Below are 72,089 nucleotides of genomic sequence, written 5' to 3' on the forward strand. Positions count from 1 at the left end.
CCTTGCCGTCCAGCCCAAATAAATTTTGGGTCTAATTGCCTTTTAAATCCTTTCTCATTAGACTCTTAAGCTATTTGATCATTCTAGCAACTTTTACACCTATTACAATTTAGTCCTTTTCATTTAATTGACTACCCAAACATTAAAATTTCCGAACGAAATTTTAATACCACATTACTATCATTTCATAAATATTTATAAAATTATTTTCGACTCGGTTTTACGAGATAGAGGTCCCGATACCTTGTTTTTACCCAATTTATTCAATAATTTCTTCTTCTAACTAACCACTAAATCGGTAAAATTTTTCTATCAATCTTTTCATACGATTTTCCTATCATATCAATTTTCATGCAAAAATATTGAAATAAATTTCTCTTTAAATCGGATTTGTGGTTACGAAATCACTGTTTCGATAACTTTGAATTTAGGCCATTACATACCCGTGTCCGACACATTGAGATATGACCTCCAAGAAGACTCCAAATACATGGAAAAATTATAAGTCTAATCATTGCCAAGCATGCCTATTTCCGACACACCCATGTCCAAGGAACATAGGTTGTAAGCATAGGTCTTTAATAGGAAATGAAGTTTGTCTTCATGTCAAAACATCAGCAACAACATTTTTATAAAAAATTTCATTAAACTGAAGTTTACCTAATCACATGAAGGAAGACAGGTTGACTGGACTATCAATTTATTTACAGGAAAGTACTATAAATAATTCTAATGTATTGCCATCCTGAGTGATTGGCCATAAAAAGGAAGAGGGAAAAAAATCAAGACGCATCTGCCAGTGCATTAGTATGCAACAAAAACTAGAACAAATGTCGTGGATAATTAACTGAGCAAATCAGATAGCAACAACAAATTACAGTCCACCTCAGCCATATTATGAGTAATGCATTTTACTTATGTACAAATACTCTACTGATAGCCAATACATTGCAAGCACCTTTTATGCACTAGTCAACAAAAATATATAAATCACCAACAATCGGACTTACCCATAGTAACAATCTTAAATATTTTGCTGAGACAACTCCCCAGTTTCAGGTATCTCATGCCTGTAAATGCTTGTAAGGGCACTCAACACCTCTTGTGCACTCACCCCCCACATAGAAACTACAAATATGCACTCGATTTCTTTTGTAGTAAGGTGATGTTCTTTGCAGTTTCAGGATCGTGTCACTTGGTCATACTTTTTCATAAAAAGACTCATAACCTAAACTAGCTTTTGCCTGCACTCCATGAATTATTTAAGTTAGCATAAAACGAAATTATGAAAAGGAAAATAAAATAGAAGTGATTATGGTGATCAATTAAATAGACAAGTTTAACATATTATGCTACATCGATAAGATATTTATATCTACATACATATAGAATAAGGCTACAAGGTTCATACACATATGAATTGAGGCGGGGAAGGGTGCACGGATAAGTAAAAGGAGAAATGATGAAGCACTAGCTTCTTACTTTTGTCAAGTACAATAAAGCTGAAATCATAAATATTACTCCAATACTTGAATTCGTTTCAATTTGACACTAGATAATATACAAGGAAGCTTATTCTAAAAGTTGAATATGTCAAGAAATTAACCTCAAAAGAGGAAAAGAGCTAAAATTTCAATCACAAAGCAATCAAATGGAACAAAATCATACTCTCATTCAAACTTCAACAGTTATTGTTAATTTGACAATAATACACGAGTGAAACTATATATAAAAAGGAAAGGTAATCTCCTAATTTCCTAAATTTTAGCTTGTTATAATCTTAAATCAATGTATAATCAATGTTTAAGATTTATACATATCTTAACACTCCCCCTTAAGCTAGAGCGTATAGATCATACGCTCTTAGCTTGTTACATATATATCCAATCCAAGGTTTCCTAAGAGCTTTAGTGAGGATATTTGCTAGTTGATCAATAGAATTACGAATCTAGTTACAATAGATTTCGCCTCAATCTTCTGCCTAACGAAGTGATAATCAATCTCTATGTGTTTTGTACTCTCAAGAAACATTGGATTTGTTGCAATATGTAAGGCAGCTTGATTATCACATATCAACTGCATTGGACTGTCAATCTCACACTTTAATTCTTGAAGAAATTGTTTTAATCACAAGTGACTAAAGCCATGGCCCGATACTCTGGTTTTGCACTTGACCTTGCTACAACTTCCTAGTTTTTACTTTTTCAGGATATTAGATTCCCTCTAAAGAAAACACAAGATATTGAGGTTGATCTTCTATCAGAAGGATATCCTGCCCAATTAGCATCAAAATATTCGACTATTTGTGTATTGTCTTTATCTTAGTATAACAAACCTTGTCTAGCTACACCTTTGATGTATTGAATGATACACATCACTGCATCCTATTGACTGTTACAGGGAGTTTGAAAAATTGACTTACTACACTTATTAAAAAAGAGATGTCCAATCGTATGGTAGTCAGATAGTTCAATTTTCCAACCAACCTTTGATATTGACTAGGTTCTCTAATCGAATCCACCTGTCCCGAAATAAGTTTAACATTAAGGTCTATAGGTATATCAACAAGTTTACAATCCAACATCCCTGTTTCTTCCAAGATATCCAACTATGAGTACTGTTGGATCTGATGCCTAAGTGTAGTATTTTTATCTAGGTACACTTGTAATTTTTCGAACAGATTGGTTAATAAAATTATTCATGAATTACATTAATAATTTGTATATTGTCCTCGTACGGTTTTTGCACCCAAAGCAAAATGGAAGCAAGTGTTACTCACTGGTTGTTTAATGTTTAACTAATATTAAGTAGTATTACGTGACCGAATCATAATACAAAAAGATAACTTATATTAGTAGTTGAACCTAAAAGTATCCTTAGTCTAATCGAAGAGATGCCTTGTTTTGGGCATCGAAGCGGACGACTCCTAAAAGATAAAGACATAGATGTGGCTGACTAGACTGAAAATACATCGAACTGGACCCATGTAGAATAGATCCTAAATTCGTTTATGGATTTATTCACTTGTGACATTCATAGTGTGGCATACCTAAATCTCGAGTGGATGGTAGGCTATGTATGTGTGACTCGTACAATTTGATATAAGTAAAAGCCTGAGTTTGAATAGATAAGGAACCGAAAGCTGGTGTGTTGGGTGCACTACTTCTGTCGTATGTAACGGCATTCACAACAGTAGAGTTCATAGCTCGAAACATGGTTAAATGATATCCTTTTATTAGTATTACATGGTTGAATAAAAAGAAAATGTGGCCACAGGTTGTTAGTCTTTGTGATGAATGACTTGATTACTATTTAATAGTAATTAACTTTTCATGAAGAAAGATGTAATGGTTACAATGAGATAAAATATGATCATATTGGGAGAGCAGATATTATCTCAAAGAGATTAAGGATATCCTATGAGGGTAACACACTTATGACAAGGTCATTGGACTAGCACTAATAGATGCTTTCATAATGACATGTCATTAAGGAGAGCTCGGTCATGATACTATAGTGGAATGACGTCGTGACTAAATGAGTTTATAATTAATAGGTGAAAAACCAAAACTTAATTATAAATAATTTGAACCCTAATTAAATATGTCCAATCAGTCCCTCCACTAGCTCGTTAAAACCAAAAATGAATTGCATTTTTGAATCGAAATGAACAAAATAAATAGATATAGAGAAATGGGAAATGTAATGGCCTAAATTCAAAGTTATCGGAACAGTGGTTTCGTAACCACAAATCCGATTTAAAGAGAAATTTATTTCAATATTTTTGCATGAAAATTGATATGATAGGAAAATCGTATGAAAATATTGATAGAAAAATTTTACCGATTTAGTGGTAGTTAGAAAAAGAAATTATTGAAGAAATTGGGTAAAAACAAGGTATCGGGACCTCTATCTCGTAAAACCGAGTCGAAAATAATTTTATAAATATTTATGGAATGTTAGTAATGTGGTATTAAAATTTCGTTCGGAAATTTTAATGTTTGGGTAGTCAATTAAATGAAAAGGACTAAATTGTAATAGGTGTAAAAGTTGCTAGAATGATTAAATAGCTTAAGAGTCTACTGAGAAAGGATTTAAAAGGCAATTAGACCCAAAATTTATTTGGGCTGGACGGCAAGGGCATGAAATCAACAGGAAAATTGATAAATTAAGGGCAAAATTGGAATATTGCAAAATTAACTAAATAAAGCTAGGACTAAATAGGAAATATCTAGATTTCTCTTCATTTCTCTTCAATTCCAGTAGCTAAAAACGCCATAGGAGGGTTCTCTAAGCTGGTATTCCATAATTTTTACACCAAATCCAGAAGATTCAAATACGAAGCTAGATTGAGGAAAGGAAAAAGTTCGAGATTAGTAGATTTTTTTGTTTACAAACAAGTATCAAGGTAAGTTCGTGTAACTTGAATTATATTCTTAAATTGCTTGAGATTGTATGTTATTGATGTGAATATGATTTAAATGTTCATTGTATGAAAATTAATGAAACATTGATATATTTGATAAAATGGGAAGAAATCTCGGTTGAATGAAAGGAAAATTCGATGGATCTCTGAAAAGGAATTGACGATAAAAAGGATCAAGCCCGAACGGGTGATCCTATCCTGATATAGCCCTCCCGAAGAATATGTGTAAAATGGATTTAGCCCGGACGGGTAATCTGAATTAGGGTCTGAATTTAGCCTGGACTGATAATTCAGATCCAAGCTCATTAGAGTAATTGTCGTTGCAGGGGATTTAGCCTGGACTGGTAATCCCGCTGCAAGGTTGAGGTTCGCGGGAGTGTGCTCTCTGAAATGGAAATGTGCGCACATGAATATGATTTGACGGACCCGGAATTGTAGACTAAAAGCGTATCTCTGAAAAATCCATCGAAATTCTGATAAATTCAACGGGATAAATATGGAAAAATAACAAGGAAATGGAAATTATGATATTGATGAGCTCATCAATCATAGTATATATTATTGGTACATGGAAATTATTGTACTAGCTTGAATGTTGAGTTTGTGCATGTTAGGGTAATAATGCATTGAATGGATATAGGAATGTTTATTGTATTGTATTGAAAATATTAGGTAAGTATAATTCTTGTTACATGAGCTTACTAAGCACAAAGTGCTTACTCTGTTTCATTTTCCCCTGTTTTGTAGTGTTAAGAGCTCGGAGGTCGGATTTGGTTAGAGACACATCACACTATTAACCTCAGGATTTCGGTATATAAAGAAACTTTATTTTGGAAATCAATGGCATATATAAGCTAATAAAGTAAATGTTAACGTGAAATGAATGTAAAGTTAGCCATTAGTATGGTTAACAAACCTGGTTTTGGGTATGTGATGACGTTATTTTATAAATATGCATGAATTTATCTTGAAAATATGTTGAATTGGATTGGTTGATGTGGATTGTTTTTGGTTTAAAATTTCAGGGAAGGTTAGATATCTATAAAGGGGTTATATTGAGTTAAAAAAATTTAATTCGTAAACTTCGGTAATACTTCGTACCCTATTCTGGCAATGAATACGGGTAGGGGTATTACAGGGTACCTCAAGAAAGCATAACTTACACAACTGAGCAACCTATATTCTAGTGCTTGACATGCTTGATTGTTTAAAAGCCAATTATTTACACATTCATTTCTTTCATTTCTGTTCTAAACATCTCAGGGTTAATGAATCGATAGCACTGGAGTTACTCAACCTGACTGGTGAGATGCCTTCTATAATGGGCCATTTTTACCACGCCTAACAAAAACAAACAAAAATAAAATAATAGAATCTGTTAAAGTCCAATTGGAAAATTACAAGCCCAAAACAAAAAAAACCCTAATGGCCCAGGCCCAATAACCTAAACAAAGTTTTTAGTAAAAAAAACCCTAAAATCCTTAGCAGCGCCACTGCCCCCCACATGAACGGGCACGCTGCCCAAGGCATGACGCGCCTATGTCGCCGTTTCACCAAAATGGCTAGGGCAGACTTTTTGCCTCGTCGTTGACTCTCCAAGGATAGCTGCAAAAGGATGAAAAAAGATAGAAACAATGACAACAGAAACAAAAGCAGAAACAGTATAAACAATAGTAAAAAATAATAAACAGGGTAATCTATGGTTATAAAAGCCATAACCAAATTGTAATTTTGGACACACAGAGAGAAATACAAAAAAAGTATCATGTTTCAAAAGGTAGCAATGTTATTTTTTCTCTGATTTTATTCTCAAAGTAAATAAATAATAATAAGTAAAAAAAAAAACGTTACCTGCCTTTTCATTTTCGCGCCGCTATCGACGTCTCTTTCGGTCTGAGAGGTCGTCGAATCCCTGGGGATTCAGCCAATGCCGCGGTGGAGGGTGTCGGGAGTCGAAGAGTGTTTTTTTCTTTTTGGGGGGTTTTAGCTTTAATTTTCGGTAGTTTCAACTCCAAATCAGAGTTCTAAACAAAAAAAAAAGGGTTTAAAAGGTATTTTTGGGCAATTTTTCGGCCACCATCGCCGGCGGTCATGCTGGCCTGATGGCCAGATTCTAGGCAGTGCCCAGAGAGAAAAAATGAGAGAAGAAAGCTTTTTTTTTTTCCTAAAAAATGAAGCAAATGATTTTTTCTTCTAAATCTTTTTGCTTTTATAGCATTTCAAAATTATGTCATTTTGGGTTTCATTTCCAAATGCTAAAACGACGTCGTTTCAGGGCGACCTGACTTGGATCCTCCTAGTATTCGCGTTTTTTAAAGGGAATGGGATATTTGTGCTCCTGATCCTTCTGCCTTTTGGGTTGTTTTAAATTAGTCCTAATTTCACTATTTTTTCTTTTTAGAAATTTAACCATTCAATTTTACCCCGCTTTCAATTAAGTCCTCGGTTCACTGATCTCTTGGAGAAGGGACACTTGTCCTGAGGATTAAGATAATTCCTTATTTGGTCCTCGTTCGTTTTCGCACTTTTTATTTTAGTCTTTTATTTATTTATTTTATCTCAATTTATCCTTTTAATTTAATTTAAGTTACGACTAAGTGCTTTACTAATTTTAATTCTTTTATTTATTTATTTACTTATTTGGTTATTTATCCTTCCTTTACTTTTTGTTATATTTGAATTTTTTTATTTTCTTTTCATCGAGCATTTATTTATTTATTTTCTTTTTATTTTCTTTTTACACTTAAATATTAGATTGTTTATGCTCTTTTATTTGTGTATTATTATTATTATTGTCGTTATTATTTTATTTTTATTTATTCTCTCATTATTTTATTATTTCTTTTATTATTTTCGACATTTTTATGTCATGTTTATTTATCTTTTTAATCCTGCATTTTCCATTTTTATTTTAATTTACCTTATTTATTATAATAATAATAATATTATTATTATGTTATTATTATTATAGTATTCCTTTATTTACTTAATATTTATCATTCTAATTTTCTACCCACCTAGCCATTTTATATTATTTCATTATCACTAAACCATACATTATATTTAGGCACATTTGCTCGTTTTGTATTGTACCGGAATAAACTAAATATACATTACTTTAAATGTCATATTAAATTTTTTACTCAATGCGAAAAAAGGAGTATTTCAAAACCAAGGCAACGTTTTTATTTAGAGATTCGAGAAATCAGCCCTAACGTACGGAGTTTGATTTTCTCTTTGAACCTAAATAACCGAAGATCCTTTTAAAACTAAAAACACATGAGATTTAAACAATAATTGAATAGGGGACAATTTTATTTTAGAGAATTTGAGATGTCGTGACCTAACTTACGGGACATGACCTTTTTCGTTATCTCGAAATAAGAAGGCTTCTTATATAAGTTTTGATTTAATTAAGTGATTTAAATTTAAAAACATGCAAAGAGGGATCATATTTGAATCTTCAATTTTTTATTTTTCGACACAAAAGACAACAAGTAATCAATTAGGTACCAATTTTAGGCGTAACGAGAATGTTAATTCTTCCTTGTGTGTAACCGATTCCCAAACCCATTTTCTAGATTTTTGTATACTGAAAAATATTGTTTTAATAAATTAAATCTCTTATTAAAACAATCAAATTATAAGGTGACCCGATTACACCTCTTAAAAGTGATTGGTGGTGACTTCTATTTTTATTTTAAAATAAAAAGTCGATTTAAAAAAAAAGTTTCGACACCTTCTTTGGAACCTCCCTAGGATGAAAGCATAAGAACCCTGTACGTGGGTGGGCTTGATAAAAGGATCAATGAGAAGGATTTAAGAGACAACTTTGCCCATGGTGAAATCGAGTCCATAAAGATGGTTATTAACAAAGCATGTGCATTTAATTTGTGACCTATACAACCCGAGAAGGTGCAGAGAAGGTTGCAGAAGAGCTCTCCAATAAGCTGGTTATTAAGGGTTTGAGGCTGAAGCTTATGTGGGGTAAACCAGAAGCTCCAAAACTTGAGTCAGAACTTCGGAAGGAGCAAAGCAGCCAGCAGCTGTAGCTCATAACGGAATGTTACCACGAGCACTTATATCCCAGCAGCAGAACCAGTTTCAACCATCTGGCAGTCAACCACAACCAATGCACTACTTCAATATCCCACCCCCACTTCAGCAAGAGAGAGCCTTTTACCCCTCCATGGATTCTCAAAGAATGGGCGCACTTGTTCCATCCAAGATAGTGTCTTTGCATTACGACTTTTCAACCTTTACGACTTTTCAACCTTAATCAGATAAAATTATTTTTGTTTTATGTTTCTTAAACATTATTTTTATTTTTAATAAACTAATTTTATTAATAATATATAGCTACTCTCATAACTTATTTTCAGTAAAGAGAAGAAAATTTATTCACTTATTTTGAAGAAATCCTATTTTGTATAAAAGTTATTACTATACTTAGAATTTCAAGATTAACTTGTACTAACTATTTTTTATTTTATATGTAACTATTGTAACACATACTTAATAAATAAAATTTTTTTTCTCATATGACACTAGTAACCAAACAAGGCATAATAATAGCAAAAAAGCACCTAACTTGAAAATGTTAATAATAATAACCAAAATTATAAAAGTTTTAACTACGATGATAATACTAAAAAGAACATAATACATAATAAGTAAAAAATATATGAAGACTTGAATTTTTGAAAGTTTTAACAACAACAATAATAAATAGGCAATGAAATTGTGAGAGGATGAGATTAAAATTAGATTTAGGGTTTATTTTTTATTTAATTATAGAATATGTAAAAGTGTAATAAAAGTTATATTTAGAATTAAAAAAATCTTTTTGTTTTGGGTTTTAAATGAGTTTATATGTTAAAAAATATTATTTTTTTAAATTAATTTTTTTTTAACTTTTCAATGTCTAATATAATAAATTGAAATCAAATCAAATTATATAATTTAATGATATTATCTAACTAAAACCGAGTTAAACTATAAAAAACTCAAACCAAATTATCGATTCGGTTCAATTTCTTGATGGATTTTTTCAGAGTCCTATCATCTAGTCTCTAGAGCCTAAGTGCCTAACGGGCAACGGCCCTAACCCGAAACGTTAAAACAGACGCTATGCAGTGACCAAAAGGCCCACGGACCTTAAACGGGAAGGATTCAACCGAATTTTAATGCACTCCTCACGTCCGCTTCTCTAGAAACTTCAGAACCTCGTTCCTATATATAAAATGCTTTACCAGCCTTTCTTCAATGTCTTCTACATCTTTCGCTGCGTAACGTAAGAAACCCTCGCTATTAAGAAAAGAATACGATAGATCTAAAACACTCCATCCTCTACCTTTAACTGTTCATTTGTTTAAGGTAACTTATCCTTCCAATTAATTTTTTCATTTTTTATACGCTGTTTTCATAATTTATATGTAAGTCTTGGTAGGGGATTTTTTTTTTAAATTATTTGTTTGTTGATTTTGAATTTGAGTTCGCCCTCGTTTTCTGATAAGAGAGATAGGTCTGTGATCAAATTAAAATATTTTCGATTACTTTGCTGTATTGAAAGTTAATTTGAATCTTTGTTTTCTAAAGAACTAAATTTAAAAAAAAAAGTTGAACGTTTATATAATATGTAGCAACAATTATGTTGATTTATGATCCGTTGCTGCATTAGAAGGCCTAATTTTATATAGCATATTCATTATATTTCAATTCTGATTGTTTTATATGTTGGTACTTTTCTAATTTAACCTGGTAGGTGAAATTAAAGGAAATTGAGCGTTTAAAATTCTAACCAATCGGTTATAGAAAGATTGATTTGAAGATCTGATTATGAAGAACTATTTCAGAACGTGGGGAATTTTGTTATTTTGAGTTAAGAAAATGGGTTTCTTCTTAGTGTAAATGCTTCTAAGTATGAATAAATTATGTATTTATATTATAAAAGAGAGGCTGTAACTGAAAAGTTACTGTTTGTGAATTAAGTAAGTACTGAGATGTGTATTGTGTTCATATTGTCAGATGTCCTACTCTAGGAGGTCAAGCTATTCTCCTTCTCCTTCCCCATACAAGAGGTACAGGAGGTCTGTCTCGAGATCTTTGTCAAGGTCAAGGAGTCGCTCAAGGTATTGTTTAGTCATCTTGTTCTGCTTTGCTGCTGCTTATTGGTTTTATTTTTTGTCTCAATTATTTTATACCTAATTTTCCCATTTGTTTTTTTATTGGTAGGAGTGTTGAAAATCCTGGGAACAATTTGTATGTGACAGGCTTGTCACATCGGATCACCAAGAGAGAGCTGGAGAAGCATTTTTCCAGTGAGGGAAAGGTATGGTTGAGTATAACTTTGCATGTCTATTGTTATGTTTGAATTTGAGTATAAAATTTCTGTATGGTTAAGCAATATCTGTATGTGCTTTCAAAGTTCTTACAATGGGGAACTTAATGTATAGGTGGTTGATGTTCATCTTGTGGTTGATCCGTGGACAAGGGAATCTCGTGGCTTTGGATTCGTTACAATGTCGACTATAGAAGAAGCTGAACGTTGCATTAAGTATTTGAACCGCTCTGTTCTTGAAGGACGTGTCATTACAGTGGAGAAGGTAAAAGATCCATAATTCGGTTTATCTTGATCAGTAGCTGCTATGATTGTAGTAATTGATCCTTGCTTAATTCGTATAAGAATTATGGACGGGCAGTTATTATAGTTTGAAAGTTGTTTGCTTCTTTCCACTTGAAGCTTTTGTGGCAGCAGGTTAGCTGTGTGTTGCAGCTCTTCACCAAACTCCAAAAGTCTTACATCTAAACAAACAATTCAAACACAACAACAACAGTCAGACTGTTAGGGTTGTATGCCCTGAATTTCTCTCTTTATTTAACTGTTATGTCCTGTTTCAGTTATTCTGCATGTTGATTCAAATTTATAGAATCTTTTCCGAGAAAAAGTGAAAAACAGCTATACTCTCATCTATCATATATTATTTGTGAACTTCTTTTAATTTCACTTTCTCATGCTTTGAGTTTGTGTTTACTGCAGGCCAAGAGGCGGAGGGGGAGAACTCCTACTCCAGGAAGATATTTGGGGTTGAGAACTTCTCGTGGTATGTTTTGTAGTTGATGAGCATTCTTGTTGTCAGGATTATTTAAAATTTTCGAGTATGCTTGATTATGTTTTTAATTTTCCCATCTGCATCCAGCTCGTCATCGATCTCGAAGCAACTCACCTCGTCGATCTCCAAGTTATTCTTCTTATTCAAGAAGTCAGAGTCGGTCTCCTCGTTATTCATCTGGCAAGGGTAGGAGTAGATCTTACTCCCCTCGGCACAGGTCGTACTCCCGTTCTCCCTCCCCTTACAGTGGATCGTCAGAAGACTGCTACTATAGAAGATGGGACCGTTCCTACTCTCCTGATGATCGATATTACAGAAGGCGTGATAGATCTTACACTCCCAAGGACTGTTACTACCGCAGGTGGAACCGTTCCTACTCACCTGATGATGGATACTATAGAAGGCGGGACCGTTCTTATACACCTGATGAACGATACTATAGAAGGCGGGATCGTTCCTACTCACCTGACGATCGATACTACAGAAGGCGGGACTGTTCCTACTCACCTGATGATCGATACTATAGAAGACATGACCGGTCCTATGATTCAACTGACTGTAGAAGTTATCGTTACCGCTCTGCTTCTGGAAGTGCTACACCATCTCGGTCAAGGAAAAGTTCTAGGAGGAGCTTCTCACGTAGTTTGAGCCCCAAGCAAAGGAGCAGCTCAAGACGGAGTTACTCGCGCAGTGCATCACCTGTAGAGAGGAGGTCAAGGGGGAGCATTACACCACGTAAGAAAACTACCCCTCACAGCCACTCTAGAAGTAGAAGTGCAAGCCCGTCATCCAGATCGTTTTCAAGATCAGCGACGCCCAGGTCTGATTCTTCATCGTGAAGGGTAGTGCTTTAGTTGATGTATATTTTGATGAATGATGTTGTCCTTGTAGTTTCAATAGAACCTTATAAATAATTGGTTTGTGAACTTAAGTAGTGGTTTAATTAAATATGACTACAAATTTGCTCGACTTTGTTAACTGTCGCTCATTTTTGAGTTGCCTGTTTGGACTTTGGATGTGGGAATTTAACTTTTTTTGATTTGATGAAATGTATGATTACTTAATTCAAATAATTTTAAACATTATTAGCATACAAATTTATTTTTTTCTATGAATTTTTGAAGTTTACGAATAAATTAGTAAAATAATATTTCCTGCAAAATATATTTATTTATTGAAAAAAGGAAATGTAGCTATGAGGTAGTATTGAGTAGAAGTCAATTATATAAAAATTATTATGTGTATAAATTTTTAAATAATAAGCACATGCTAAGTTGACTAGAAATTTTGGTTTTATTCGAATTTAGGGGAAAGAACAAAGAAATCAAAGTTCCTTCTTGATTTAACGGGAGAAATTGTAAAAGTAAAAGATGAATTGTTTTAAACTAAACATTTTACTTGAAAGTTAAGATTTTTAACTATGATTAAATTTAATTACTTTAATATTAAATTAATATAATATTTATCAAGATAAATATTAAATTAAATTAAATATTAAATTATTAAAATAATATTATTTTTAAAATAGTTAATTTGAAATCAAATTCTTTGGTCCAAGTAAGAGTAACTCTTTCATTACTCAACCACTAATAATCAATCGTTGTCGGCCACTGAGATGTTGTCGTTGCTGCCACCAGCACCGTTGTGTCTAGTGGTGCATGTGTGACACCCTTACGGTATCTCGAGCGGATTCGATCTAGGTCAATGACGACCCAACCGTTTCGGTCTAGCCACCGGTTGGACCATCAGCTCGGTTTCACATATCGAGTTCAATTTAACCAATTTTTTGGGTCTTGGTTCGATTTTGGGCTCCTGAGCCCTATTTACGATCTCAAGTCTAATTTTTAAGTTCAATTACCAATTAGGCCAATGTTTGACTTGAAAATTAACTTCTAAAAATATCATACTAATTTTAATTGATTTGATTAATTCAATTTTACTTAATCAAAATTAATTTTTCTAAAATAAATTTTCAAGAAAATTCTTTAATTAAATTCTCTAGTTGAACAATTCTTACAACCACCTAATTTAATTCCACATCGAATAAATCGACTCAAATTAAATTATTTCCAAAAACGTAGAATTTTCTTCTGATTCAAATGTAGTCTGATCGAGCTTTTGTTGAGCTAGTGGAGGGACCAATCAGACATACAATTAGGCACTAGTGATTGCAATTATGTCCAAAAGTATCATTTCAATAATTCGCAATTATTTAATCATTGATTCAGTCCACAAGAAATACCATGATTGAAAACTCCTTATTTTATACTCTTCACGGAAGTAATTCATCCAATTGCTTTGAACAACGACCTCATCATATGTGTTACCCTCATATGATATCTTTGATTCTTTTGAGTTAAATCCGTTCACTCAATACAATCCTATTTTATCTCATTGTCACCATTGTGTATTCTTAATGATTAATATGATCACTGTCAACAAATGACTATGATAAATTGCTTGTTCGAGAATTAGCAACCAGTGACCATGTTCCATATTTATCAATACGCAAAATGCCAATGAGAGATATCATTAACTCTTTAATTGAGCTATGAATTCCACAATTGCTAGTAAAGCCATGCCATACACAAGTTATGTACCTAACATACCGGCTATGAGCTCGATCATCTTTAGAGCATAAGCCTCCACTTATATCAAAGCACATGAGTTGCATACGCATAGTCAATGACTAACTCAGGATTTAGGTAAATCACACCATGAATGTCACAAGTGAATTAATTCACAAATGGATTTAGAATTAATTCATCTTGAGTCCAATCCAATGTATCATTCTACCAATGAATACATCTATGTCTCTACTCGTGAAGTCAACTGTTCCATTAGCCAAGACTAGCCATCTCCCCAATTGAAATTGTAGATGACATAATAATCCTTCTCAGTATTTGAATTAAATGCTTACTTTGATTCTTTTACGGCATTACAGACTCATTTAGATTATCTACTGAACTAAGTTGTCGTTATCACAATGTAAATGTTCTTTACAATGCTACTTATCTTTAGTTTTTGAACTTTAGATAATTAATGAGCTGATACTTGCTTGTCACAATTTTGTTATGTATGCAAAATATAAAAGACAGAAAATACAAAAGACATAATAGTGAAATGTGAAATTAACTTTATTTATTTATTCATCGTTCAAATAAATAGAAAATAGTTACATGTTTACTACAATATGGCCACATTTCCCAACACACGAGAAATGGAAACATTGCACAAGCTAGATATTTGGAGGAAGAACGACAAGAATTGACAAGATTAACACAAGTAGTACATTGACATTTAGGGCCGTAGGATGAAAGTCTTACCCATTCGCAAACCTTTTTTCTCATCAGACACAATGACCAGTTTGGAGTACATACCCTGGTTTAGAGTCATTAGCAAGCCATATTTGTTATCAGTAGAGGTGAGGAGTAGGCAACTTTATCAGAAGAGGCAATAACGAGCGACCTAACATCGTAGGTCTGGAAAAGGTTTTGCGAGGGGTTTGTCGCTGAATTTGACACAACAAGCGCCAATAATATCTATGCCACATCCCGATCAGTTCACTCCATTCCACTTATTCATATTAATTTTACTAACCCCATTTTTTTCACAAGCACCACATTATGCACCATCACAACACCTTGCTTTTACCCTTATCATAGGTACATATTTCGGGGAACTTTCGTCCCTAGTATTTTACGCCCCCATGTTGATGTAAATGTTGAGCCAAATCTCAATGCTAGTATCATCACCGATGTCGCCATTGATGCTCAGGTCAATACCAACGTATTCGAGTTTTGCAACATCGTACGACTATTCGTTGATAGTGTCACAAACACCCATTGTGTCATTTTTTTATCTAGGTGGATCATAAACACAACCACCTTCTCGTGGAGTGGAGGACACATGATAGGAGGCTAAGACGACATCACACTCAAGCACGGAGGAGGGCGATGGATACGAAGCCGAAGGTAGAGATGAAGATGATGAAAACGACAATGAAAATAAAGACGAAGAAGATGGGGATAATTATCATGATCAAATAGAGGAGCTGACACCATTAGTTGTATGTAGAAATCCTACGCGCACCTGTCAGTCACTGCCCTACAACACACATTCGGCTCGACGACACCGATGATGTATTTTTTATTTACCTATTGTGATGTAAGTATAAATGACATAAATAAAGACACAACATTTTGTATATTTCTATTGCAACTCATTCTAATGTAAGTTATACGTAAATTTCTATATATTTAATATATAATATGAAATAAGTAACTTTGGATAGACACACTTATCAAACTAGTGATTAATAAAGGTACAGAGACTAATTTGTAAAAATTGAAAAAGCTCAATTCCTCGAGAAATTATAATTGGTACTTGAAGATACACTTAAAATAGCAAATTTTACATTACATAAATACAGTTGAAATGTAAGTTAAAAAGAAAGAACAAATTCTTTACCAAAAAAAATGAAGCATTGTAATCAATTTTCTATCGTCGAAAAAAAAAAGAATGTTAGCGATGTTGAGGCCCCAATATACCCCCTCAATACAGAACATGTTGCCTTTGTATGCCTTAAGTTTCCATAGTACCCGTATAACCTCTATTGATTGTCCCTCTCCTGAACATCCATATTGGTATGTGTCCAAGTAAAAGTCAGACGACCTCTCGGAATGCGATGCAAGTTCATGTTTGGGGCCAACTCGAACGACGTGTTGGACATTAGCATCCACACACTATTATCTGGGACGAATGGGAATTTAGGTTTCCATACATTGTGTATGCGTTCTAGTATGTACGCATTGTTGATATAAGGTGTATACTCAATTCGTACATTCGCACATGCAACAATTACATATGCGCATGAGAATCAAAGTGCCTGAAACCTCCCATAATCGCAAGTCCCTTCTGGTAGTCGATACGATATGATGCCCCTGATATGCCCTAATTGGGTCTAGCATACTCCGTGACCTAAAATTAGAGTTTTCGATACGAGTGACACACTACATACATAGTGTTCACTCTCGTTGTATTTTGTCTAATTACTTTCATGACATTTTCGCACCAAACGTGACCGCTCGTTATCTTTCCAGCATATGCCACCTGCCGCTTTGGAAATAATACAGCCAAACAAAAGTATGTTTCTTTGACAACCAAGATTATTAGAAAATGGCATGTCCTTTTCAGTACGAAATTGATGCATTCAACTATGTTTGTCATGTGCTCGTATTGTAGACCCTTGTCATACGATTATGTCTATTGCTTGAAGGGTAATTGGCAAGGTATGCTACACCATAATTGTTGATGGCAAGCAAGTAATCCAACATTTCATAGAAACGATGTTGGACAAACTCGAACCCTGTTAAGAAAAGTATACCCATGAATGCAAACAATGAATAGAATATGGTATAGCATGATTGTGGAAATAATGGCAACTACATACCCATGTCAAAACTTGATCTTGCTCACTTTTCGAAGGCCATTTTGAGTGGTAGTTGTAGCCGACATGTTATATACAATACTTATGGTGTGTGCGATCCTAAAGGCTACCATGTTCAATAACGACCAAAATTCCTGGTCCCCTATCGAATATGACATATATGTCGGGCTGGGGGTAAACATGACAACACAATCGACTTAAGAAGAAATCCCAATCATTAACTTTTCTCTCGGAGTTATTGCAAACGCTATCGACATAATTTTTTCATTATTATCCTAGACAACAAATATGAACAACCGATGTTTATACCTCCTATACAGCCAGATACAATCAATAGCACCAAAGGCTTGTAATGTCAGAAAGCTTCCTTACATTGATCGAAAGTCTAAAAGATTCAGTGGATTACTCTTTTCCAGATTGGTTATGAAACATGCTACGTATCGATCCAGTACTTGACACCATTGCCATAAATCGTTGTAAGACCTTTCCCATTCGTAATGCAACTTATCTATAGTCTTTTTTTTTGCGACCCATGCTTTATAGTAAGATGACGTGTAATCATGCTGGCTACAGATGTTGGCAATCAACATCGAGACGAGAATCTTGAGACTCGCCTTCAGTATAAGTAGAATAATGTCAGATATCATGTTGGAGTTTAGCCTTAGAAGATCTTGACTTACAACTGCAAATTGCGAGTTAAAGTTACATTATTGGGAAAAATAAAGACCCAGTCAGGTCACACTATGTCAGAAAATCGAGTGATTGCATCGTGCACCTGATGTAACACAAGTATGTAAACTGAAATACTTTTTAATCATCCACAAGCTCGTCTTCTTTTGAAAATATGCCATGATTTTTCATTTGCACCTCTTATCGTGCATTGCGCACTTTTTTATCGAATTTCTTCGAACGAAATTTTGTGGCATGATAGTTTACGCTGTTTTTAAAGTTGTATCGCTTTAATGCAGCAAGAAAAACATTTTTGTTGGGGTATTCAATGCCAACTTCCAACACTTGGATATCTGACAATGAACTTGCATTATCAAGTGTTCTGTGCAGTAGCTTCTAAAACTCTAAACCACTATCAACAGAGAGGTCGATATTGGTCATGTGGGGTAGAAGTTTATATGCCCTGAATGTGGATCTTAGATCTCGATCATTATCTAAACCGTTATTGTCAGAACCACAAGGTTCTGACTTAATTTGAACCTGCTTGTGGTTCTGACTTAATTTGAACCTGCTCTTGTTTAAAAAAAAGTACTACTTTTAAACCATCCAGACTGGACTGCCGAATTGGATTGGGGTCTGACTTTGATCCATCAACTGCATTCGCTGCCTCTTCTTCTTCATCTACGCTTTCATTGTTATCTTCAACTAAAGGGTTTGATATACCCTCACCGGACCTAATCGTAAGGAGTAAGTCATTGATTCTTCTATACCCCATGTGCCCGAAAAAATCTGCACCAGATTGCGAACTGGTATTAGGTTGATGGCCCTCATATATAAGTGCTTCTTCCCCAAGACATTGATTATTTGAAGTTGAAATTGAACGTACTAACTGATGTCATGCCCAAGTGTTGAAGTTCAGGTTACATATACCTCGATTAGTAGTGGCTGCCGAAGTTTAAATCGGTGCCGAAAATAGAAGAATGTCTACCCATTGATGTTTCAAGGATATCATAATAGCAGCTTTGTAACAAAGCAGTGAACTCACTGCACAACCATTTAAGACTTTTTACTTTAGCTTCGGTTCCAACATTAGTCACAATGGTGACTGAAGATTGACCAGCTCCATCAGCCTTGGAAAACTTGACATATAACTCCATTACAACATTTCCGTTTGAGCAGTGCGATAATATGACCATCTCCAACTCAAACTCGCCTTCCACATCAAATAACTAATACTTAAAAGGGTCAACCGATTTCAGATATCCACATTGCAAGCTCAAAATTTTTCATTAGCTTGAACCCTCGACTTTTTCCTGATTTTAGTTCGAAGCTCACGTAATTGAATGGTACGTTTGAAAGCCAATTCCACTGATATAGCTCTTACAAATATGACCTCGGCTTTTGTATTACAGATTTGATCGTCGTAGTAAACGACAAATTTCACTCATCAACTCATTTCAATTTAAAATGAATTGGATATTTAGAAAATCTTTAGACGAGTTATCTAAAGAAATGCATACAACTCTCGTAACTCAACTCTTCGATGTTTAATATGAATTTGCTGCATGCCTAAGTTCTGAATATTTTAGTATTTTAATAGCAAAATAGAACAAGGAGAGAGGGAATGCATGCTTCAAAATCCGTTTCTCAGGACGTAAATGCATGCTTCAAAATCCGTTTCTGAGGACGTACTTTTGTTAAATAATGATAATGAAATGCTTTTCGGTGCTTGAAAAGCTGTTTCACAGATCAAATAATTTCATCAGACACGTGCTTCAGAAGATATTCAATACTTCAAAATGTGCTTAAGATTTACTCAGGATTCCCGAGGTCAAGTACTTTTTTTGCACTTTATAAAAATGTTAGTGAAAACTTATCCAGCTAGGTGAGCTTCTTTGGTGACATGACAGGAAAGCACACCTAGCTAGACGTGCTTTCTTGCCATGTCTGCAAGGAAACTCGCCCAATTGGACGAGTTTTCACAAACATATTCATAAAGTTTACAAAAAAAAAACCTGATTCTGAGTACTTTTTTACAAATTTGACACATGTTTTAAATATATTCAATGAAAATGTTGGTCCTGCAACGCATTTTTGACCATGAAGATTTTTTCCTTTGCAATCTCACATTTCTCCGTGTTTATAAAAGAGGGCTCTCCTTCCATACTCCATCATCCCTAAAACATTATCTTTCCCAACCTTCATCCCTACACTTTACAATATTTCTCTTTTTGTTTTCTTCTCCGCTTCAATGTTAAAAATTTTCGTCGCTAATAAAATTTCTAGTTCGAGGTATTCTTAAGTGGTTGGTGATACGATATAGCTTCGAGATGAACACATTTCATATATCCTGTCGAGATGAGATCATTACTTCTAAAACCTATCCCTTGGATGTTGGGTTCTAGGGTTATTTTGTTTTTTTATGGTTACGGGTGAAGTCTACGTAGAGGTTTCAATCGACGATCGTTATGTAATCATGGATCAGAGTGTAACAAAAGAGCTAGTTGACAGTCGTTACGCAAGCATAATCATAGGGAAAAACTGTGAGGCTTCCCGCAATAATCGGCGTAATTTTTTTTTAAATTTCCACGCAACCAATATCTTTAACTTTCCTTCTTATCCGAAGGTTGACACCACCATGAACTTAAGAGGACTCTTAGGCGGGGAGCGACTATTTTGGTGGAGTAAAAGTGATGCTTTTTTTGGCCAACAACAATTGCTGTTATTAAACAACCCACTAATAATTACAACCGTTGCCGCACTGACCTGAGTTTAACCTCTACTTCCGCCGAAATATCCACTATTCTCTTAAGAGCCGTCTTGTGTCCACCTCGATATTAGCGTTCGGATAAGAATGAAAGGTTAAAAACACTGAATGCCTAAAAATAGAGAGAACAATTACGTTGATTAAACCAAAAAACATAAAGACTATAGGTATCTAAAAAGCTTAAACTTGTGACTGCATAACAACTGTCAACTGGCTCCCAATTATACTCGAACCCGTGACCGTATCACGATCGCCGACTGAGACCTCCACTTAGGCTTCGACCTGTGAATGTATTAAACATTGTCACCCTGAAACTTGACTTCCATAGGATGAATTTTTGAGGTAATGGTCCTATCTTGGCCAAACATATGAAATGTATATGTTTTGAGACGAGTTATCGCATCCCCGACCCCTCAAATCTACCTATAAGCTTTCGCGGTTTCATCCTAAAACCCTAAACTTAAACCTTAAAAAAAATCCAAGGAGAGAAAGTGTGAAAACGTATCTCCAAAAACGACCTATTTCTCTAATTAAAAAAAACCCTAAAAAGTCAATTAAATAAAAAAAAACGACATATATGCCATCTTTAGGCTAATAATAACATGTCAAAATAATAATACTTTACATTCGAGCAATTATAAATTTTGTTTATAATTTAAACTTATATATTCCATATATCATACTACTAACAAATTTGAGTGTATATATTACATCTATTCCATTGATGGCGCTCATCTGCAGCAACTCATTGTGCAGAGCCTACAAATCAATCACCGAAAGCAAGGTGGAGAGATTGATGACAGCTTTCAGCATTTATAACTTTCTAGATTTTATCTTTCAGATAATCAGATTTTGATGCACACTCGGTTAGTAAAAAATATGTACTACACATTTCTCTGGCTTTATACAAGAAACTAACAGCACCATTATTATTATTATTTTTTTACAAGATTTACTGCTCACCCTTCTCTTCTTGCCCTAGATGACTTCACACTTCACGCTCCACACGCATCCTCAACAACTAAGGTTTAGTACCACGAGTCTAAAAACTTGTTCATGAATCTGCTGATCACGAATAATGCATGCAACCGATTAGAAAATTAAAACAATGGTGCAGGGTTAAGTCAGCAAAGAAACTCATCAGCTAATAATTACACATCTTATAGTGGTCATAAAACTGATTCACACTGATAATCTTTCTCTTTATAGCCTTCTAATAGTCAGATAAGTATTTATACCTTGAGTTTGAGCACCCTGTTATTACAAATTACCATTCATTCATATCTGAAGCCTGGTAGAGACTTAAGTATTTATATGGTGGCTATGATACTGACCAGATTCATCAAAGTTGACTCTCTCTCCAGTGGAAAATTTAATGTAGAATAGAGCAGCAAGGAAGTATAAGAGCGATGTAAGCAACAAAAATCCTTGGAATGATCCCACCAGCTCCACAAAGAAACCAGCTCCAACCGTTCCAAAAATAGCAGCGAATGTTCCGGCAGTATTTGACAATCCTAAGGGCAGAAATAAAGGGATGGTTAGTTAAGCATAGTCGAATTGTATCTTTTTCCTTCCACCAAACCTTTCCCGAAAACGAGAAAAAAGAAAAAAAAGGGAAACCTCTCTATTTTTTAACTAGAATCAGGAAAAGCAATATGCTCCTAATATATTTGCTTTTACTCAATAGAATTAATTGTCATGCTCTGGTCCATTTGTTCAGAAATAGTACTGGAAGTCTCATGTACCAAGATAATTGTTTGAAGTGCTCTACAATTTACTTTCTTGTCTATCAAGACAAGCAATGCACACACACACACACACAAATACCAGGCAATGAAAAAAAAACACATAGAGGAATCAACATCTATATTAAGAGCGCAATTGTTGAAAGCAGTAATAACAAAAGACTACTCTTTTGGTGGAAAATTTAATGCAGACCATTTTTCATTGTACCATGAAGTCTATTGCTTAACGAAGTTTGCTATCCATCTTTTCGATTGAAGAAAGAAATTAAAAAAAAAAATTTACATTTGATGTAAGCAAAATTTCATACCGTGTAAAACACCAGAATAATGTGGAGCAATCTCCTGGTAACGGAAACAAAAGAGAAAGTGAGAAAAGGGGAGAAAAAGACATTCAATCATATTATTTAACATTTCAAGATTACTCAGCAATCTGACCTGAAGGTTGACAAGGAAACCACAATGACTGAATGCTTTAAGTCCAACAGCTAGACTGAGCCAAGCAGATGCAGTTGAAGGAGTTTTTGCTGCAGTTAAGCCAACAAGAGCAACCGCAGGACCAACAAAACCAATGGACTGCAGATAAGAAACAGATTGGATGCTTAAGGAGCAGAAAAGAAGTCAGAACCAAATGAAGACAAGCAAATGACAACCAAACGAAAATGATCAAAAAACACAATGAAACATATTATGAGACACACAATTTTTAAAGCCAACAGCGTCATTTTCTTTGAACCTTACCTGCATGATCTTGCGAGTCAAAGTGATACTGGTACCATTCCTTATCAATGTGTCTGACCATAAACCAGCTAAGTATCCTGTTAGCGCCATCATGCACCATGGAACAGCACTAAACCATGCTGCTTGTCTGAGATCAACATGATGGACCTATTGCCAAAATGTTCCTTATTTGCAACTTAAAACAAGATTATATTCTTGCACACATCACAGAATGAACAGCTCGTAGTTAAGTTCTTTCCCCTTACCGAGTTAAAGTAGATAGGCATCCATGAGAGAATAACAAAGAAGCCCTGGATGATATTTAAAGAGGTTAGTGTTTTAGGAGAGATGCAAAACTGACTGGAAATAGATACTGCAATGAGAATTTCCCATTGTTGAATTACTTTTCCTTGTCAATTAACGTATGATGCGTTGAAATTCTTAAAAGGTGTGCATTGGCTGAAAAAAAGAAGACCAAAAACTATTAAATTCTAAAAAGGCAAGACAACAGCGTCTTGCTTCTACTTGGAAAGAAGCATACAGAAGATATTCGGAGAGTACTCACAAGCTGCATAAGCACATTTTGAATTTACCAAATTATCATGTAATAAGCTACAGGGAAAGGAATATGCATTACCCAGCTATGCATGGCATTTGCAACAATTAGGGACCATGTTGGCATTTTAGAAAGCAATCTTCTGAATGGAGGGATCATTTTGGTCTTAGGCTTGCTTTCCACTGCATGGGATTTCTGTCTCTTGTTCATTATGTAATCCAACTCATATTTTGAGATCTGGGGACTTCGATCGGGGGTACTTGAGGTTGCAGATAGCCATACTAAAACCCAAAGAAATCCACACAGTCCGAATATCACAAATGGTCCGAATATACCACCTTGGGACATGAGAATTGGGGACAAAGTGAGTCCTATTGCATTTCCAAGCTGAAACCCAGCCATTGCCATTGCAACAGCCCTTGCACGTTCTGTTGATGGAAACCATCTAAAAGAAAAAGTTTGCACAATGCTTCAACAATTGGGCTCGCATACTGTTACTACAAAGATGAACTTGCTTGAAGGCATATGATTTAAATCATCAATTTAAGGTGATCAGCATCAAACAGTAAATAAAACCAGATACACCAATACCTTGCTATCATATTGTTCATGCAAGGAAGAGCTACACCTTCTGCAACACCAAGCATAGCTCTTGCAAAAAGTAATGCCAATAAAGAGTTTTCAGCAGCCCAGGGTGTAAGAAATGTAGCTAATGACCACAATGTCACACCACATGCCATTACAGCCTTACCACCATAATAGTCCACTAATGTCCCTCCTGCTATTGGTGAAATTAAGTAACCCCACAGAAAGGATGACTGCAACAAATTTTAAATAAGCGAGTGAAATCAGGCAGTTAATTTTAAACCATTATTCTAAAAAAATCATCCACCCGAGATTGATCACACATAAAACCCAAATGACAAGGAGCTTAGTTGTTCTACCAATTAGAGAAATTAAACTAACAAACACGTCTGCAGTTATGGCTCTCTTTGGTCGTTACCTTTGCTACATTCACTTTGTTTCCTACAAAGTCTTCAAAACTAAAACATAAATGATTGAAGAGAAAAGCATACAAAATTATGCATTTTGTGCTCCAAAAATTACATTTTCCGCAAAATTCAACTAAATTCCAATAAAAAACAACTTCTTTTTCTTCAAAGTCGAATTACTGAAAATCACGAGGAGCAAAACAACCCGACCTGAACAATACCGGAAAACGACCGGCTCCACCCATGAGCAAGTGACAACGGCACAATCGCCACTGACATCACGACTCTATCCGCATTACAAAGCGCCAGAGATAAAGCCAGCATCGCCACCACTTTAACACGCTCGGATGTGATAAACTCGGCAAAACTCGATGACTCAGTCCCGCCTTTGTTAGGAAACGAACCGAACTGAGCATCGTTGGACGAAACCCTAATTCGACGAGACGTAATTCTTCTCGATTCACCCGAGTAATCTCGTAGCTGCTGCTGAACACTCGAACCGGTCCTCGAATTTACATTTCCGAACCATTTAAGCTTTGAAAAGTCGATCAAATGAGAACATAACTGATGTCTAGAAGGCCTAGCTTCGATCAATTTAGGGTTTTTAAAGCTGCCGAGAGTATAATTTCGAACCGGTCGGTTTAAACTGAGTGTTGAGTTCATCGTTGAAGTGAACGGCGACCACCAACTTTACAAGCAATGGCTGCCTCGAGTATATATAGTAATCCTTCAAAATGACTTAATTACCCCTATTGTTTCCGTGAACTATAAATGTTTATTGGTGAACTTTTGGAAATTATAGGGCTAAATTTGGACCTCAGATAAAAACTTCATTCCTTATTAGATTGTTTTATATCCACCCTTATGAAAAATAAAAATAAAAAATTTATATGTGATTTTAAAGCCTAGCCCTAGTTTTTCTCCTCCTCTTTTTTCGCGAGCAAGTCATGCCTTTTGTGCATGTTTGGGATTGCTTTGTTAATTTTGTTCTAATTGATTTTCTTCTTTTCGGGAGCATGCCTTTGTGCATGTTTAGTATTGCTTTGTCAATTTCTTCTCATTGTTTGCTTTTATCTTATTATGTTGTTTCATTGTTTTGTTTGTTATGGAGTCCGACTTTCAGATCCTTCCCTTGAAGGAAAAAGAAGAAGCCAAACTGGTGATTAATGTGGAAAATGTATTGGAGGATGATATCAACTATGATCTTTCTTTTTTTTTTTTGGCAAAGTTTTGGGGAACAGTTCACTAATTTTGCTACGATAGGCGTACTCTATTATCTAACCTATTGGTTTGGGGACCTTTATCTTATTAAGTTCTATCATCTTGTAGATCTTAAAAAAAATGATTTCAAGAGGTCCATGATTGTTTAATAATTGCCTATTACTTATCTATCAGTTAGCTAAGGGTGAGAATCTTGAAAATATTGAGTTTTCATTTGTCAATTTTTGGTTCCAAGTTCATGACTTGCCCCCAAGGTTAGCATCTATTAATCTTGCAAAAAGCTTAGGAGGTCTTATAGGAACTTCTCTAAATTATGACACAAGTAACAAACGGAATGTGTTTAATAGTTTAATGGATATTCACGTCCTGCTTGACATAAGAGAACCATTGATGAGAAAGAAAAAGATTCAAAGACAAGTGGACAATGTTTTGACGATTTCTTTCAGCTATGAATTGGTTTGCCATCTCTGTTGTCGAATAGGCCATAGTGAAACAAGTTGTCGTAAATTTTTGGATATGTGGGATGGGGTGGTTGTTAGGGAGTGGCCCGAAGAAATTACAACTGAGTTTTGTCGGTAGATGAGGGGATCGTCGGTGCAATAGAGACTCACTCTAGAGTTTAGGTTAACTAGTCTTCTTTTCCTCAATCACAGGTTATTATAGCAAGGTGGGCGGGTTTGAAGAAATTGCCTATCTATCTCCCTCTTCTGTCTCTACTCATTCGTTATAAGCCAGTCTCTTAAAAGGGACCTGCCAAGAGCCATGAATTGTTTATCTTGGAACTGTCGAGGTTTGGGCAACCGGAGTACAGTTTTATCTCTAAAGGAGGTGATAAATTCTAATAAGCTCAAGTTTGTTTTTCTTATAGAAACTTTAGTTCATTACAAAAAAAAAAGAAAAGAAAAAAGAATAGAAATTCGTATTGCTCTTCAGTCTGATAATTGCTTTTATGTAGATAAAATTGATCGTAATGGGAGATTGGCTTTTTTATGGGATTCCAATGTCAGCGCTACTATCACAGTCTTTTTAGCAACTATACTAATGTAATTATTGAGTCCTTTGAGTAAGTTTGGAAACAGTTAACGGGTTGTTATAGGTTTCAAGAAGTTAGTAGAAATGATTAGTTGTGTGCGGTTAATTTGTGATGTCATTTTATTAAAAAATTTTAAGTATAGTAAAAATGATTAGGAGAGAACAATTGGTTTTCTCTAGCAGTTCGGTTACTGGTCAACTTCAAATTAACTTAATTTATTAATCTAATCATATAAATTTTAATTGACTTAATTGAAACAATATAATATTGGTGATCAATTAAATTGATTAATGCTTTTCTAATTCAAATTATATTTCATAAGAGATAATTAAATGAGTTGTCCTTAAATTCTGACTCTCATTTTAAATTGCTTTTCAAATTTCAAAATGTTTCAAGGTTATATAAATCAAATTTAATCATTAAATGACACGTTAAATACTATATGACTTGATTTAAAATGAATTTTTTTAAAAATAAAACGTTAAAATGAAATTAAAATAAAAAATCAAAACGAACTTAAATCATTAATCATTGCAACATAACTTTCAAAAGTATAAACTAAACGTAAACATTGCACTCTTGTATATTTTTCTCTTTGTTGCAAAATAGTATCTTTTGCCTAGCTTCAAATTCAATCAAAACATTGTTCACTCCTTGTAAGCTATATGGTTGCATACCGGAGGTTATAACCACCACAACCAAACTCATAGTCACTAGGTAATCCAATAATGACAGTTAAATAATACACGGTGTCTAAAATGGGGATGACCAGAACTTGCAATATTATCATAAATGGTCTGTACTTCAACAAGATATTCAAGCATGGATTGACCTTGGTTTCTCAGACTTTTCTAATCATACAATGAAGATGCATAACTCATGTAATGGATGAGGTAGAAAATATTTATTAAAGTTTTTGCCAAATCTCATATGAAGATGTGCATCTAACAAGTACAAGCAATATACTTGAGCTAATCGATACAAGTAACCACAAAGCTAAAGCACTATCTTTTTGTTTAAAAGTAAGATATTCAGGATTCTCCACCTTATTTCCAATTTTAGCAACAATGAGCTTTGAAAAGTGCAAGCATTCTCAATATACTTTTAAAAAGAATGACTTGCGTAAAGAACACTTGTTGAAGCCAAAAGGTAATTTGTTTAATCTAAGTTAAGAATTATAGATTTTTTGGAGAATGACTTTGATGATTAGAGTTCAGCACGTTGATTTTTAAAATTTGCAATGGAATGATTTAGAATCTTCATGAAAAAATAGCTTGAAAACCTTTGAACGAAAAAATCATGAATCGAGACTAACGTTGTAAAACTTAAAGCTCTGATACCATAATACAATCTAGTACAAAGTTTGACAAAGAAGAAAGTTTGAATATAAAAGGAAAACAGAAGAAAAAAGATAGTAAAAAGGTAATATGAATAAAAAATATTGTATGGTTTTATTTATTCTATTCTAAAAAATTGTTCTTTAGTCATAGGAAGAGAGAGTATTTATAACCTATCACAAATCATCTTGGCTTCTTGATTTGACCAAGTCAACTTCCAGCAACCAATCATAACAACCTATAACCACTTAGTATTTAGTTATAGCAAAGATAACTAAAACTCAACTAAATGCCTACGTGAATGATGCATGCATGTACGAGACTATCAATATTTACATAATGTGGGACTCCCAAAATAAATTTAGAAGAGAAATTTAAATTTAGGACCTCAAAGTTCCCAAGGCCTTAAATTTACCATCAAGCCAAAACTTCATTGCATGATAAAAGTTAATTAGAAATATTATTATATTTGAATTCTCATGATTTTCTTAAGGGTAAACTATCAAAATAGTTATTTTTGTTTGTCTCATGTTACATTTTAGTCACTTATGTTTGAAATGTTATGTTCTAGTCACTTACTTTATCGTGTTGTAACATTTTAGTCACTAAGTGTTAATTGTCGTTAACGGTGTAATGGTAAGCTGACGTGGCACGCTAAATCATCATTCAAACAAAAATTTTAGGTTAAATTATACAATTGATCCCTATATTTTTTTGTGTGTTGAGCAATTTAATTTTTTTATTTTATGTTTTTTGAACTTTCCCCATTTTTTTTCTTTACTTTCCATTCTCATCTCATTCTCCCTCTATTTTCCTCCCTTCATCATTTCTTTTAACATAATTTTTCTATGTTATCCATTTGTTAAAATCAGTTCCTATACTTTTATTATTTTGAACTATTTAAATTTTTTTCTTTTTTTCTTTTCTTTTTCTCTTACCCCTTTGTTTTCTCCATTTTTCTCCCTTCCCATATTCGTCACTACAAAAACGTATTCTTTGCTCACCAAATAAACCAAGTCCTTATTTTTTTTCACATGATTCCTAAATTAAATTTCACTCAAAACCAAATCTCAATCTTTCTTAATCAAATCTCTGTTTGAATATAACCTAATTTTGAAACTAAAATTGGATCTAATTAATCAATATAAAAAACCATATCCTTAATCAAAATTAAACATAAATTAAATTCTTTATATCCAAAACAAAAAAATTTCGTTTCCAAAATTTTACAAAATCATGTAGATTATTCCTTTCCTTTTCTTTTATTTTCTGATGATTAAAATTAAACAAACGATAAATTTGATCTAAACCTTCTAAGATATTCCCAAGCAAACTTGATTGGAAGCTAGGCATGGATGAACCGAAGAGAGAAAGTGTAACAGCCCGTTTTCAGTGAAATCATAACAGTGGTTTCGGGACCACAAATCCAAGTTAGAAAGAAAATTTTACCAATTTCATGATAAATTATAGAAAGGACCAAATTGCATAAAATGCAAAAGTTGGATTCTAGTAGCTAGATAGATTAAATAGCTATGAAATTCAAAATTTAAGGTCCTTATATAGCAATTAGACCATTAGATGAAGTTAGTAGATATTTTTGATGAATCATCCATGGAAAATTAGAAAAAAAAGGACTAAATTGGAAAGTAAAAAAAATTAAAAGATGATAATTAAATTAAATAGACAATATCATAGTATTTTCATCATCTTCCCCAAAATTTCTATGGAAACCCTAGGAAAGAGAAAGCAAGCTTTCTTGGCTTAATTGGGTAAGTATTCTTGTCCTGTTTTTAGTAATTTTTATATTTTCGAGATCAAAATGGTTTAATCTATCTATTTTGGAGATTAATTTGTAAAGATATCAAAGTATCGAAATTTTTTCATGGATGAATATGCTGAAAATTTGAAATTTATGGTAGAAAATGAAAAGTTATCGATAAACAACTTTTGTAAAGTGAATTCTCATGAAATTGTGATTTAGAGACTAAATTGTAAAGATGTAAAATTCATGATTTTTTTTATTTTTATGAAATATATGTGCTGTAAATATTATATGTAAAAATCGATTAGACTTGGAATAATGATTAAATTGCATGAATTTTATTTTCGAGCCTAAGGACGAAATCGTCATTTATGAAAAGTATAGGGGCAAAATGATTATAATAGCCCAATTTTCAGTGATGTTAGAAAAAGTGGTTCGAGACCACTAAAATCTGACAAGTGAGCTTATAAATTATTATTTAATATTTATGAGTCAATTGTGAATTTAGGAAGGCTTATGAATTAGTGATTTGTGCTTTAGACATATTTATCAAATTAACTAGATTTGAAATCGAGGTATCGAGACCACGATTTCATAAACTGAGCTGTAAATATTTTTATAAATATTTACGGAGTGTCATTGAGTTACTATTAAAGTTTCGTTAGGAAATTTTAACGTTTTGATAGTTAATTAATTAAAAATGATCAAATTTAAAAAAAAATTGCATTCCTGAGACTTAGTTCTTGTAAATCGGATTCGTAAATATTTATTAAAAATATTTATGAAGCTAGTTTTGTAGTTAATTAGGTTTCGGTTAAGTGAATTAGCTTAAATTAAGATTAATTAGATATAAGGATTAAATTGAATAAAGTGTGAAAGCTTAATTATATATTAGAGAAAAGTTGAAGGACTAAATTAGTAAATAAACTATAAGTGAAAAATGTATGATAAATTATAATTCCATGTGTATGTTTAATGTACATATATTTATTTATATTAAATACATTCTTAATGTTTAAGTATATATAAAATATTATTATATTATATTATATTATATTAATTAAAGAAAGTAAATAAATAAATAAATAAATCAAATTATGACAATTGTGTGGTAATAAAATATATATGTGTAATAAATACATATGTATATTTGTAATACATATATATTTACTTATTAATTAAGAAATAATAATATTGTATTAATATATTAAAGAAAAGGTAAATAAAAAAGAAACAAAAAGAAACAAAGAAACAGAATGAAAATAGGGGAAAGAAAGGAGAAAAAGAAAGAAAGAAAAGAAAAAGGGAAATTAAGGTTTTAAAAGTTTCAAATTCAAGTGATAAGTCAATTTAATCCTTTTTTTGTAATTTTTGAGTTTTTGGAATCTTAAAATAAAATACTACTTGATTTATGTTGAAATTTTGAAAGACAGTTGAATTTTAGATGTAGTTTATGTTGAATTAATTGAATAATTAGGGGTTAAATTGATAGAATTTCAAGTTAGAATTGAGAAAACGATTGAATTATAAAACAAATCATAAGTTTTATGTAGTAGGGACTAAATTGAAAGAAATTCAAAATTAGGAATTTATGGTGAAATTAGAGAGTTGAAATTGGTTTTAAGTGATATTTGAATGAAAAATAGAGAATAAAATTGTAAAAAAAAATTAAGTTAATTTTGGTTAGGGATTAAATTAGAATTTATTCAAAAGTTGCTTACAAATCATATATATCTTTACTTATTAATTAAGAAATAATAATATTGTATAAATTAAAAGTTGCATAGAAATTAAAATAATTGATGTGAATTGTGTTGTGAGTAACTTTTGAATAAATTCTAATTTAATCCCTAACTAAAATTAGCTTTTGAATAATATTGTATAAATCATTTTCTCAATTCTAACTTAAAACTCTATCAATTTAATCCCTAATTCTTCAATTAATTCAACATAAACTACATCTAAAAATCAACTATCTTTCAAAATTTTAACATAAATCAAGCAGTATTTTATTTTAGAATTCTAAAAACTTAAAAATTACAAAAAAAAGAGATTAAATTAACTTACCACTTAAATTTAGAACCTTTTAAACCCTAATTTCCATTTTTTTTTCTCCTTCCTTTCCCCTGTTTTCGTTTTTTGCTATTCTGTTTCTTTGTTTCTTTTTTATTTACCTTTTATTTATTATATTAATATAATATTATTATTTCTTAATTAATAAGTAAATATATATATGTATTACAAATGTACATATATATTTATTACAGATATATATTATTATTATCACACAATTGTCATAATTTGATTTATTTATTTATTTCCTTTATTGAATTAATATAATATAACATAATATAATATAATATAATATAATATAATATAATAATATTTTATATATACTTAAACATTAAGAATGTATTTAATATAAATAAATATATGTACATTATACATACACATGGAATTATAATTTACCATACATTTGTCGCATATGGTTTATTTACTAATTTAGTCGTTCAACTTTTCTCTAATATATAATTAAGCTTTCACACTTTATTCAATTCAATCCTTATACCTAATTAACCTTAATTTAAGCTAATTCACTTAACCGAAACCTAATTAACTACACAACTTGCTTCGTAAATATTTTTAATAAATATTTACGAATCCGATTTATAAGAACTGAGTCTCAGGAATGCAATTTTTTTAATTTGATCATTTTTAATTAATTAACTATCTTCCTAACGAAACTTTAATATTAACTCAATGACACTCCGTAAATATTTATAAAAATATTTACGGCTCGATTTATGAAATTGAGGTCTTGATACCTCGGTTTCAAAACTAATTAATTTGATAAATATTTTTAAAGCACAAATCACTAATTTATAGCCTTCCTAAATTAACGATTGACTCATAAATATTAAATAATAATTTATAAGCTCACTTGTCAGATTTTAATGGTCTCGAACCACTTTTTTTGACATCACTGAAAATTGGGCTGCTACAACTCTCCCCCCTTAAAAATTTTCGTCCTCGAAAATTATAGCAGTAAATAGGTAGCTTTCTCTATATCATATCATTGTCAGAAAACTTTTATTAAAGCTACCTTTTTATTTCTTAGTTCTTTCACATCACATGCCAGAATTCTAATCAATTCTTCACTATAACTCATGTTAAGCTGAATTTCAATATCCGTCGGAGGAATAATTGATAATGTATCTGATTAATACCATCATATCATAATCACAAGAAAACTTTATGAATTCAGTCAAACTCTAGCGGTAACACCATCCAATAAGTAACACTTCCAACTCTTTCAATTCAGTGGGCGACATTCGGTATGGAGGTATAGATATTGGAGCTGTACCAGGATAGAATTCAATTGCAAACTCAACCTCTCTGTCTGGTGGCAAACCCAGTAATTCTTCAGGAAAGACGTCTAGAAACTCACATATAGTTCTAATTTTGCTGCACTGACTTCCGACTGAATCAGAATTAATAACATAAGCTAAATATGCTGCACAACCCTTTTGAAGCAATTTATTGGCTTTAATTACTGAAATGATACTTGTCGAACCACTAGTTGAAACAGCCCGATTTTAACTAAATCGGAACAGTGGTTTCACAATCACAAATCTGAGGTCGTAAAATTATTTTAATATTATTTTTGATGTTTACAACATGTGATTATATATGTGTGAAAATTTTGTGAACTAATTTTATTGTTTAATAGTTTAATTTGATAAAAGGACCTAATCGCGTAAAATACAGAAGTAGCATGCTATAAGTTAAAAGTGCTAAATTGCCATGGTTGATTAAATGTGAGGTCCTTATGTTGTTATCAGACCATTTTTAGTGGAGATGGACATAAATGGCCTTATATTTGATGATTAAATGGTTTATTAACCAAGGGTAAAATGGTAAACTAAGTGTTAAGTTAGAATAAATAAAAGAAAAATAATGTAAAGCTTATATTCTCATCATTTTGAACCAAAAATAGAAGAAAGAAGAATTTATTTTCATGTTTTAGGGTTCGACCATGTTGAAGCTCAATTGAAGGTCCGTTTTTGTTCCGTTTTCGATGATTTTGATGTTTTTGTGATCGTTGCTTCGTTTTTTAGCTAGCCTGTACCTTAATTTTTGAATTTGTTGATGATTCTATGAAGTTCCATTGTCGAGTCTATGAGATTTGTGATAGTTGATGATGAAAAATGAATATTTGTTGATAGATTATCAAGTTTTATTAAGTGATTTTTGACAAAAATGTCAAATAGGGATTTATTTATGAACATGTCAAAATATGTGGTTAAATGTGTGAATAAATGATAAATATGAGTTGATATATATACTAGGAAAATTCGGGTAGCATGTATTTGAAAGAAATTATGTAATTTTGTGTATTTGTGAAATAGGGACTAAATTATAAGAAATGTGAAACTTTAGGGGCTAAAGTAAAAAAATACCAAAATATGTGTTTGTCGACTAAATTGAATGTGTTGATGAATAAAAGAGTTAATTTTGAATGTATATAGCTCAAGAATGAAAGAAATCAGATTTAGATCGAGGGAAATCAAAAGTTATTGAATAGTCGATCCGGTTCCTCTATTCCGACTACGAGGTAAGTTCATATGCAAATAAATTTCTTTACATTAAATTATATATGTTTTATTATGATTGAATTGCAATGAATGTTGAACGAGCAATTACGAGTAAGAATCGACAGAGTTACGATATCCGAAAGTCTCGTAAGAATCTTAGGAATAGTATAGGATATAGATGTCATGAAATTAGGTTATCGAGATGTGATTACATGTAAGACCATGTCTGGGACATTGGCATTGTATTGAGATTACGTGTAAGACCATGTCTGGGACATTGGCATCATTAATCGATTTCGTGTAAGACCCTGTCTTGGACAGTAGCATCGATATGTGATAACATGTAAGACCATATTTGGGATATGGCGTTGTACGAGCTTATGGGATATCTGAATATCCTTAATGATTTCGAATGGTTCAACGGGTAAAGTCAAGTCGAGAAAGAATATGTAAATGAACTAAGTGACTCAGGTACGTACGAAATTCATACGAGTATGAAAAAGGGGAAATATTTGATGAACTCGATGAAGACATTGAATATATGTTTAATGAGAAATGTTTGTGAATTTGAATGTGATTAGCTATGTTTAGCATATTTAAATTGATATGCAAATGTTCATGTGATGATTTTGTTTGTATATGGCTTACTAAGCTTTTAAAGCTTACTGTATTTATTTTTCACTGTTTTATAGATTATCGAAGCTAGCTTAGACTCGAGGATCATCAGGAAACGTCATCACACTATCGATCATCTTGTTGGTACTTTTGAGAGTTTTGTATATATGGTATATGGCATGTATAGGCTAGTGTCATATTGGTATGTTTTGTAATAGCCCGAATTTTAGCAATGTCGAAAATAGTGGTTCAAGACCATCAAATTCGACAAATGAACTCGTAGATTATATTATTTAATATTTACGAGCCAAATGTAGTTTTTAAAAGATTTTTGAAATAGTAAATTGTGTTTTATAAAGATTTATTTGGTCAAGAAATTGAGAAAAAGAGGCATCGAGATCTCAGGGTTATAAACCAAGCCATAAATATTTTTATGAATATTTATGAAGTGTCAATAAGGTAGTATTAAAAATTCATTAGAAAATTTTGACGTTTGGATGGTTAATTAAATAAAAAGGACTAAATTGGAAAATGTGTAAAAGTTGCTAAAAGGATTAAATAGCTCAATTATCAAATGAGGAAGGACCTAAAGTAAAAATAATCCCAAAAGAGATATTTTGGGCGGCAATAGCTCAGAAAAATCAGGAAATGGGTGAAATAAGGGCAAAATTGGAAAATTGCCAAATTAGCTAAATAAAAATGGGACTAAATTGGAATATCTAGAATTCTCTTCATTTCTCTTCATATTCATCAGCTGAAAAACAGCCATGGAGGTGGGTTCAAGCTGGTTTTCATACTCTAGCTTCATGTAAGTTTAATTCTTGTTTTCTCCTTGAAATTTTTATGTTTTTGGACTTTTACAATTGGGTCCAACTTACTCTTTCATTAGTTTTCTATTCCATGGCTAATTTTTAAAGTTTTTATGGATAAGTTCTGGAAGTATATGATGAATAAACATATAATTTAAGTTTCAATTTTGATATATGATGATTTTATTAAGTACAATTGATGGAAATTGATTTTAGGACCTAATTGTGAAAGAGTTTGGAAATGAGGTCTAGTACTAAAATTATAATTTTCAAGGGCTATGAAGTAGTTTAAAATGATATGATAAAGTATTAATTGAGAAAAATGATCTCAATTGAGGGGTTAATTGAGCAAGGACTGAATTGTATGAACTGTGAAATTTGGGGCAAAATGGAAATCAACATCTTGCACTAAAACTGTTTTGGACAGTAGCAATAGTCTAACTTTGAAAAATCACCAAAAATTGCAAAAATATAATTAAGGGATGAATAAAATATGAAATTAAAGATTATTGAGTCTATTTTCTTATAGAAGAAATGATGTAAGCAATGGAATTGTAAATCATGAGATATAATAAAATTTGTGAGACAAGGTTAGAACGATTCCAGGTTCCTCTGTTTTTACTTTAGAAAATCATAAAAAATTGGAGAAAAATAATTAAGGGCTTAAATTTATATGTTTAGAATCCTGAATGAGTCTTTTTTCAATAGAAACAAATAAGAACATCATTCGAATCGTGTACGAGGAGATAATTAATTTTAAGTGAAGAAGAGTCAGAACTGTCAGACAACGAAATAGGAGTGACTTTAAAGAATAAACTGTACTTATTGGTTAAACTAAAAATTCTGAAAATTTTATGGTAAGAAGATACATGAGTCTAGTTTTAGGAAAAATTATCAGATCTTAATTTGGAGTTCTGTAGCTCAAGATAAAAATGATTTAGTGACTATGAAACAAATGGACAGCTTGAATATTCATATAAGTAAATAGTAAAAATTATAGATAATGTTATTTACAAGTATGTTATTTATAATAAGGATGTGGATGGAGAGGAGGAGGAGGAATAATATATGAATGACTCGTGTATAAATTGATCACATGCCTGATTATAATAGATAAATGTTGAATTAAAAATGATATAATGTTTTATTTGAAACATTTATTATGAAATTATGATTATCGTTTTAATATAAAAATCGAACTTATGAGTTTATATGGCTAAATTTTAGTGATCATTTGTTAATTTTATGAATATCATGATGTGTTATTTCATATGTATTGATGATAAAATCGTGAATAATGTAAAAGTATGAAAATTGAATAAATGATCAATTTGAGCACTTTAGTTCATTGACAAGATGAATTGACGAAAAAGACCATGGTTGGACCATGGCAACAAGTGATAAGTGATAGCTTCGGCTACACTTATCTGATCAAGAACAAGTGAAAGTGATAAATGATAGCTTCGGCTACACTTATCTGATCAAGAACAAGTGAAAGTGATAAATGATAGCTTCGGCTACACTTATCTGATCAAGGACAAATGACAAGTGAAAAGTGGTAGCTTCGGCTACCTGATCAGTGAAAAGTGGTAGCTCCGGCTACCTAATTAGTGAAAAATGGTAGCTTCGGCTACCTGATCAGTGAAAAGTGGTAGATTCGGCTACCTGATCAGTGAAAAATGGTAGCTTTGGCTACCTGATCAGTGAATAGTGGTAGCTTCAGCTACAAGTGACAAGTGATTTTCGTGTAAAATCATATCTGAGATATGATATCGGTGTGATATGTGTATAAGATGTAAGACCATAGCTGGGCTATGGCATTTGAGTAAAAAAATGATGAATTGACGGATAAGTCCATGGTTTCACCATGGCATAATGAAAGTGAAGAGGTAAGACCATAGCTGAGCTATGGCATTCTAGTGAAAAGAACATAGCTCTGCTATGGTATCAGTGATTATCAGTGAAATTCAGTGCATATCGATGTAAACCAATTCCGTAAGACGTTCACTAATTTGACAATGTTTGATAAGTGTTACATGGAATTATGTGATATAAGGAAGTACGAGTTGATAAGACATAAGTATAGAACTTGGTTGATAAATGAATTCATTTGTGATTATATAATTGTTCATCTTGAATGTACTGTCCATATGTATTGATAATTCAAATGTTTTAAGGAATAAAGTTCCGACATGGAATAAATTAAACACGAGACAAATAATTATGAAATTGAACTTGAAATTCATGAAAATGACGGTTATTGATATATGAATATGGAAAATGTTTGATAAATGTGTTCATTCATAATTATGGAGTTATATACCTCACGTGTACTATTTGCATAAAGATGATATTTCAAATACTTTGGTTATTTAAGCTTAAATATGAAATAGTATGAAATCAAGATAAGTTGTTATGAAAATATATTTAGATGACAGGGATATAGCTGCTATATGTTGTATGATTACATAACGTGAAATTGTGTATATATATATGAGAAATTTAATGAGAATTGGGCCCATACATGTTTCTTGTTATTTATATGAAGTGTACGACTGACAAGGGTGATGAAGTTATAAACAAAGAGTTACATGGGTTGAAAGCACGGGCGTGTGACTCTCCAACGTGTGAAAATTTTCTAAGTGTTGCAAAAGTTTCATATGTTTACGGTTTGGTCCCGAACCAACCCGAATGTATGTTTTGGGCCCCATAGGCCCATATAAGGGACGTTAAACATATGTATGAAAGTTTTTAATTTAGAAGAAATTTTATAGCTGATTTTTACATGATTGATCGTATTAAGTTCGGTAATGCCTTGTACCCTATTCTAGGCTCAGAATACGGGTAAGGGGTGTTACATGTTTTGAGTTATGATTTTAGACATGTGATTTGGCTTGTAAATGTTGGTGTGTATGGCCATTTAAGTTGGCTTGAATTGTATTTGGTAAGAAATATATATGTGATGTATATAATGCCTTATATGTTGGCTTGTTTTGGTATGGTTATGAGTTGGCTATTTTGGATATTTGTAAGTTGGTGTATTAATTCTTGAGGAATGGAATATTATGGTATGTTTTGTAGATGATGAATCGATATGTTTGGGAGGCATGATTTATTTGATGGAAAGGTGATGAAAATACATTACAAAGTTATGTAAGATTGATGATTGTGGCATGTTGATTTGGTATGTTTTAGAATATGAAATTAAGTAGTTGAAATGGTTGAGTATAGATGACATGATAGGTGTATGAATTGCCATGTTTTGGCTGCCTATATATGTATTGAAATGGTACCAATTTGGTTATTTTGTGTGCATGAGAAATGGGAGACAAATTGGATTTTCAAATGGCCTATTTTTGTCCACACGGGCAGAGACACGGGTGTGTGTCTTAACCGTGTGTGATACACGGTCATGCTACATGGCCGTGTGTCCTCTGTGGTACCCTTCGAATTTAAGTTAGTATACCCTAAAGGTTTGACACGGTCTAGACACACGGGCATCTCTATTGGCCGTGTGTGAGACACGGACTGGCACATGGGCGTGTGGTCGGCTGTGTGACCCAAGTCAGTAACCTCTACATATTTCCTATGACCGTGGCACATGGGCGTGTCTCCGGCCGTGTGGTACAAGTCAGTATGTATGCCTTGTTTTCACACGGCCTCTGACACGGGCGTGTCTAGTGACTGTGTGAGGCACACGGTCTATTCATACAGGCGTGTAACCCTTAAATGCATGAAAATTTTCTAAGATCTCAAAGTCTTCAAATGTTATGGCTTAGTCTCGAACCTCTTCTAAGCATATTTTAAGGCATCGTAGAGCCTTATAAAGGACAATGTAAATGTGTTGGATGGGTTTTATATATGAATGCATAAGTGTATGTGAATGATATGAATTGATCAGTAATGCCTCGAAACCTTATTCTGACATCGGATACGGTTTAGGGGTCTTACATTTAATTTGTATCAGAGTTACGGTTTAGTCGATTTTAAGACTAACGTAGCAAGTAAGAGTCTAGCTATACATGCCATATATATAAACTGAAATAGTGTGATGATTCTTGACAGTTAAAATGTGTTTTTTGTATAACAAATAGATCCCGATCGAGCCGTAGCTAACAATGTTGAAAGTAATGCACCCGCTCCCACTCAAGATGTAGTGCAGTCTGATTCTAGACTTGTATCTAGTAGCCATGATGGATAGGCTAAACAAGCCTTCTTTCAGATGATGAGTGAGTGATTCACGGAACTCGTACGATCGAATCCGGCTGCTCAGCAACCTCCATCCCCACCTGTTCCTCAACAAGTCCTAATTGTGCCACAAGTGATAGATCTGATTCGATTGAGTAAGCCACATGTTGATAAGATTCAAAAACATAAGGCTGACTTCTAGCTTGAAAACATAATTAGAGTATTTGAGGAATTATCTTGTACTCTTGATGAATGCATTAAACGCGTTGTATCATTGCTAAGAGATAATGCGTATCATTGGTGGAAAACATTAATATCAGTGGTTCCTAGAGAACGGGTTACTTGGGAGTTCTTTCAATCTGAATTCCGAAAGAAATATATAAGTCAGCGATTCCTTGATCAGAAACATAAAGAGTTTCTAGAATTGAAACAAGGTCGAATGACTGTGACTGAGTACGAAAAAGAATTTGTGCGATTGAGAAAATATGCTTGGGAATATGTTTCTACCGAAGAGATCATGTGTAAATGATTTGTTGATGGATTGAACGGAGATATGAAGCTATTAGTTTGGATTCTGGAAATCAAAGAATTTGTTGTTTAGTTGAAAGGGCTTGTAAAGCCAAAGATCTTAGCAAAGAAAAGAGAAAAGCTTGTTATGAAGCAAGAAATTCTAGAAAAAGATCAACTAGTAAGTCTTATCAGTCTGCTTCGAAGAAATTTCGAGACTCTTTTAATCATTCTACTGTATCGGTGGGACATTCAAATAGAAATCGAGTAAGATAACAGTCGAGCTTCAAAGCTCCAGCTATTTCGATAGCTAGTGTTGGCTGTGTGAGACAAAACCGACTCGAATATAGACAGTATGGGAAAAAAATTTTGGTGATTGTAGATTGAATGATCGGGCTTGTTTTAATTTTGGATCGTTAGATCATTTTATCAGAGATTGCCCAGGGTTAGCTGAAAAAGATAATGTTCAAAATACAAGACCAAGTAACACGGCAGTTAAAGGGAGACCATCCCGTAATGTTGTAAATGTAAGTGGTGGTAGAGGTGTGACACAAGACATTGCTGCGAGATCTGATGCTAGAGCACCTACACGAGCCTACGCTATTCGCGCTCGCGAAGAAGCGTCATCTCTAGACGTCATTACTAGTACTTTTACTCTCTATGATTCTAAAGTTATTGCATTGATAGATCCAGGATCAACTCATTTGTACATATGTGTGAATTTAGTATCCAGTAAGACTTTTCCTGTAGAGTCCACTGAATTTGTAATTAGAGTATTGAACCCCTTAGGCAAGTGCGTGTTGGTTGATAAAGTGTGCAAGAACTGTCCATGAATGATTCGGGATATTTGTTTTCTGATTGATTTGATGTTGTTACCATTTGACGAATTTGATATAATTCTGAGTATGGATTGGTTAACGCTGCATGATGCTATTGTGAATTGCAAATGAAAGATGATTGATCTGAGATATCAGAATAATGAGATTATCTGGATTGAAACAGATGATCTGAATGGCTTGCCAACAGTGATTTCATCTATGTTAGCTAAGAAATATGTGAGAAAGGGTTGCAAAGCTTATTTTGCTTATGTGCTTAATACGAAAGTGATTGAAAAGAAGATTGAATTAGTACCAGTTGTATGTGAGTATTCAGGTGTGTTTCCTGAAGAGTTACCGGGTTTACCACTAATCCGAGAGGTTGAATTTGGTATTAAGTTAATGCCGGGTACAACACTGATATCGATAGCTCCGTACAGAATGACTCCGATAGAGTTAAAAGAATTGAAAAATTAGTTGCAAGAACTGACAGATAGAGGTTTTGCAAGATCGATTTTCTCACATTGAGGTGCTCTTGTGTTGTTTGTGAAAAAAAAGATGGCACAATGAGAATGTGTATAGACTATCGACAGCTTAACAAAGTGACGATCAAGAACAAATATCCTTTATCACGAATTGATTATTTGTTTGATTAGCTAAAAGGAGTTACAATATTTTTAAAGATAAATTTGAGATTGGGTTATTACCAGTTGTGAGTTAGAGACTCTGATGTGCCAAAGACTGCTTTAAGAACGAGGTACGAACATTACGAATTTCTAGTTATGCCTTTTGGACTAACGAATGCACCTGCTGTCTTTATGGATTTAATGAACCGTATTTTCAGACTGTACTTAGATCGATTTGTTGTTGTGTTCATAGATGATATTTTGATTTATTCGAGAGATGAAATTGAGCATGCCAAGCACTTAAGAATTGTATTGTAGACTCTGCGTGATAAAAAATTATAAGCAAAGTTTAGTAAATGTGAATTTTGGTTGCGTGAGGTTGGTTTTCTAGGGCATATTGTGTCAGCATCGGGTATTCGAGTCGGTCCAGGCAAGATTTCTGCAATAATGGATTTGAAGCCTCCGAGAAATGTATCTGAAGGCCGAAGTTTTTTGGGACTAGCTGGTTATTATAGTTTCGTGAAAGGCTTTTCGATGATTGCGACTCCGTTGACTAGATTGCTTTAGAAAGATGTAAAGTTTGAGTGGTCTGAGAAATGTCAGAAAAGTTTTGATCAGCTGAAAGTTCTTTTGACTGAAGCTCTAGTGTTAGTATAGCCAGAATCAGGTAAAGAATTTGTGATTTTTAGTGATGCATCGTTGAATGGTTTGGGTTGCGTTTTGATGCAGGAAGGCAATGTCATAGCTTATGCCTCAAGACAGTTGAAGCCCCATGAAAAGAATTACCCGATGCATGATTTAGAGTTAGCAGCTATTGTGTTTGCGTTGAAAATTTGGCGCAATTATTTGTTCGGTGAGAAATGCCATGTTTATTCAGATCACAGGAGTTTGAAATATCTGATGACTCAGGAAGATTTGAATTTGTGACAGTGGAGATGGCTAGAATTGCTAAAAGATTACGAGCTAGTGACTGACTATCATCCGGAAAAAGCAAATGTTGAACTGATGCTTTAAGCAAGAAATCTTTGTTTACTCTACGTGCAATGAATACTCAGTTGGCTTTATCTGATGATGGTTCAATTGTAGCTGAATTGAAAGTGAGACCATTGTTTTTACAACAGATTTATAAAGCTCAAAAAGTTGATAATGAAATGTTAGCAAAAAGAGCTCAATGTGATTCGAACCCAGATTCAGAATTTCAACTTGATTCTGATGATTGTTTAAGATTCAGAAGCCGAATATGTGTTTCGAGAAATTCAGAGTTGATTCAGATGATTTTGAATGAAGCACATAGTAGTCGTTTATCTGTTTATCCGGGAAGCACGAAAATGTATAATGACTTGAAACAGTTTTATTGGTGGCATGGCATGAAACGTGACATTTCAAAATTCATTTCTAAATGTTTGATTTGTCAGAAAGTTAAAGCTAAGCATCAGGTACAGTCTGGTTTATTACAGTCGATTATGATTCCCGAGTGGAAATGGTATAGAGTAACTATGGATTTTGTGTCAGGATTGCCCCTATCTCTGAGTAAGAAGGATGCAATCAAGGTTGTAGTTGATAGATTGACAAAATTGGCTCATTTCATTCCTGTACAAACGGAATATTTGCTTGAAAAGTTAGCTGAGTTGTATATCTCTGAGATTGTGAGATTACACGGAGTACCTGTTTCTATTGTTTCGGATAGATATCCGAGGTTCACATTAAGATTTTGGAGGAAACTGCAAGATGCATTGGGTACAAAATTACATTTTAGTACCGCATTTCACCCGCTGACGGATGGTCAATCCGAACGAGTTATTCAAATGCTCGAGGATATGTTGAGAAGTTGTATTCTTGAGTTCGAAGGTACGTGGAAAAAGTATTTGCTGTTGATTAAATTTGCGTATAACAATAGTTTTCAATCAAGTATCAAAATGGCACCGTACGAAGCTCTATACGGTAAAAAATGTCAAACACCTTTGTACTGGACTGAACTAAGTGAAAATAGGATTCACGGAGTTGATCTAATTAGAGAACAGAAGAAAAAGTGAAAGTAATACGTGATAGTTTGAAAACGGTGTTAGATTGTCAGAAATCATATGCAGACTTGAAAAGAAAGATATCGAGTTTCAGATCAGGGATAGAGTGTTTTTGAAAGTATATCCGTGGAAGAAAATACTTCGATTTGGTCATAAAAAATAAATTGAGTCCGCGACTCATCGGGCCATATGAAATTATCGAGCGAGTCAGACCAGTTGCTTATCGGCTAGCATTGCCATCTGAGTTAGAAAAGATTCATAATGTATTTCATGTATCGATGCTTCGATGATACTGATCTGACCCTTCACATGTTATTGCCCCGACTGAAGTTAAGATTCAGTCAAATCTATCGTACAGTGAAGAACCGATATGAATTCTAGCTCGTGAGATTAAAGAGCTTAGAAATAAAAAAATAGCATTAGTGAAAGTATTATGGGATCGACACGGGGTTGAAGAAGCTACGTAGGAACTCGAGGATGCTATTAGAAAGCAATATCCAAAACCTATTCGCTGGTAAGATTTTCGGGGACAAAAATCCCTAAGGGGGGAAAGTTGTAATAACCCGGTTTTAACTAAATCAGAATAGTGGTTTCAGAACCACAAATCTGAGGTTGTAAAATTGTTTTAATATTATTTTTGATGTTTACAGCATGTGATTATATATGTGTGAAAATTTCGTGAACTAATTTTATTGTTTAATAGTTTAATTTGATAAAATGACTTAATCGCGTAAAATACAAAAGTGGCATGCTATAAGTTAAAAGTACTAAATTGCCATGGTTGATTAAATGTGAGGTTCTTATGTTGTTATTAGACCATTGTTATGGAGATGGACATAAATGGCCTTATATTTGATGATTAAATGGTTTATTAACCAAGGGTAAAATAGTAAACTAAGTGTTAAGTTAGAATAAATAAAATAAAAACAATTTAAAGCTTATATTCTCATCATTTTGAATCGAAAATAGAAGAAAGAAGAAGCTATTTTCATGTTTTAGGGTTTGGCCATGTTGAAGCTCAATTGAAGGTCTGCTTTTGTTCTGTTTTTGATGATTTCTATGTTTTTGTGATTGTTGCTTCGTGTTTTAGCTAGTCCGTACCTTAATTTTTGAATTTTTTGATGATTCTATGAAGTTCCCTTGTTGAATCTATGAGCTTTTTGATAGTTGATGATGAAAAATGAATATTTGTTGATAGATCATCAAGTTTTATTAAGTGATATTTGACAAAAATGTCAAATAGGGATTTATTTATGAAAATGTAAAAATATGTGGTTAAATGTGTGAATAAATGATAAATATGAGTTGATATATATACTAGGAGAATTCTGCTAGCATGTATTTGAAAGAAATTGTGTAATTTTGTGTATTTGTGAAATAAGGACTAAATTGTAAGAAATTTGAGACTTTAGGGGCTAAAGTGAAAAAAGCCCAAATACGTGTTTGTGGACTAAATTGAATGTGTTGATGAATAAAAGAGTTAATTTTGAATGTATATAGATCAAGAACAAAAGAAATCGGATTTAGATCAAGGGAAATCGAAAGTTATTGAATAGTCGATCTGGTTCATTTATTCCGACTACGAGGTAAGTTCATATGCAAATAAATTTCTTTACATTAAATTATATATGTTTTATTATGATTGAATTGCAATGAATGTTGAACGAGCAATTACGAGCAAGAATCAACAGAGTTACGATATCCAAAAATCCCGTACGAACCTTAGGAATAGTATAGGATATAGATGTCATGACATTAGGTTATCGAGATGTGATTACATGTAAGACCATGTCTGGGACATTGGCATCGTTAATCAATTTCGTGTAAGACCCTGTTTGGGACGGTGGCATCGATATGTGATAACATGTAAGACCATATCTGGGATATGGCATTGTATGAGCTTATGGGATATCCAAGAATCCTTAATGATTCCAAATGGTTCAGCGGGCAAAGTCAAGTCGAGAAAGAATATGTAAAGCCAAGTCGAGAAAGAATATGTGAATGAACTAAGTGACTCAGGTACGTACGAAATTCATACGAGTATTAAAAAGGGAAATATTTGATGAACTCGATTAAGACATTGAATATATGTTTAATGAGAAAGGTTTGTGAATTTGAATGTGATTAGCTATGTTTAGCATATTTAAATTGATATGCAAATGTTCATGTGATGATTTTGTTTGTATATGGTTTTCTAAGCTTTTAAAGCTTACTGTGTTTATTTTCCACTGTTTTATAGATTATCGAAGCTAGCTCAAACTCGGGGATCATCAAGAAGCGTCATCACACTATCGATCATCTCGTTCGTACTTTTGAGAGTTTTGTATATATGGTATATAGCATGTATATGCTAGTGTCATATTAGTATGTTTTGAGTTATGATTTTAGCCATGTGATTTGGCTTGTAAATGTTGGTGTGTATGGCTATTTAAGTTGGCTTGAATTGTGTTTGGTAAGAAATATATATGTGATGTATAGAATGCCTTATATGTTGGCTTGTTTTGGTATGGTTATGAGTTGGCTATTTTGGATATTTGTAAGTTGGTGTATAAATGCTTGAGGAATGGTATATTATGGTATGTTTTGTAGATGATGAATTAATATGTTTGGGAGGCATGATTTATTTGATGGAAATGTAATGAAAATATATTACAAAATTATGTAAGATTGATGATTGTGGCACATTGATTTGGTATGGTTTTGAATATGGAATTAAGTAGTTGAAATGGTTGATTATAGATGATATGATAGGTGTATGAATTGGCCTATTTTGGTTACCTATATATGTGTTGAAATGGTACCAATTTGGTTATTTTGAGTACATGAGAAAATGGTGGCAAATTGGCTTTTCAAATGGCCTATTTTTGTCCACACGAGCAGAGACACGGGCGTGTGTCTGAGCCGTGCGCGACACACGGTTATTCTACACGGCCGTGTGTCTCTTGGGGTACCCTTCGAATTAAGTCAGTATACCCTATAGGTTTGACACGGTCTAGACACACGGGCGTGTCTATTGGCAGTGTGTGAGACACGGACTGGCACATGAGCGTGTGGCCGTCCGTGTGACCCAAATTAGTGACCCCTCCATATTTCCCATGACCGTGACACACGGGCGTGTCTCCGGCCGTGTGGTACAAGTCAGTATGTATACTTTGTTTTCATACGGCCTGTGACACAGGTGTGTCTGGTGACCGTGTGAGGCACATGATATATTCACACAGGCGTGTGACCTTTAAATGGATGAAAATTTTTTAAGTTTCCAAAGTTTTCAAATGTTATCGATTTAGTCCCGAACCTTTTCTAAGCATGTTTTAAGGCCTCGTAGAGTCTTATAAGGGACAATGTGAATGTGTTGGATTGGTTTTATATATGAATGCATAAATGTTTATGAATGATATATATTGATTGGTAACGCCTCGTAATCTTATTCCGGCATCGGATACGGGTTAGGGGTGTTACACTAGTATGAATACCATTTACCTCAATTTTGTCTCCATCTTCTGTCTGAATACTGAACCTTTTTTTATAGCAATCCAAAACTACCCCATGTTCAGATAACCAATCCATACCCAAGATTACATCAAAATAGCCAAAGGTCATAATCAACAAATCAACTGAAAACATCTTTCCCTGTATTATCAATGGGCATATTTGGCATACTCGGTCCACAGACACGGTTTGTCCCAAAGTGCTAGGCACTTCTATTAATATTCTAGACGTCTCATATTTTAATTTTCCCGACTCGACCAGTTCTGAATTAATGTATGAATGAGAAGAACCCGGATCAATTAATGCATAAACAGGTTCAGAATACAATAAAAATATACCTGTCACGACGTCACGTGCATCACCTTCTTCCCGAGTCTGAACCACGTATGCTCTGGCCGGTGCTCTAGCCTCCAATTGCTGAGTAACTATCTCACTGCCTTTTCTTACACCACTACCTCTAGAAATAGAACCGCCTTTACCCGAGCCTCTACCTCGAGTAGTAAACACTAATCTCTGTGATGCTGCAGGTGTGGTGCTTTCACTTTTCGAGCAGTCTCTGATAAAATGATTTGTAGACTCACATTGGAAGCATCGTCTAGTTTTTCTCCAACATTCACCTTTATGCTTTTTCCCACAATGTTTGCAGTTCGGCATATCAATGTCTCGAGAAGAGCCTCTTACACTGCCAGTAGAAACAGTAGTCTGTTTTCCCTGGCTTCTGCCACCTTGGTCCAATCTAAAACTCGGCCTCCAACCACCTCGAGATTCTCTAGATTTTTTTGGCTGAGGATTAGAACTAGTGGTTTCCTCTCGTTTCCCAGTCGATCTAATGATTTCTGACTTTTTATCCAATCACAGAATTTGTAGATTTGGTTGAATGGGCAAAAATGGTGTTGTATTGATGATTTTCAATTATTTTAATTCTGTAGCTAATGTTGTGCCGGAGACCTCGACTAAGAAAGGAAAGAAAAAAAGTTGACGAGGAGTAACTCGGGAAATTACAGTTTGTATTTCTATAATCCGAATTTTAATTATTATTTGTGATGTTTTGATTTATATGTTATGGTAAGTAATTAAGGTAAGTATTAGCAATTGTTATTGAATTGAATTTGTATGGATATATGTGATCGATGTGGAAAATTGAATATTGGATATATGTTATATTTGAAAAATATATTGATTGGAAATGAGATAAAATTGATATGAATATGTGATTATTATGAAATTTGAATATTTTTAATTGAAAAGTGAATTGAATGGTATTGAATTGAGAATATATGTGATTAATTGAAATGTGTATTGATTGGAAACTGGAAAGTCAATTGAATACCCTATTAACTGTATCGGGCTGAGCCGGATATAGTTGGCATGCCATAGGATTGGAAGTGTACAGGGATTACTTCGACTTCGAGTTTATGAGACACTGGCTGTCAAACTATTACTTAGGATAAATTTGATGACGTACTGGGTACCAAATTACTTCGGCATAGCCAATGAGACACTGGGTGTCAAACTATTACTTCAAATTAACTGATGAGGCACTAGGTGTCAAACTGGTGTGTTTTGGTTGGATCCGTGTATCCGCCAAAGTTCGAGTCGTGTTAATAGGGGTAAATAAATGAATTGGCAATAAAATTGATATTGAATGATATTGAATGTGAATTTGAAATTAGACATTGAATTGAATTGTATAAATGAAATGCATGAACCAAGGGTTCATGAAAAGAGTATTGTTATTGCCAAATGATATGTAAATTCAAAGTGAGAAAAGCTATTTAAAATAGCTATTGATGAAAATTAAATGTGTGACAAATGATTTATATGTGAATTGATTAATTGAATGGATTTGAAAATTGTATGAATTAAATGTGCATGTTTAATTATTTTGTTTTTAAGTATTCGGATTATAGAAATACCACTAAGTTTGTACTCAACGTACGGTTGTTTTCCGTGGTAGGTTAGGTTAAAGTCAGATCATTGAATCAGCATCCAAAGCTGATCCCTAACTCAAAGTGGTGAAGTATATTTCTTTTGGTAATGACATGTACCTAGGTTGTCATATGTATGTTATTTTGAGAAATGGTTGTAGTGATGATATAAGATGATTTTAGTTGATTATATGTATAAGTTTATGAGTTATGTTGAGATTATAAAATGGTATGTTTTAGTTGAAGTATGAATGAATTTAACATATAAAAATTTTAGGTTGAAATTTGGTTTTAATTTGAATTGGTTTAAATGAAGTTAAATAAATTAAGTTAGTAAGTATTTGTAAAATACCTATGTTGATATAGTCATTAGGTTAATTATTTGAGATTTTAAATGTGTATGTTATATTATTATATGATTGTTCATATTTGTTCTGAAATGTTCGGTAATGCTCCGTAACCCTGTTTCGGCAATGGATAAGGGTTAATAATTTTGCCTAGGATGAGAATTGAGTATGAAATGGATTAAATTGATGTTGGATCGAGTTGGATCGAGGAAAACAAAAAGTATTGGATTAGTAGATCTTGTATATGAACGTTTATCGAGGTAAGTTCGTGTAACTAAATTGTGTATACTTTCATATTTGAATTGAATATTATATGTGAATCATGAATTTTTATGTGTATATGAAAATACATATTTCTAACATGCCTGAAAAATGTTAAGTTCCGTTTGAATAAATGAAATTCGATGGATACAAGTTTCTCGATTGGTTGTAATCTAGCATATGTTGCAGACACACCATAGCTTAAAAGAGAATCCTATTATTAGCCCTCTCGAGCTTCCCATATAAGGTTCTTGCGAGCTTCTCGTTATAGCTCTTCAGAGCGTCCTGATAGGTTGTGATCACACATTTGTTGTGGACACACCTTAGCTTTTATGAGCATCCTGATTATAGGCTCTTAATGAGCTTCCTGTTAAGTTGGCTCTTAGTGAGCTTCCCGATAGTGCTCGCTTGAACTTCCTGATATATGGCTATTCGGAGTTTCCCATTATATGGCTTTTTGTAAGCTTCTTGATAGGCTTTTCGTGAGCTTCTCGATATGGTTCTTTGTGAACTTTCTGATTATGGCTCTTATGAGCTTCCTGTTATATAGCCTGGATAAGCTTCCTGATAGGCTCTTTATGAGCTTCCTGAAATGGCTCTGTGTGAGCTTCATGTTATAAGACTCGAGAGTATGCTTCTCAATTATGTACTCTAAAGAGTACCCCCGTATATGAATTGACGGATCAATGATAAGTACATCTTGTGTGTACTACCTGGGTATCCATCGATATTTCAATGATTCAACAGAAAAAACTCTTGATATGAGAAAATATGAGAATTAAATGAATTATATCTTGAATATCCTTGAAATACCTGGAAATGGATACATGATGAGCTCATCTCTATTTTCTTGATAATTATATAAAATTTCATGACCAACTTGTTTTGTAACACCCCTCACCCGTATCCAACGTCGGGACAGGGTTCGAGGTGTTAACGGACTTAAACATTCACAACAACACATAACATATTACCAACCATGCATGGCAAACAAGCATAAGCACATCACCAATATCAAACATAACATAAATAGCTAGATTTATAAGTCAGAATCATTAGCTCACTAAAGACCAATATATTTGGCCAAATTATAATAACACATGTTATAAAACTAGGTCCCTATACATGCCACTCACTTGATAATTCTAGCATATGTGTTTATACTGTCAAGATGTTGGCTTGATAGTGTGATGCTGCCTCCGACGATCTCCAACCATGAGCTAACCTGACAACACTAAAAGAAATGGAAAGGAGGGGGTAAGCTTTACGCTTAGTAAGCTCGCATGAAATAATAATAAGCAATTTACTAACATGCTTTCCATAGTAAAACTAACCCAATTGTACATTTACACATGTTCTGGTTAAGCTGCTTTCTTGAGTCACAGTCACTAAATTATTTATATCTGGAGTTACAGAACTCCAAATTAAGATCCGTAAATTTTCCAAAAAACTAGACTCATATATCTTTATACCATAAAATTTTAAGAATTTTTGGCCCAGCTAATAAGTACAGTTTATTATTCAAAATCTCCCATATTTTTCTGTTTGACAGCTTCGACCTTTCTTCACTAAAATTTATTTATCTCATAGTACGAGACTCGGATAATGTTCCCGTTTGTTTCTATTAAAATTATACTCATAAAATATTATAAGCATGTAAATTATAGCCTATAATTATTTTTATAAAAATTTTAACAATTTTTCCAAGTCAGAATAGGGGATCTCAAATTCATTCTAACACTGTCTCAAAAAAATTAGAATATCATATAATATACAACTCTTTTGCTCCCCCTATTTCTTTTATATGAAAATATACTTATAAGCTTTAATTCAATAATTTATTTAAAATTTAATTCAACTTGCACAATTTTTGATGAATTTTCAAAGTCACACAACTGCTGCTGTCCAACACTGTTACTTAATTTACTCTTACATAATTTCGCTTAATCCATTTTGTCTTATCGAAGTTCACTCAAATATCGAGCATATTGTTCAAAATTTTCTTAAACATTTACTTGCACTTATTCATCATATAATCATGTTCACATATATTTTTACTTAATCGATTTTCCCGTTGAACTCTTCGGAATAATAACTAATACTCAGTTGCCTGCACATATTTTCACACTTGTAGCCAAAGCTATCTGGCACACATAGTCGCTTGCACTTAGTACTACACATGCGACCAATTATCTGGTACACGTAGTAGCCTGCACTTAGTACTACACACGTGACCTAACCATCTGATACACGTAGTAGCCTGCACTTAGTACTACACACGTGACCTCACAATAGATCATTCGTATCGTTTCTATTCCGAAGGCTCAACCGGGAAATTCCTCACTTTCCAACATGTTACAATTTATTCATAGTCCTTTTTCAATTTGCAATTTACAACAAATAATCATTCTATAGGCAGCCACATTTCATATGATAACAAAATATAATAAAATAAAAAGAATCGATAAATTATTTACGTACAAACTTACCTCGGATCCAGAAATGGCAATTTACCATTCTAGTCCATAACCTTGTATTTTCCCGATTTAAGCCCAAATATCGATTTCCTTGATCTATAATATCACATTTAGCCTACTAATTAGTCAAACTATTCATATGGGTCTAAAAATCATATTTTTACAAATTTTCATTTTGACCCCTAAACTTTTGCATATTTGCACTTTTGCCCCAAGGTTCTGAAATTAAACTTCTTCCTATTTTCTTATGTTTTATGACATTCTGATAATTTTTCCCTTCTATGGCAACATCAAATTCTCACTCTAACATATACTTATGAACATTAGGTATTTTTATCGATTATACCGTTTTACTCGTTTTCACATAAAATCGCTTAGCAAAAGTTGTTTAACACAATTTCAAGCTTCATATTCTATCATTAAACATCAAAATACATGCATATCATTCATGGGTAATTTTTTAAACATAAATCCTAGCTCCAAATAATGGTAGAAATGAGCAGATCATGTTACCGGGATTTCAAAAATACATAGAACATTAAAAACGGAGCTCAAAATCACTTACTATTAAGCTTGGAAGCTTGGAAAAACCCTAACCATGGCTGCTCTTGGTACATTCTGCTGTAACAAGAAGAAAGGGACACATTTGGAGTTTAAAATTTGTCTTTTAATTCATTTTACCCCTAAATGACCAAAATGCCCTTTTTACTATTCTTTCAAATTTTACCCAATCAAGGCCATTTTTGTCCAAAAAGTTATACAATGGTTTAATTATCATTTAATTACCTCCCATTTAAAATTTCATAACAATTTGATGCCTCTAACATGTAGAAGTCAACTTTTGCACTTTTTACAATTTAGTCCTTTTTACTAAATTGAGTGCCCAAACGTCAAAATTTTCGAACGAAATTTTCACGAAATCATTTCGTGGAATCATATACCATAAAAATATAATAAAAATTAAATTTTCCTCATTGAATTTGTGGTCCCGAAACCACTGTTCCGACTAAGCCCAAAATCAGGATGTTACATGTTTGGTGAGAGCATGTGTCTAGGCAATTGGCCATATAGTTTTGGATGCATGTTTGTATGCTTACTTTAAATGAATATGATTGGTAAGTTAATTTCCTGTTATACAAACTTACTAAGCATTTGAAATGCTTACTCAGTTTTCTTTTCTTTGTTTTATAGTGCTCAGAAAGCTCGTAAAGGTTGGAATAGGTCTGAGCATCATCGCACTATCCTTCAGCCTGTTTTGGTATAAATAGAAAACTTGTTTTGGTATAATGACATGTATATGCTAACTTGGTCAATGTTGACATGTAAATGGATGTTTGTAATCTAGTCATTGGAATGGCTAGTAATGGTATGTTTTGTTACATAATTATAAGGCTATAATATGTTTAACATATATGTATATGGTATAGTTAAATTGAATTACGGTAAATTATATGTTTTCATAAAAAGGTAAGTTTGGAAATACATGAATGTAAGTATTAATATATCATACATAACTCTTGTGTTTGGCTTGGATAAGTTGTCTTGAATTGGTTGTTGAAAATGCTTAAGTGTTGATGTAGGTGCAAGGTGAAAAGGGTAAGAAATAGGTCTTTGAAAATGGCCTTATTTTGTCCACACGGGCGTGTGTCTTAACCGTGTGTGACACATGGCCATGCACATGGGCTTGTGGTTTGGCCGTGTGTCCCCTGCATTTTAAAAATTAAGAAACATAATGCGCAGAATTAGTCACAGGGGTAGAAACACGGACGTGTGTCTCAATCGTGTGTGATACATGGCCTAGCACATGGGCGTGTGTCTTGGCCGTGTGAAACCTGTACCTAATTTTTGAAAATTAAATTGACCATACGGCCTAACACACAGGCGTGTGGGTAGCCGTGTGACCTAAGTCAGAGAGTTACACGAGTAAGGACACAGGCTAAGACACGCTTGTGTGCCTCACATTGAATGCCCACACGGCCTAGGACATGGGTGTGTCATTGGTCGTGTGAGCCACACGGCATGGCCACAAGGGCGTGTGTTCCCTGCACTTAAAAAATTTTAAAGTTTTGTGAAAAATTTTTTATGGTCCCGATTTAGTCCCGACTAGATTTTAATATGTATTTTGGGCCTCGAGGACCCGTATGAGGGACATTATAATTGGTTATGATTGATTTTATGAAATGAATAGTAAATGATATGAATTAACAGTAATTATACTGTAAACTTCGGTAATGCTCTATAACCCTGTTTCGGCGACGGATACGGGTTAGGGAATAGGGCATGAAACCAGACTGGTTTAGGTAAAGTTTAGGGTAAGTTTCATATGGTGGTCGTTTTAGTTATTGAGAGTGTAGAGCTCGTTTGAAGAATTCGTGAAACAATGTAATTTCAAGAGGGCGAGAATGTTGTAGGTAAGATATATAAGATGGTCATGGGGGTTAGTTAGGAGGTTAGGGGAATGGGCTCGAGAAACTTTGTTGAGGGTGAACTGCCATAAGTCATGACTGGTGAGGTCTTCCAGTGAGGCGAGCTTGTGGACTAAGTCATTGAGATATCAAAATTAGTTTGTTAAAGCGATAATGGATGATGAGGGTTTGTAATTGTGGGGGTAAGAATATGCGAAACAAGTTTTATTTTGGTTCTTATTTTGGTTTCAGCTTTGGCCTTTTCTTTTTTCACAAACATAAAAAAGTTTTAACAAGTGAATAATATAGAAAAACTACGTTAAAAGAGATGGAGAAGGGAGGGAAACAGAGAGAGAGAAGCAGAAGAAAAAGGAAAATAAAGAAAAAAAAGAAAAGTTAAAAGAACATAAAAGAAAAAAATTAAATTGCTCAAAACGCAAAAAATATAGGGACTAATTATATAATTTGACCTAAATGTTTTGTTTGAAATGATGATTTAACATGCTACGTCAACTTATCGTTACATTGTTAACGAAAATTAACGGTTCAGTTACTAAAATGTTACAACACATTAACATTGTAACACCCCTAACCCATATCCGTCGCCGGAATAGGGTTACGAGGCATTACCGATCAATGCACATCGTTCACATACATAACATATACATTTATGCATTCATACTCAAAATCCATTCAAAACATTCACAATGTCCCTTGTAAAGCTCTTCGAGACCTTAAAACAAGCTTAGAGTGGTTTGGGACTAAACCGATAACATTTGCAAACTTTGGGAAACTTAGAAAATTTTTAAACATTTAAGGATCCCAGGCCCGTGTGAACAAATCGTGTGCCTCACACGGCCACCAGACACACCCATGTCACAAGCCGTGTCACAAGCCGTGTGAAAACAGGACATACATACTGACTTGCACCACACAGCCGAGGACACGTCCGTTTGCCAGGCCGTGTGAAATCTAGAGGGGTTTCTGACTTGGCCACACAGCAGGCCACACGCCCGTGTAGCAGCCCGTGTGCCATTCACGACCAGTAGACATTCCCGTGTGTCTAGGCCGTGTCAAACCTGTAGGGTATACTGACTTAAATTCAAAGGGTACCCCAGGGGACACACGGTTGTGTAGCATGACCGTGTGTCACACACGGTTGAGACACAAGCCCATGTCTCTGCCTGTGTGGACAAAAATAGGCCATTTGCAAAGCCAATTTGCCACCCTTTTCTCATACACACTTAGCCATCAAAATGGTATCAAATATACAATCAAATAAGCAATCAAAAGTGATTATTTCTAGCATAAATCATACCATATTGAATCATTACATTTCACTTCTCAAATCTCAACCATTTCTTGACCAAAACACATACCAAAACTAGCATGAATCATTTATCATCTTTAACATTTTCATATGTCTCAAATTCCAACTAAATAACCCATCATATTATCATCTATATCATGTATCAAAACACATATTATCATCATCTATAATCATATCATAATATACTATTCCTCAAACATTAGTAACTAACCAAATGAGTAACCATTTAATCATATCAACAACCATGGCAAAAAATGTCAAAACACAAGACATTATATACATCCCATAGAACACTTATCGAACACATAATTTAAGCCAACTTAAATGGCCAAATACATACCAACATTTACAAGCCAAAAGCAAGCCAAATCTTATGGCTATATTAAACTTTAAAACATATTATTAACTCACTAGCCTATACATGCCATAAAACCAAGCCATAGGGTGTAAAATACCGAAAATCAATAGCCAGATAGTGTGATGCGATCTCCGTTGACTCCCAACTCGAGCGAACGTCCGAGACACTATAAAAATAGAAAAATAACATAAAGTAAGCTTCACAGCTTAGTAAGTTCATATGTGAGCCTAAAATGATCACAACATTCATATAGCAATTCGAAATAGATAAATCATTAACATTTAAAGCATCAATTCATGAGCTAACATCAAATTGTTCATGTTCTTCATTCGCAAGTTCTCAACTTCATATAACTCGATACTTGAGTAGTTTTTTGTACATACCTGTACTGATACCTTTCTATTTATCACCTATACTCTTATCAAACCTCTCTGGTTTATAAGTGCTTATGATACAAATTCATCGATTTTCCGATGCCATAGTCCAACTATGGTCTTACACATACATTGCCAAGGCCCTGCCGTGGTCTATCTTTCACGTGCCATAACCCGGTTATGGTCTTATTAGTTGATTTCCATATGTATATTTAATTAAAACAACTATAATTCATATCTCACATAACATTTAGTACATGCTTCATTATAGTCAAATAAACACATTTTGACATGAAACATACTTATACACAATTTTTTCTTATTTAATTACATAATACAATATGAACTCACCAATTTACTTTCATTCGATTCTCACATAGGTTCTGTACGTACCTGTATTACTTATTTCAATCGTACTTTCATTCTTGTCTTAACTATGCTCGTTGAATCATTCGATATTTTGCACACTAAGTGCCATTCTCAATATCTCACACACTAAGTGCCATTCTCAATATCTTACACACTAAGTGCCATTCTCAATATTTCGCACACTAAGTGCTATATTTGATGTCCCACACATTATGTGCTGTACATAGCCAAAGCTATCTCAAATCACACACTAAGTGCCAAATTTAGCCGAAGCTATACCGAACCGCACACTAAGTGCCATATTTAGCCGATATGTCATCAAACATAACAACTGTCACGTATATACAATTTATATGATATCAAAGCATTAAAACCATAAATACAATAATTCTTATTGCATACGAACTTACCTCGATCGTTAAAACGACAGAACAGATTGACTAGTCTGATACTTTGTTTTCTCCCATTCTAGATCCGAATCTTATTTTTCTCAATCTCTATAATAACAAATTTACTTATTTAATCATTAATTCATTCAATTTAACACAATTTACATATTTTGGCAAAATTACACTTTTGCCCCTTTTATTTCACATTTTTGCAATTTAGTCCTTATCACATAAAATCACAATTGCATGCAATTTCATCATACCCATGCTTAGCCGAATTCTTCTTATTGCCTTAGTAGCTCAAATTTTCCAAATAATCACACTTTTAACTACATAATTTCATAATTTCACAAATTAGCCCATAATTTACATTTTTACTTAAAATCACTTTGTAAAATATGTAAAACTATCATCTAACTTACATATTTCATCAAAAATCATCAAAAAGCATGAATATTCATCAATGGAATCTCATAAAATCTTTAACAGTTTCTCAAATTAGTCCCCGGGTTAGCTAGACTAAGCTACAACAATCTTAAAAACGTAGAAATTATTAAAAACGGAGCTAAAACCGTACCTATTTGAGCAAAAACGCCATGGCCAAATATCAAGCTCATCCATGGCTGTTATAAACCCTATATTCGGTTGTAAAATGGATGAAAGATGATTATATTTGGCTTTTGTTTTATTAATATTACCCTTTATTAACTATTTACTTAATTAACCTTTAAAAACATTAGTAATTATACAAATTGCCGCTCCACTATCATCCACTATCTCATAAATGGGCTATTTACCACATAAGGACCTTCACTTTTAAGTTCTATAGCTATTTGACACATTTAGCTTATAGAACACAACTTTTACACTTTACGTGATTTAGTCATTTTTACCGAATTAATCACTTAAACAATAAAATTTATTTACGAAAATTTCACACAACGCTAATATCATGTTGTAAATATTAAAATAATAATAAAATAATTTTTTTAATGTCGGATTGTGGTCCCAAAACCACTGTTCCAATTAACCCTAAAAACGGGTTGTTACAAACATAAGTGACTAAAATGTAACCTAAGGTAAACAAAAGTGACTATTTTGGTAGTTTACCCTTTTGTTAATATAATACATTTAGTGTTAATTGTGAATTTTTTTAAAGTTTAATATATATAAAGGTACCTAGACTTGGGTAACTTATACCTATTTAGCATCTAAACTTTTTTTTGACCTAATTGGTACCTAAACTTGAAAATCGTAAAGCAACTCGATACCATTTTTAAATACCTAAGTAACATTATTAAAATATGTTGATGTGACATTGACAACCAATAATTGATATACAATCTTACATTTTGTCACGCGGTAAAAAGAATAAATACCAAGTTAAAAAATATTAAATTAATATATAATTTTTTAGATCCAAAAATAGTTGATTATCAAATAAATACAAATATTGTGTCTAATTTATTAATTACAGTCTACTGATCTTTCCAGGCGGCTGAAGCCATCTGAGATAACCCAAGCTTCATTCGCAGATTTTTCATGAAGTAGAAACTGCAGAATTAACTTTATAACATTGCATTGACTTTTTATAACATTTTTTTATATAGGTTTATTCCTCTTTTTCAAGGAATTCATTGGTGGTTGTGATTTTTTTTTTGAATTTTAGGATTTTGAAGAGAGTTAATTGTTATTATTGTTAATTAATTATGAATTTTAATTAAATTAATTTTAAATTTTAAATTAAATATTAATAAATTAATATCATTACTTTTTATTTATTGATGTATAATTTTTATCAAATATAAGTACCACAATAAATCTCAAAAAATATAGGTACTACTTTAGAATAAAAGTATCAAATTTACGTACCAAATAATATATTAAGCCTTTAAAAATTTGTATTTATAAAGATATTTATATATAATTCATTATAAAAATCAAATCATAATTAAGAATATTGATTATATTCAGTGTTGAATATAATTTTGTTTCACATAATTAATAGAAAATAAAATTATTCAAAATAATAAAAGTTATTTTGATTCAAAAATGATGTTAATAAAAAAAATCCCAATTATTATTGAAACATTTGTACGACACTGTTCAAAATTTTCTTATATTAATAGTCAATAAATTGACCATAATAGTTGATAGATAATATAAATTATAATATTTTAAATTAGATTATATAAAATAAATTATTTATTATATAAATAATTAAAAAATCATTTTAAAATAAAAGTAATATAATTTTCTATTTTTATTTTTTTAGTTAATGGAAATATAATAATTTAAATATATGAATTTTAAAACATTTATTTATTATTTAACAAAATTTTTAATAGAATTAAAATTCTTATTTATAAGTACGATAAATTTTTTTATAAAATAAATTTATTTAACCAAATATTTTAGTAAAATTAAAGTCATAAATCTTATAAATAATAAAAAAAATGAAAAATTCCAACAATAAAATCTATATTAATATATTCAAAAATTTCTTAGACTCATATTAGTATTTGGTAAATGGTAAGTTGTTTTCTCTTGGCCCAATCTAGTACTTAAGCTTAAAAGACTTGAAAAACCAGCATAAAGGACAAAAATGAAGTCCAATCCGACTGACCCAGCCCCAATTGAATTACAGGTAACAGAGCAACGACTTTTTAAGTTTTAACTGTTGAATCTCCAGGTATTCAGTTCTCACAATCTCAGCACGAGATCTAAGGGAAATCAGACATGGAAAAGGTGAAGGAACTCCTGCAACTAGACAAAGAAGCAGAGGATACAGTGTCACGACTCACTATTCACCCCCACCGAGTCGGTTACGAGCGTAGCTTCTACAATGATTTCGGCTTACGCGGCATCCGTGTCGACAAGGTTGAGCCTGGCTTCGTTTCCTGCACTTTCAAAGTTCCTCCTCGCCTCACCGTAAGCTTTCCAAAAACCCCCGATCTAAGATTCTGTTGAATTAGAATAATATGATTTGAGTTTGATTTTGTTTTTGTTGAATAAATGAACTTTGGCAGGATAAAAATGGAAATTTAGCAACGGGCGCAATTGCGAATATTGTGGATGAAGTCGGTGGGTCAGCGGTCTTTGTCATTGGTGTTCCTATGAAAGTTTCAGTGGATATGTCCATTTCGTTTCTGGGAACTGCTAAGCTCGGTGTAAGTAATCTTTTTTCATGAATTCAATCAAGAATTTCTAGGGCTTTTAATGTTGTGAGTTGCTTTGGATTTAGTACTAATAATTTCTTATAGTAGTGCATTTGAATGTTTTCAGAAAGTAATCCAACTCTGTTACTTATTTCTTGATTTCTGTGTTTGCCAATTTGATCATGAACTTAAGTCAGATTGAGTTTTTCACTATCCGACTTGGGAATAATAGAAAGGTATGCTGGTTAAAAGTTGTAAAAGAGGATGTGAGATTGGATCTATCTAAAGCGGGTTGTTTTGGTTTTTGGATTGGATGAATTCGAGAGGTTTCTAATAGGGTATTTTGACTACTTTCGATTTTAGATCATTTTGAGTTTGGGTTGTTTCAAGTTTGGTCATATGGGATTTATATCATTAGGTTTGCTAAATGAGTTTTTGGGTGAATCACTTTAGGTTTAGCTAGGGATGACAATGGATAATACAGATTCGGATATTTGTAGATATCCAAACTTTTTTACGTAGATATTGTGGATTCAGATAAGAAGAATTAGTGGTTGTTTTAATAGGATTGTAATCCGGTTTGCAGGATGAGTTAGAGATTACCTCAAAGGCATTAGGAGAAAGAGGAGGATATGCAGGAACACTTGTTCATATCAGAAACAAAGCAACAGGGGAGTTAATTGCCGAAGGTCGTCATTCCTTGTATGGTAATGAATCTAGCAAACTCTTGTTTGGTAATCAATCTAGCAAACTCTAGTCCAGTGCTAGATGCCGTACTATTTTACTAAAGTCAATGCTTTCTTGGAAGCATGGCATGTGATATGAGTTATTGTAACTTGTTGGATGCCAATCCGATATATTATATGCAAAATCTTATATGAGAAAGATATGTAAATTTATTTTATTTAGAATTATACTAAACTTATTTTAAAAAAGATTACATTTTGTTGATTGAGTTTTAGCTCGACTGGCATGAGCATTGTTACTTTTGCGGAATGATGTGAGTTTGAATGTGTTGAAATGCATTATCCTCCTATTTTACTTAACATTTAAAGATGAAAAAATTCATATATCTTTGTACCCACCATTTTAGAAAGAAGGCTTGAAAATTTTCCATCCCTTTTTGTGCTCGAATTCATTTAAAAATATTAAATTCTTAAAAAAGCAACTCAAATTCCTATTTAAGAACGAAAACAACAGATCTTGGAAGAGACGATAAAGAACTTATTAATTCTTTATTATAAATATAACAATTTGTACAAACCCTATTTAAGATTTTTATTTTTGAAAAATAATCGTCCATTTTCTTTTGGAGGAAAAACTGATGTCACTGACTATTTTTTTAACGTTTATTGGAGATATAATTGTAAAGCAAAAAAAAGAAATACAAATTTAAATTTTATAGAAAATTTTATACTTAAAAAAATCCCCACCATATTCATTCATGATCCCTTTAAAATTTATTATAGATTTTTTGGTATACGAAATTGATTGTAGAATCTGATTGCCAATGAAAATAATTTAAAATTTTGAAGACAATTAAAAGTTTTGACTTTGAAAAATAGAACTTCTCTATTACAGTTTCTCATTTGCTTGGTTTCAAAGAAATTCATGTTTTTATTGTTAGTTTAGGATATGGACCTATTTTTCTGACATCTTTTTCCAAAGGCAACTAAAGTCCACACTTTTGAAAAGTCTATAACTGAGACCAAAGTTTTTCTACATAGAGATTACTAGTTTTCGAGAGACTCCATTTTATTTTTAATTCAAATTATTTCATTAGATAAAAATTTGTTTTAGAATTTTTAGAATGTTGTTCAAAAAAGACAATGATTGTTTTATTAAGGGCTATAAAGTTAACGTAAGTCAAGAAAAGAGAATATGAAAGTTCTGCATGAAAAGTTGTTGGAATCAGGCCCGACACTGGAGGTCGTTTGAAAGTGTAGTCATCTAGAATCCAAAGTTAAAAAAGTTTAAAATATTATTTTTCAATTTTTAAGAGCTCAAATATTTTTTAAAGACCTGAAAAAATGTTTCTCCAACTTTTAAATAATCTAAAATTCAATTTTTATTATTTTGTCTATCACCTCAAAAATATCAACAATGGCCTGGTTGGGACAATAAAACATTTGAAAATAAATTATCCAATTTGGTTCATGATGCATTCTGATTTACAATAGAAATGAATCAAGAAGATGAAGCCGTATTGGAGAAGAGTGATCAAGGCACCAGTCGCCTTATACATTTGCATCATTCAATAGCACATGCATCATTGCATTGATATAAATTGACAACAATCCTTCTAGAAACGTGTGACCATTCTCGCATTATTGGTAGGTACGTACATTTATAATTGCCAACATTTACACACAATCGAGCTTATAATTACAATTCAGGATTTTTTACTGTCTCTTAATTTTTCCAAGTTTTGGTTTGGTTTTGTACAGTCTATTTTCAAAATTTTGGTTTCGTCCAATAAGTATTTTCAAATTTTAGTTTCTTTCATATTCATTTAAAAAGTTTTGATTTCATCCAGCTCCATTATCAAATTTTAGTTTTGCTCGGGTGTATTTTTGAAGTTTTAGTTTTGTCTAGTAAATCTTTTTAAATATTTGGTTTCATCCAGATTAATTTTTTTCTTTTAACAAGTTTAATATTATCTTTGATTAGAATTTTTCTCTCGATTTTGACAAGAGCTCAAATGCTTGATACGATAGGTTCAAATACTCGATTTTATTTATTAGATTATTTTAAATATTTTTATTTAATCTTATTATATAATTTCCTTTCCTTTCAATAGGATACTTTTTTATTTTATTTTTTATCGTAACTAAGGTATCCATCATCGGTAATAGTAACTAATCTTTTCGTTGCAGGTACTTTTCAAAGAGACACATAGTTTGTCATGAAATGTATTCCATTTCCATGAGTAGAGATCGAACCCCAATCACATAATTAAGCCCAATCACATAATTAAAAGATGAAGTGAGCAACCAATATACCACACCACATCTCATCATTCTTTTTCATTTTATTATTACCCCAACATTCGTTTTATTATTACTCCAACATTCACTTGGCACACCATGCGAATCAATTTATATACATACAGTTCAAAATATCCCAAACAAAATTGGGTGCTACTAAGTTGTATTGGGATTTCACTTTGTCAGGAAAAAGGAGCTATGACATTATATCCTCTGTATCTTTCTCACCTTGTTTCATTGTTTATTAACTCATTTAAAACCAGACATGAGAAGCATTTCATGTTTTAACTGTTTAAATGGGAGGGCGTGGTGGAGATACATATACAATTGTCTACATTTGCTTTGGCATGGTAAAGAGGTACAGAATCAACGAAGAGTTCCCACTGCCTTTTTGTATGTGTACCATTTTGCTATCAAGAGAAATGCTCCTAAGTTGAGCACACTCAGCACTGCTAAGAGCAAGAAGAAGTAATGAATATGGCCATAATTTAAGTTGTCCGGTATCCACCCAAGCTTATCATTCCTAGTGGTTATAGCAGTGACAATGGTGACAAGCAAAGAGCTCAAGTAGTTACCAAGTGCTATGGTAGTGAGCTGCAGAGCCGAGCAGAAACTCCTCATGGCATCAGGCGCTTGCTCGTAGAAAAATTCCAACTGTCCGATGAGTGTGAAAACCTCTGCACACCCAATGAGGAAATATTGTGGGACTTGCCAAAATATTGTCATAGGCATTTCCTTAACCTCATAGTAATTGTGCCTCCTCACTTCCCGGAGTCGTTCGAGTTCCAGAATCGCTGCAACTACCATGGCAAATATTGATATGAAGAGGCCAATGCCCATCCGTTGAAGTTGAGTTAGGCCGTTCTTGTGACCGGTAAATTTTCTCGTCACCGGGACAATGATTCTGTCATAGATTGGAACCCAAAAGATCACACTGAGGGTGTCGAATATCGAAAGCGATGCTGGTGGGATCTTGAACGTAGAATTGCCGACGTGCGTATTCATTCTTTCGCCTTGCAACACAAATAAATTGCTCATCTGACTGTAGACTGCAGCAAAGATGATCCCGGTGGCCCATATGGGAAGCAAGCGAATTACAGCTTTTAGCTCCTCTACTTGAGTAACTGTGCAAAGTCTCCATGAGTTTACTGTACCCTTTTTTTCGTCTGATTCGGTTTCCACAGCCGCTTTGTCGAAGAAACTGAAGATTACAACAGCTAACTTAGAGCTTGAAAATGGAAACCAAGAGAAAAACAAGCACTTGGCAGTAGAGTATATCTATTTACACGCACTGAGCATGCTGAACAATATTTTTCCAGTTATATTAGACTTGACTGTATTGTAATTTTCAAGTTTGAGATTGATGTTCAGGCTCTAACCTAAGATCTTCTGTGTGCTCGACCTTCCGGCTTCCCTTGATATTAGATTCAGCATCCGTGGTCTCATACAGGAGAGACTTATCAGCAGGGATGGCCACTCGGCATTTCCTGAAGGAGGCTACCACAACCTGACAGAGGCGTGTGAGAGGGCTGCCTCCAGGCTTTTGGTTGCGGTACAAACGAGTACCTGAAAAGAAAAATACAACAGCTATTGCCATAGCAATGGCTGGAATTCCAAAACCCCATCCCCAACTCACATTATCCTGCACCCAGACCAGCACGGAGGAAGCAATTAGAGCACCGATATTAATGGAAAAATAAAACCAGTTGAAGAAAGAGCTTTTGTGTTTCTTCTCGGTCTCGTCGGTGTCATCGAACTGATCCGCTCCATATGATGAGACACAAGGCTTAATTCCTCCTGTTCCTAGTGCTACCAGGTAAAGTGCTACAAAGAACACAGCACTTTGAGTCACTGTCGGGTCGCAGTTGTCTTCTGTGTAGCACCTTGGCTTGATGCCATGTACAGTTGCAGACATTGCAAGAAGTGTCATTCCCTGTATGAGAATCATAAATGGTTTTATAATATTTGTGAAGATACAGATTTTAATGAAAAGCTTACTTCAAAATCTTAACTCCTGTACTGATAAAAATTGACGATACTAGACTAAGCTGATACAGGGTACCATTATTTATACTTTTTGAGCATAGTCCTTAACATTCAATTGATAAACTTCAATCACCTAGTGCATTTATATCAAAAGTATTGTCTTTTTTTGAGCATCCGTTAGTTCCTCAAGGATTTGTCATCTGAAGTTGTGCCTCCAATCAGTATTTGTGCTGTGGAAGATCTCTCATATGTGAGAGATCCTCGGTTCAAACTAAGGGAGACATATCTTCAGGTGACAAATCGTTCAAGGGTCGACGGGTACCCGAAAAGACAACAATAACTTTGATGCATGGTGCCAACGTTGTGAGCATAATTCAGTGAAGACCAGAAGAGGATAATACCGATATTCGACTCACAACACAGCCTAAAGAAAAGATAATACTTTGTCTATTGGGTTGTGTGATGCAATTATAAGCAAACAATCTCTTTTTAATGTGATTAGAACTTACAAAAACATAAATGATTGAGAAAAGGGCAATCGTCCAATATCTTCCCAGGTAAGCATCAGCCAAAAACGCTCCGATCAACGGCGTGATGTAGCATGTCCCACTCCAGTTCTGGTTATTTCTAGTAGCAACAGAAGCATGCTGATTGAGTCGGTGCTTGAAGTATCGCACTAGATTGCTGCTCATCCCATAGTAAGCCAATCTTTCACAACATTCATTTCCTGTTTGAATAAATTACCAAACTCGATAAGCATATCCAAATTTGATTCACACATTACCAGTGGTTAATTTCATAAAATTACCAATAATAAAGGGGCAAGCTTTCCAGGTTCCAGTTTTCTTTATGTTTGCAGGGTTTCCCTTGTGATCCACTGTTCCATCTTTCGTGTAAAAATCACTTTCAGCCATGAATTTTTTCCAGTACCTGCACTTTCAACAATGAATTTATTCACTAATCAAGAATCTAAAACCAATTAAACCCATTAACCTCATAATCACCTTGAATGTGACAAAACCCGAGTTTCTGAAACTAATAAACGAGGGTAGACAAAGTTGTTCAAACACAACACACTCAGTACCGACGCTAAAACAGAGTTAAAAATTAGAGTGTGAACAAACCAGGGGTGTTATTCAATCTTCATCAAGTTGCGTAAGCCACTTGAGGTGGATGATGGATCCAGCTAGAGTTTATCCTTTCTTAGTCAACTAGTTGAAAGGTTGGAAGGAAGCTTGACTTTAATAGTTGAATTTGTGTTCATAATGATGATTGGTGAAAGGGGATGTATAATAAGTTAATAAACTGTATATACTTTAATCTGAAACAAAACAAACAAAAAGAAAGAACTGCATATACTTGAATAGTAATGAAGGGAAAAGCTGGATTTGAAGTTGTTTAATAGTAGAAAATCGTAAAAGATCAATGCGGACACGTTAACGGCGAGAATATGCACATGATCATTGAGATTTTTGCAGATTCACCTTTTATAATATCTTTGGCTTAAGTTATAAAAATTTCTTTTTACTCAATTCAATTCAGTATTTATACTTTTAAATTGTATTAAAAGACCCTCAAAAAAAAAAAGTAAGTAAGCCCTTTTTTATATTCAATTGGATATTTAAATTACCAAAATACATAAAAAAAATATCCTCTATCTTTTTAAAGAAAAACAATTAACCCTTTATTTTTTTTACTCAATTGAGTACTTAATCTACCAAAATATATCAAAAAGATTCTCAAAATATTAAAAAAAAACAATTAAGCTCATACTTCTTTTTTGCACTCAACTGCCAAAATGCATTAAAAAGATCTTTTGACCGTCAAAGCTAATTGTCCCTAACTTTTTTCAGTTAAAGCCACTGCGTATCACAACCACGGCATAACATGTACCAAAAAATGATAAAAAATAAAAATTAATAAAAGTTATAAAAAATATTAAATTTAAAATATATAAAATTAGAATTTTTTTATAAAAATAGTAAAAAAATATAAAATTTTATAAAGTCGTAAAAAAATTATAAAAAATATAAAGAAATATAATATTCATAAAAAAATTTATAAAAACTATTGTACCAAAAGAAGTATTTTATAATTTTTTAAAACTTTTATTAATTTTTATTTTTAATAATTTTTGCCACATGTCATGTCATGTTAGGTTGCGACACATGATGACTTTAATTGAAAAAATTGGAGGTCATTAACTTTAATAATTAAAGGACCTTTTTGATGCATTTTATAATCTTTTTACAATTTTTATAACATTTTACATTTTTTATATTTTTTACAATTTTTATTAAATTTTAATAATTTTTATTGATGTTTATCTTTATAATTTTTGCCACATGTCACGCTGTAATTATGACAAGAGGTGGTTTTAGTTGGAAAAAATTAAGGGCAATTAGCTTTATTTGTCAACTATTAAAGTTTACAATCAAAATACATTTTTAATAAATTTTGGCAATTGAGTGCAAAACAAAAAAAAACAATCGCTTAATTTTTTTTTGAAGTTTAAGGGTCTTTTTGATTCATTTTGGCAGTTCAAGTACTCAATTAAGTACAAAAAAAATTAAGGGCTTAATTGTTTTTTTTTAAAGTTTGAGGGCCTTTTTGATATTTCTTGAAAGTTTAAGTACCCATTAAGTCAAAAGAAAACAAAAGCTTAATTACTTTTTTTAAAAAAATTTAAGAGTATTTTACACCTTTAAGCTAATATCTTTTCATTATATATAAAAAAATAATTTAGCTGAAAGAAAACTAAGTTTTAAGTAGGGATGGCATGCAAGTAAGTGCAGTGACGAGGTTTTTAGCTTGTATTAATATTTTTTTTTAAGATTAAAAGTGTAAATTTTTTTTAAAAAAAGAGCAATTAATTTTTTTTACATTCAATTGGGTATTTGAATTTTCAAAATGTATCAAAAAAGCCCCAAAACTTTTTCAAATAAAAGCTATTAAGCCTTTTTTTTTACTTAATTGGGTGCTTGAACTTTCAAAATGCATAAAAAATACTCTCAAACTTTTTTCAAAAAAAGCAATTAAGTCTTTTCTTTTTTCACTCAATTGGGTACTTGAACCGTCAAAGTGCATCCAAAAAGTACTTTGACTGTTAACTTTAATAGTTGATCATTAAAGTTAACTACCCCTAATTTTTTCAGTCATCTCGTATCACAATCACGGCATAACATGCGGCAAAAAATTAGAAAAAAACAAAAACCAATAAAATTTATGAAAATTATTAAATTTTATAAGTTTTTATAATTTTTTTGTATATTTCTATGTATTTTATATTTTTTTAAGATTTTATAAAAAAATTATAATTCTTTTACAATTTTTATAATTTTTATAATTTTTCAAATTTTTAATAAATTTTTAATATTTTTATTAAAATTTAATATTTTTATTTTTATTTATCATTGTGGTTGTGGTACGTGGTGGATTTAACTAAAAAAAATTAGGAACAGTTAATTTTAATGGTCAATTGTTAAAGTTAATGGTCAAAAGATCTTTTTGATACATTTTGAAAGTTCAAGTACCCAATTAAGTAAAAAAATAAGGCTTTAATTGTTTTTATTAAAAAAATTTGAGGGTTTTTTACCTTCTTAAGCTATACAATATTGGGTTAGAGAATTGGGTTTCAAGTTTGAATTTGACTCTGACTATTTTTAAGAAAATGAACACCCAATTAATAAGTCACAATTTAAAATTATTAATTTAATTTTTTTGATATTATTTAGAACTTTAGTATTCGAATTTGGTTTTAAAAAGATTTATATTTTTGATCTGTTTGCCCTAAAATATTAAATTTTTTTATATTATATTAATTTTTAAGATTAAATAAAATATGTTTTATAAAAATTAATTAAAATAAAAAGTATTTGATTAAAATTTAAAATAAACAAAAATAACTAAAATCTTACAAAAAAAAATTAATTGAAAAATATAAAATTAGTTGTACAATTATTTTAATGAAGTTTTTAGGAGGAGGGTACGGGTTTAATCAAAATTCGACCCTGACCTAAACTAACAAATTTTAATTAAAAACTTGCTCCCTGCCAAACACCTTATAACATCATGTTGTATCATATCCAAATCCGTAGGCTTGAAATATTTTATTAATTTTAATTTTAGGGATAATCCTTAATTTTATATATAAATTTTGGTTTGATGTAAATATATATATATAAAAAAATTATTTTATTTCATATTCATAAAATTTTGATTTTGATTTAACTTTATAAGTTTTAAGAAATAATACATTCATTTATTTTTATATTAATTAAACACAATTATTTGTGTATACAATATATAAATAATAATACTAAATTGCTAATAATAAGGTTTTTTACCTAAATAAATTTAAAAAATTATATACTGAAATAGGTTGTCAGTTGGATTATATACGAAAATTGTATGTTTTTTTGGGTCGCGCCTATCTAACAGGCGCAACACCTTTTTTATATTAAAATATTTTTTCATTTAATAAAATATTATTTTATTGGTGGTGCCTATGAGAAAGGCGCCACTACTTTGTATTTTTTTTGGATCAGTATATGACTTGTGTAGAGATACGAAAATGGTATGGGGTAGGTTGTGCCTATCTGATAGGCGCGACTAGTAGTGCCTATCTGACAGGCGCAACTGGTGCTTAATTTTCCCCCTATATGTACTCCCCCAAAAATCAAATGAGCAACAAACATAAAATTTAGCAGAATAGAAGTAAGAAGATAGGGAGAAGAAAGAAATAAAGAAAAATAAAAAGAAAGATAAGGTATTTTAGTTTATTTCTTTTTAAATAAAATGTAGAGTTTTGTTAGTAATTTTATTATTTGAAAGTTATTTTGCTAGGTTATTAATTTTATGTAACTGTTTTGAGAATTTTGAATTTTTTTAACAGATCTAGTATTGAAGATGGAGAATTAGTTTTTCGTATGCATTTATTTCGATGGAGAAATCTTGACAACAGTCGTGGGATGTATATTTGAATGTCGCAAACAAGTAGCAATGAGATTTAATAGAAATATCTCGTTTGATGATATGAAAGAAAAAATTAGTGAAAAATTTATAGACGTTGTGGAAAAAAGATCTCGAAACTTTTCTACAAGTTTCTAGTTTTGACGGATCCCATAAAATTTACCGAAATGGAACTTGTAGATGATGAAGACGTGGAGACAATGTTTGCTCTTTATTGTGGGACTCGGAGCAACCAAAATGCACCGATTCAATTATTTGCTGAGTTAGCTGGAGTGGAGCCAATTGAAGATCCCACTCCATTAGGTGAAAAACATGGAGCTCAAGAGTCGTGTATGATGGTTCTGATATCGTACGTTGATAGTCAATCAACTATACATGAGATCAACATTGATCTTAATGCTACACCCGAGACTGATGTGGTTGGTGATGATGTATACCATAGTAGTGATCCTTCTTATCACGAAGTCGATAGTGATAGTGATCCCGACGTGGACGAGGTCCTGGATGATATTGACAACGAAGGTGTGAACGAGGATGGAAATGTTAACGTATCTTCAGTTGGGAACCAGATTCGTCGTATTGTGATACACAATAATCCTAGGGTACACATGTCTCTGATAGACCCTGATGTGACGTATACAGCCGAGTTCGCAGACCACCCTGAAATACTACCTACTCACTGGATGGTTGTATATTTCGATCCTGATGAGTTGGTCATGGGCCAGAGATTCGAAAGAAAGGAAGAGTGCGTATTTGCGATTAAGCAACACAGCATGAATATATCAGTAGATTACAAAGTCACCATGTCTAAACCAACTTTATATAATAGAGAGTGTTGGAAGTCGGTGAAAGGCTGCAATTGGCGGATACGAGCTGTATTAATCCAAAAGTCGCAGATGTAAGAGATACGAAAATTTGTTGGGCCTCACACATGCACTTCAACACGTATGACAGAAGATCATCAAAAACTTGATTCCAAAATTATTTGTATGTGCATCATGCCAATGGTGAAAGACATACCGACCATTAAAGTTTCAGTACTGATTACTGAAATGCAGGCACGATTCTAGTATCGAGTATTATACCGGAAGGCATGGATAGCTAAACAAATGGCAATGGAGTAATTGCACGGAGATTTTGATGCATCGTACAATGAGTTACAATGATGGATAGCCTCTAAGAGTGAGTATGTACCAGAGACTGTAATTGAGTTGCAGACACGACCTTATTACGGCCTAGATAACCAACTACAACAGGGAAAACGAATTTTCCAATGGATATTTTGGACGTTTGATCCA

General features: G+C 32.8%; 4 protein-coding genes across 12 annotated transcripts; 2 read left to right on the top strand and 2 right to left on the bottom strand.

Moving 5' to 3' along the window:
- Positions 1–9,642: 9,642 nt before the first annotated feature.
- Positions 9,643–12,507, top strand: LOC107949952 (serine/arginine-rich splicing factor SR45a). 6 transcript variants are annotated; one of them, XR_005922246.1, is made up of 7 exons: positions 9,643–9,802; positions 10,454–10,557; positions 10,661–10,757; positions 10,882–11,031; positions 11,169–11,275; positions 11,466–11,529; positions 11,626–11,876. XR_005922246.1 is itself a non-coding variant. In XM_041108269.1 (6 exons), exons 2-6 carry the CDS (start codon positions 10,454–10,456, stop codon positions 12,375–12,377), a joined length of 1,167 nt encoding a protein of 388 aa, XP_040964203.1. In that variant the 5' UTR covers positions 9,643–9,802; the 3' UTR covers positions 12,378–12,507. The 6 variants fall into 6 exon arrangements, 3 of the variants coding, with proteins under 3 accessions (XP_040964203.1, XP_040964209.1, XP_040964207.1); XR_005922253.1 differs by having other exon boundaries at positions 11,184–11,275; XR_005922250.1 differs by having other exon boundaries at positions 11,169–11,278; positions 11,626–11,755.
- An 8,558-nt stretch (positions 12,508–21,065) lies between these two features.
- On the bottom strand, positions 21,066–25,262 carry LOC121202938 (probable anion transporter 4, chloroplastic). Of its 3 annotated transcripts, none has more exons than XM_041108281.1 (9): positions 24,644–25,262; positions 24,033–24,259; positions 23,523–23,886; positions 23,152–23,196; positions 22,907–23,053; positions 22,604–22,741; positions 22,477–22,510; positions 21,758–21,937; positions 21,066–21,488 (listed from the first exon to the last, which is right to left on the bottom strand). In XM_041108281.1, the coding sequence occupies exons 1-9, from the start codon at positions 25,094–25,096 to the stop codon at positions 21,478–21,480; spliced, it is 1,599 nt and encodes a 532-aa protein (XP_040964215.1). In that variant the 5' UTR covers positions 25,097–25,262; the 3' UTR covers positions 21,066–21,477. The 3 variants fall into 3 exon arrangements, with proteins under 3 accessions (XP_040964215.1, XP_040964222.1, XP_040964211.1); XM_041108288.1 differs by having other exon boundaries at positions 21,066–21,485; positions 24,644–25,261; XM_041108277.1 differs by having other exon boundaries at positions 21,066–21,937.
- A 35,024-nt stretch (positions 25,263–60,286) lies between these two features.
- On the top strand, positions 60,287–61,751 carry LOC121224640 (acyl-coenzyme A thioesterase 13). The gene is made up of 3 exons (XM_041108293.1): positions 60,287–60,620; positions 60,719–60,859; positions 61,434–61,751. Exons 1-3 carry the CDS (start codon positions 60,429–60,431, stop codon positions 61,602–61,604), a joined length of 504 nt encoding a protein of 167 aa, XP_040964227.1. The 5' UTR covers positions 60,287–60,428; the 3' UTR covers positions 61,605–61,751.
- A 2,208-nt stretch (positions 61,752–63,959) lies between these two features.
- LOC107950207 (protein NRT1/ PTR FAMILY 8.1) lies at positions 63,960–67,325 on the bottom strand. Of its 2 annotated transcripts, none has more exons than XM_016885018.2 (5): positions 66,945–67,325; positions 66,629–66,750; positions 66,330–66,547; positions 65,214–65,767; positions 63,960–65,035 (listed from the first exon to the last, which is right to left on the bottom strand). In XM_016885018.2, the coding sequence occupies exons 2-5, from the start codon at positions 66,732–66,734 to the stop codon at positions 64,201–64,203; spliced, it is 1,713 nt and encodes a 570-aa protein (XP_016740507.2). In that variant the 5' UTR covers positions 66,735–66,750; positions 66,945–67,325; the 3' UTR covers positions 63,960–64,200. The 2 variants fall into 2 exon arrangements, with proteins under 2 accessions (XP_016740507.2, XP_016740508.2); XM_016885019.2 differs by having other exon boundaries at positions 66,825–67,277.
- Positions 67,326–72,089: the final 4,764 nt, after the last annotated feature.

The sequence above is a fragment of the Gossypium hirsutum genome, chromosome A03 (genome assembly GCF_007990345.1).
Source record: "Gossypium hirsutum isolate 1008001.06 chromosome A03, Gossypium_hirsutum_v2.1, whole genome shotgun sequence".
In the NCBI taxonomy this organism is placed as follows: Eukaryota; Viridiplantae; Streptophyta; class Magnoliopsida; order Malvales; family Malvaceae; genus Gossypium; species Gossypium hirsutum.

What these genes read in the sequence shown, in the direction of transcription:
- LOC107950207 (XM_016885018.2), bottom strand. Translation starts at nt 66,734, where the DNA reads ATGGCTGAAAGTGATTTTTACACGAAAGATGGAACAGTGGATCACAAG. An exon ending in AGCTTGCCCCTTTATTATTG is followed by an intron (nt 66,548 to 66,628) that starts GTAATTTTATGA and finishes TTATTCAAACAG; the next exon opens with GAAATGAATGTTGTGAAAGA. An exon ending in TCTCAATCATTTATGTTTTT is followed by an intron (nt 65,768 to 66,329) that starts GTAAGTTCTAAT and finishes ATTCTCATACAG; the next exon opens with GGAATGACACTTCTTGCAAT.
- LOC121224640 (XM_041108293.1), top strand. Translation starts at nt 60,429, where the DNA reads ATGGAAAAGGTGAAGGAACTCCTGCAACTAGACAAAGAAGCAGAGGAT. An exon ending in AAGTTCCTCCTCGCCTCACC is followed by an intron (nt 60,621 to 60,718) that starts GTAAGCTTTCCA and finishes GAACTTTGGCAG; the next exon opens with GATAAAAATGGAAATTTAGC. An exon ending in TGGGAACTGCTAAGCTCGGT is followed by an intron (nt 60,860 to 61,433) that starts GTAAGTAATCTT and finishes TCCGGTTTGCAG; the next exon opens with GATGAGTTAGAGATTACCTC.
- LOC107949952 (XM_041108269.1), top strand. Translation starts at nt 10,454, where the DNA reads ATGTCCTACTCTAGGAGGTCAAGCTATTCTCCTTCTCCTTCCCCATAC. An exon ending in AGGTCAAGGAGTCGCTCAAG is followed by an intron (nt 10,558 to 10,660) that starts GTATTGTTTAGT and finishes TTTTATTGGTAG; the next exon opens with GAGTGTTGAAAATCCTGGGA. An exon ending in GTGTCATTACAGTGGAGAAG is followed by an intron (nt 11,032 to 11,465) that starts GTAAAAGATCCA and finishes TGTTTACTGCAG; the next exon opens with GCCAAGAGGCGGAGGGGGAG.
- LOC121202938 (XM_041108277.1), bottom strand. Translation starts at nt 25,096, where the DNA reads ATGAACTCAACACTCAGTTTAAACCGACCGGTTCGAAATTATACTCTC. An exon ending in CAAATGCCATGCATAGCTGG is followed by an intron (nt 23,197 to 23,522) that starts GTAATGCATATT and finishes AATATCATCCAG; the next exon opens with GGCTTCTTTGTTATTCTCTC. An exon ending in TGACTCGCAAGATCATGCAG is followed by an intron (nt 22,742 to 22,906) that starts GTAAGGTTCAAA and finishes TCTTATCTGCAG; the next exon opens with TCCATTGGTTTTGTTGGTCC.